The 72,089-nt window shown below is 44.1% G+C and overlaps 2 protein-coding genes and 1 pseudogene across 3 annotated transcripts; 1 reads left to right on the forward strand and 2 right to left on the reverse strand.

Annotated features, from left to right (window-relative positions):
* Positions 1-13,522: 13,522 nt before the first annotated feature.
* Positions 13,523-19,581, reverse strand: LOC136529287 (probable allantoate deiminase). The gene is made up of 12 exons (XM_066522369.1): positions 19,371-19,581; positions 19,174-19,262; positions 18,385-18,488; positions 18,225-18,309; positions 17,998-18,114; positions 15,915-16,024; positions 15,724-15,829; positions 15,531-15,617; positions 14,417-14,656; positions 14,191-14,316; positions 13,904-14,074; positions 13,523-13,807 (listed from the first exon to the last, which is right to left on the reverse strand). Exons 1-12 carry the CDS (start codon positions 19,483-19,485, stop codon positions 13,631-13,633), a joined length of 1,527 nt encoding a protein of 508 aa, XP_066378466.1. The 5' UTR covers positions 19,486-19,581; the 3' UTR covers positions 13,523-13,630.
* A 6,445-nt stretch (positions 19,582-26,026) lies between these two features.
* On the reverse strand, positions 26,027-32,889 carry LOC136527499 (cation-transporting ATPase HMA5). 2 transcript variants are annotated; one of them, XM_066520255.1, is made up of 9 exons: positions 32,523-32,889; positions 30,474-31,088; positions 29,443-29,872; positions 28,999-29,324; positions 28,415-28,473; positions 27,989-28,331; positions 27,597-27,797; positions 27,034-27,291; positions 26,027-26,797 (listed from the first exon to the last, which is right to left on the reverse strand). In XM_066520255.1, exons 1-9 carry the CDS (start codon positions 32,823-32,825, stop codon positions 26,321-26,323), a joined length of 3,012 nt encoding a protein of 1,003 aa, XP_066376352.1. In that variant the 5' UTR covers positions 32,826-32,889; the 3' UTR covers positions 26,027-26,320. The 2 variants fall into 2 exon arrangements, with proteins under 2 accessions (XP_066376352.1, XP_066376353.1); XM_066520256.1 differs by lacking the exon at positions 32,523-32,889 and adding an exon at positions 31,172-32,493 and having other exon boundaries at positions 26,028-26,797.
* Positions 32,890-53,753: 20,864 nt separating this feature from the next.
* LOC136526393 (protein FAR1-RELATED SEQUENCE 5-like) lies at positions 53,754-56,112 on the forward strand (annotated as a pseudogene).
* The last annotated feature ends 15,977 nt before the right edge of the window (positions 56,113-72,089 follow it).

Raw genomic sequence — 72,089 nt, forward strand, 5'->3', positions numbered from 1 at the left:
CAAGGGCATTCACAATGAGTTTGAAACAACCATCATGAGAGTTAGAAGTGACAAAGGTAGTGAGTTCAAGAACACTAGAATTGATGAGTTATGTGACGAATTTAGAATTAGACATCAATTCTCGGCCAAATACACACCACAATCAAATGGCCTTGTTGAGAGAAAGAATAGAACACTCATTGATATGGTAAGGTCTATGCTTAGTGGGTACAATGTGAGTCAATCCTTTTGGGCCGAAGCTATCAACACGGCTTGCTATTGTAGCAACCGCCTCTATTGTCATCCATTGAAAGAGAAGACACCATATGAGCTCTTGAATGGTAGAAAGCTCAACATTGCATATTTTTGGGTCTTTGGTTGCAAATGCTATATCTTAAAGAAAGGCACTAGATTGGGCAAGTTGGACAAGAAGCGTGATGAATGATTCCTACTTGGCTATTCCACTACAAGCAAAGCATATAGAGTTTGGAATTTGGATAGTGGTACTCTTGAGAAAGTTTATGATGTTGAATTTGATGAAACCAAGGGTTCACAAGTAGAGAATGAGAACTTGGAAGATGTTAGAGGCATTTAACTTTTAAATGCCATGAAGAACATGGATATTGGTGAATTGAGGCCTAGGCAAGTGAATGATGATGAAGATGATCAAGTGCAAGTGCTCTCTAACTCAAATATGCAAGATGATACAAATCAAGTTAGTGCAAGTGGCTCTCATGACAATGAACAAGATCAAGTGGCTAGTACATCATCTCAACCCAATGATCAAGCAAGTGCAAGCAATCAAGTTCCAACCCTTCAACCAACCAATGTTGCAAGAGATCATCCATTAGACACTATCATTGGTGATATTTCAAGAGGTGTATAAACAAGATCAAGATTGACATCATTTTGTGAATATTTTTCATTTGTGTCATCTATTGAACCAAAGAAGATAGATGAAGCATTGAAGGATGTTGATTAGGTGAATGCTATGCATGAAGAATTGAATAACTTCACAAGAAATCAAGTATGAGAATTAGTAGAGAGACCAAAGGGACACAATATGATTAGAACCAAATGGGTCTTTAGAAACAAGCAAGATCAAGATGGGATAGTAGTAAGGAACAAAGCAAGATTAGTAGCACAAGGCTATACACAAGTTGAAGGTCTTGACTTTAGAGAAACATATGTCTCGGTTGCTAGATTGGAAGCAATAAGAATCTTGCTAGCCTATGCTTGTGCCCACAACATCAAGCTCTATCAAATGGATGTTAAGAGCGCATTTCTCAATGGCTACATCAATGAAGAAGTATATGTTGAGCAACCTCCCGGTTTTGAAGATGATAAGAAGCCCAACCATGTGTACAAGTTAAAAAAAGCATTGTATGGCTTGAAGCAAGCACCTAGAGCATGGTATGAGAGATTGAGGGATTTCCTACTCTCTAAAGGGTTCACAATGGGCAAGGTTGACACCATTCTCTTCATCAAGAAGATTAGAAAAGATCTATTTGTATTGCAAATATATGTTGATGACATCATATTTGGATCAACCAATCAAGACTTTTGTGATGAATTTGGAAAGATGATGGCTAATGAGTTTGAGATGTCCATGATTGGAGAATTGAGTTACTTCCTTGGTCTTCAAATCAAGCAATTGAAGAATGGTATATTTTTGAGTCAAGGCAAGTATATCAAGGACATGATCAAGAAGTTTGGCATGAGTGATAGCAAAGTCATTAGTACACCAATGGAAACAAATGGCAACTTGGATAGTGATGCAAGTGGCAATATGGTGGATCAAAAATTATATCGGTCTATGATTGGAAGTCTACTCTATGTGACCGCATCAAGACCGGATGTCATGTTTAGTGTATGCATGTGTGCAAGATTTAAAGCCTCACCAAGAGAAAGTCATTTGAAGGCTACAAAGAGGATATTGAGGTACTTGAAGCATACACCAAATGTTGGTTTGTGGTATCCCAAAGGAGCAAAGTTTGAGCTAGTTGGTTACTCCGACTCGGACTATGCGGGATGCAAGGTTGAAAGGAAGAGCACCTCGGGTATATGTCAATTGTTGGGAAGATCATTTGTTTCATGGTCATCAAAGAAGTAAAATAGTGTTGCATTATCAACCGCCGAAGCCGAATACATATCCGCCGGTAGTTGTTGTGCACAAGTACTTTGGATGAAGGCCACTTTGAGTGACTTTGGAATCAAGTTCAAGAAAGTGTCATTGCTATGTGACAATGAGAGTGCAATCAAGTTGACCAACAATCTGGTTCAACATGCAAGAACAAAGCACATTGATGTCCGCCACCATTTCTTAAAAGATCACCAACAAAAAGGGGACATTTGCATTGAGAGTGTAGGCACCGAAGATCAACTTGCCGACGTATTCACCAAGCCATTGGATGAGAAAAGGCTTTGCAAGCTAAGGAATGAGTTGAACATATTGGATTTCTCAAATATGTGTTGATGCACCTCCCCACTTATATGACATGCCTCTCCTTCGAGCAATCCAAGGTAAAGTTGATTGGCATGGCATATGTCCTTGCTAAGGACTTGTTTAGTGCATCTAGACATCTTTCATGTTTAATAGGCTCATTCATGAAAATCAAATGAATTTGATGATTGTATGGTACCACTATAGCTTCTATGCTTGACTTAATCTAGTGGTAGCATATAACATGTTTATGGGCTTGTAAACCTAGTGTTTGATCTAGAAAATGAGCTCTAAGTGTTTAACTCAACATTGTACAAGATAACCCTTATTTGGAGGTGTGAAGAAGCTTTTCCTTGGATCAAACCGAGTTAGATATCTTTGGCAAATAATCTAGATTGGACCAAATTTGGGAAAATTATCCTCACCCCATTGATTGACATTGATAATATTAACCTATCTATTTTTTGAACCTTTGTGGTCATTGATGACAAAGGGGGAGAGAAACAAAGATATAAGTGATAGGGGGAAAACAACAAAGATATTAGTACATGGGGAGAAAAGACAAAAGATATATTAGTGTACTAAGATGGTGAAAAGACATCAAAGGTATGACAAAGGAAAGGAATCAACTAAAATTTTCAGCACACAAGTAGGGGGAACAAGCTCATGAACTTGTATGGGGTTTGCTTGCATGACATAAGTTTTGAATTTCAATATCCATGCTTGTGTGGCGTATGCTAGTTGTAAGGTTGAATGATGAAATGAAATCATTAAATAACTTTTATTTCCAAGCAAGTTTTCACAAGTGGTATCTTTTCAAAGTATGTTTTCAAGTGATATAGAACTAACCATGGTGCTAAGGATGGTATAATGGTGCACTCCGATTGGTATCACGTTTCAAAGGTCCATCTTTTATACCTTAGCATCATTTGGTAGACATTGTTTCCTATAATTCCTATCTAAGCATATGTGCAAGCTACAATCCAAACTCTTAGCACATATGTAGGGGGAGCAATTGCTACCATATGGAGTTCATGAAACTTGTCCATATCCTTTTTTTACATGGTAAATATGCTTGGGCAAGCAACATGGATTCAATTGAATTTTAATTCATATATTTGTATAAGGGTTGTCATCAATTACCAAAAAGAGGGAGATTAAAAGCTCTAGTTTGGTTTTGGTGAATTGATGAAACCCTAAGTGCTAACTTAGTTTATCAAGTGATCATGAGATAGGTAGCACACTCCAAGTGGTGAAGCAAATGAAGATCATAACATGATGATGATGCCATGATGATGATCAAGTGCTTAGACTTGGAAAGAAGAAAGAGAAAAACAAAAAGCTCAAGGTAAAGGTATAAACCATAGGAGCTATTTTGTTTTGGTGATCAAGACACTTAGAGAGTGTGATCACATTTAGAATTGATAGCCGTACTATTAAGAGGGGTGAAACTCGTATCGGAATGCGGTTATCAAAGTGCCAATAGATGCTCTAACTCATTGCATATGCATTTAGGATCTAGTGGAGTGCTAACACCCTTGAAAATGTTTGTGAAAATATGCTAACACATGTGCACAAGGTGATACACTTGGCGGTTGGCACATTTGATCAAGGGTGGTGAAGTTTAAGAGCAAGGGTAAGAAACTCTACTGATGGAGTGTCCGCCCATAGAGTGCGGACAGTGCGACGGTGCCACTGGCGCCCTAGACAGAAAAGACGGAGGTCACTGGGAGTGACCGGACGCTGGCCATGGTTGGATCGGCACATCTAGTCAGATGTATCAGCGATGACGCTGGCGTCGGTCAAATGACCGGACGCTGGGTCGCTATGCGATCGGACGCTGGCAGGGTGCGTCCGATCAGTGCTGATGTACGCTGACGTGAGGCACACAGAGGAGACGTTGAATGATCGGATGCTGGGTGAGTCCGATCGGGCATCATGAAAATTCGTGTTTGGAACCTTACTGGAAACGATCGGACGCTGAGGTCCAGCGTCCGGTCACTTTCTAACTGACGCGTCCGGTCAACTGATGACCATTGAAATCTGACGAACAGTATTTGAAGCTGGGGACACCTGGCATGAATCACGTGACCGGACACTGAGGGCCAGCATCCGGTCGATCGGACCGGAGCATCCGGTCACCCCGCGTTATGCCCAGTGAAGGGGTATAACGGCTCTATTTCATGGGGGCTTCTATTTAAGCCCCATGGCCGGTTGAAGCTCACACCTTTGGCTATTTTCATTGACATAGCAACCTTGTGAGCTTAGCCAAAGCCCTCCCACTCATCTCCATCATTGATTCATCATCTTTGTGAGATTGGGAGAGAATCCAAGTAAATTGCTTGAGTGATTGCATCTAGAGGCACTTGGTATTCGTGTTTCACTACGGGTTTCGCTTGTTACTCTTGGTGGTTGCCGCCACCTAGATGGCTTGGAGCAGCGAGGATCGTTGAGCGGAGGGTGGTGACTGTCTCCGGCTTCGATCGTGGTGATTGTGAGGAGTTCTTGACCTTTCCCCGGCGGAGAGCCAAAAGGTACTCTAGTGGATTGCTCGTGGCTTGTGTGATCCTCATCTTGTGTTGGTTGTGTGGCACCCTATTAAAGGTTTGGCGTGTGAAGCCAATTAGCGCGTGAACCTCCAAGTGAGTGAATCGCCACAACGAGGAGTAGCTTGTCGGCAAGCAAGTGAACCTCTGTAAAAAATCATTATGTTCATCATTGATTCTGAGGTGATTGGTCTTCATTGTTATTCATCCTTGTGATTGATTGGTTTCTTCATCTATACGGCGGTATAACCTTCTTGATCACTCTCTTTACTTTACCGCAAACTAGTTGACAAGCTCTTTAGTGTAGCTAGTTGTGAGAGCTTGCTTGGTTGGTTGGTGTGGCTCTTTAGTTAGCCTTTGAGAGCACACTAACATAGGGTAGTGTCATAGCTTTTGTGTGAATAGACACCGTCTAAACTAGAATTGTGGTAGGTGGCTTGCATTTTGAGTAGGCTAGCGCAACACTTGCTTCGCCTCATAATTGTCTAACCTTTTTGTTAAGTGTTGTTGTAGAAATTTTTATTAGGCTATTCACCCCCCTCTAGCCATTAGGACCTTTCAGTTATCCTAGCGTCTGATCAACACTTGGTAGCTAATTCATTCTCGGCTCTAATAGCCGGTACCAGGAGGGTATCACCTCTAGTTCAAAAAATAAAACATCTTCAAAGATGGTAATAGCCGATACGGTATGTATCGCCTACAGAGCGAAAGACAAAATAACAAGAAACATTCACAGTCATACACAAGAGCATTGCACTAAGGCATATTCATGAAAGAACAAGAGTCTTTGTTTATCAGATTGCCCTAAGTACAGACTAATCAAAGATCTTGTTCACCACATCCTGAGCGGATGTGATGTCCACTACGGCCTCCGCTGCAATGGTGAATTCTTCAAGTAGGTCCTCGTGCTCCTCAGGGCCGTCACCCATTAGGAAACCTGTTTCCATGGCGTGAAGCTCGTACCCCGTTTGGACTTGCACCGTGGTTAGCGCCACCGCCGCACCATGGCGAACGTCGTGAAGGGCAATCTCCAGGACACGGGCCAGGATATCTTGGAGACGAATGTCGGTGGAGGAACCCCGGACATTGACGGCGTCCACGGCTGCGTTCGCCGCCAGTTGGAGAGATTCCAACTGTGTTGTCAGGGCTGACAATCACAAAACAAGAAAAATATCAAAATAAGAGTAATTAAAATCAGAGTAAGAGGCTTTCATGGAATTCATCTTACCCACCACCATGACGTCTGATTCGGCCAGTCGCGCTCGGACGGCGCTGGCCTCCTCCTTGGCCGCATGAAGGGCGGCCTGAGAAACCCTGAGGTGAATCTCCAATTGGCCGTTCTCCCAAGTCGCCTTAGAATAACGATTTTGGGCCATCCTCCACTCATGAAGATAGCGCCAGGTGTCGTCTCCATTATAGGAGTTGGAGGAATCCGACGACGAAGCCGGGACGGAAGATACGGCGTCAGAAGGCCCGCCGACCCTTGAGAGAGGACGAAGGCTGTCATTCACAACAAACCTGCAAGCGAGTCAGAACTATTCATCATCATGAACAAGAAATGTTGATCTCACCTCATGCGTCGGAGACGCTGGTTCATTGGCATACTCTCCTCCGGAATTTCCTCCGCCGCGCGCTTGCCTTGGTTATCTTCGCCGGCCATGAAGAATGATTGGATCTACGAAAGTGCTACAGGGTTTTGGCAGGAGGAGAGTAGCAAAGGAACAGTTGCATATGGAGATGTGTTCGAGGCGAAAGACATCGGTTGGTATTTGAAGACATGAAGCGAAGGGACGGATGCCTCGGGATGTGTAAAAGGCAATAGCAATTAATGGAAGGCGAAGCACCACTTCACTAATGCTGATGGAAATACAGCACTGAGCAACTGAAAGGCAGGAAATCGAAGGGTTCTCTTAATAAAAGCCGTGTTTTCAGACTTGGTTAAACCAAGGGCCTGGATCGGCTATATCAAATAAGCTCTTTAGCCGAAAAAGCAAGCTTAAACAAAAGTAATGCGCATAGTGCCAAGACAGGAAAATTATCTGCTAAATATCGCCTATTACAAACTACGGGCCGAGGAAAACCTTGCCTACTATGTCATCGGCCAAGGTATTAAAAGCTATAGAATTGGCGGCACTCATGAAATCCTCAACCAAACTCTCCTGCTCCCTAGGGTATGCTGCGTCTGGAAAACCATGGGGAAGAAGCTGAAGATTTTGGCCCGAACGGGCTTGGGCGGCAGCCAACGCCATGGCAGCGCCATGACGAACGCCATGGAGAGCAACCTCCCTGACACGATTCGGGATGTCATGCAAACGAACCACCGGAACGGTGCCCCTGGCATTGACAAATCCCATCGCATGATCCACAGCTGATCGAAGACTCCAGTTGAGCAGATAGATCTAAAAGATTCAAAGGGGAGGTGATCAGAGTCTCGGAGACAAAATTGAAAAGAAGCAAAGGTTACGACAGGTATCTCACCCGCAATTCTGGCCTCAGCCTTGGCCAGCCTATCCTCCACTGAATCGACCGCAGGAGGTGATCGGCATCGAACCATGGCCAGGGCCGATTCTGCAAGGGATAGACACTCAGTGAGACTCTAGCCATGTCGATCAATGGAGGCGAGCAAATCATCATTATCAATCTGCCTCATCTGATGGCAAGAGGGCTGGTGGCAAATTGTCGATGAGGAAGGTCTTGAAGGCCGAACAGAGTCAGCCCTGTTCCCTGAGGTAGCGGAGGCATGACGGGATACACCTTCTTGACGACGAAGGCACTGGCGCGATGATGCAGATCCAATGAAGACCTTCTCAAGGGACCTCTTGCTGTTCTCCATGATCTCTGACCTACAGAAAAGCAGGAACTATGCTAAGGGTGTAGAGGGTTTGAGGCAAAGTGAGTTGTACTTGGATCCACTGCCAAGGCCTGTTTATATAGCCCAGGAAGGCGAGAAGATAGATTTCGCCAGGAGATATGAAATTGAAATCAGAAACGGAAGCGAATCGGCACTCTAGGAATTCAGGGGCAGATAACGGAAGGATAACAAATTCGAGCTTATCGTTTCCCAAAATTACGAAGCATCGTGAGACGGATACAAAGAATCTACATTGACTAGAAATCTATCCACCAAGGCTTCTTTGGATTGAAGGGAGTCTGGATCCCCATAAGGCCGAGGGTCATCGTAAACCAAGTCACATTGGCCCATTGATAAGATTGTGCAAGAGAAAGGGAAGAGCCACCTGCCTAACAGGTACCCAGCTAATTCCTCAGTAACTAGGAGACCGCTGGAAAGAAGCTTGTGGCTTTCCCGATAGGCATTTGATGGAACGAACAAGGGAAAGGTGTCCACATATTCTAGCCTTCGCAGAACACTAAAACAGCTTTGTGAGCATGGAGAGAAGACTCAGGTAATATCACAAGAATTCTTCTAACCGCGATGGCTGGTCTTCTTGCTCAATAAAGCGCTAGAATAAGTGACACAATCACCCTATACACAAGAATTCTTCTAAACCGCTTGAGATCATCATAACAAAAGGATAGACCATAGAGGGTCCAGTGGAGTTGGGAGCACTCGGAAAGACGAATGGAAGAGAAACATAGCTGAAGTAGTGAGTTGCTGTTGCCAGGGTCGGATAAGCATTTTATAGCCGGCCCGGGAAGATGAATCCAAATGCCCGTGAAATAGTGGTGCTCTTGCAAAAGTTTCGGGGTATAGGCTCGTGAATGAACGCAAGTGGTGACGAACGATGGACCCAAGATCAAGGTTCTCCACCCGTAACTGTGGACCAATCAGGGATGCAGACAGGATAATTTTAAAATAAAATTACTTTTATCCCAAAATTGGGGGGCATGTGTTTACACCAGAATTTGGAAGAGGGATTTCAGAGGCTTGAAAGCTCCCAAAACCATGTCAGCAAGGAATCAATTGCGTGTAGATCGAAAACAGCTGATTCTGATACAACACTAGAATCGGTTTTCTTCAGATAGCGCCAGCGGATAACGACAGAAGCTTTGATCGGCGCTGGGACGAGGCATGCTGGACTCTACAAAAAGGGAAAGATTAGACTCCAAGTTATCTTAAATTAGGGATGTTTTCACGCCAAAGATTGTAACAAATCATGTTCGAGCAGGATTCATGTCTAGACTCTGGGTATAAATATCAAACCCCGGCTATTGTAAGAAAACAACCAATCAATCAAATACAAGTCAATTTACTTTTTTCGTCTCCAGCCACCCCTTAGGAGTAGGAGTAGAGTAGATCTCGATGAGTTCTTCAGCGAGTACGGCTGCATCGATCCAGTCGATCTCCACTACTTGTCTGTAAGTACCGTCATGGTTTATACCTCTGTTCGTATGGCTGCATCGATCCGGTCGATCCCCACTGCGACTCTGGTATAGACTAGTTATCGATTCTTGCCTAGTTCAAGTATGGCATGTGTGATTCTGCCTCACACCCCACTGCTTGAACTAGATCGAGATCAAGTTATCGGCTCTACATTTGAATGATAGTCTTTGGTAGATTCATTAAGTTACCGATATTGCTTATTGCTTTTATTGTTTATCTAATTACAGCAATATCACTCTTCCCGATTGAGATTGATCTGGATCGGCCTTATATCTTATTTAATCCATCGTTTGCTAATCTTAAACTAATCTAATCTACATCTTAAACGATGAGTTATGTTTTTATCGGCTGTTTTATATCAATCTTAATCGTGCATAGTGTGCGGTTAAGGCATGTTCGATCTTGAGTAGATCTATTGGTTAGCGAGAACCGTTCCATGGCCCGTTGTCACGGCCTGTGGGATTCTGCCTCTCACCCCACTGTTAGCATCGTGGAGTGAGGATCGTTAGTTGATAGATCCGTTCCTGAGAAGGCATGACCTTAACTATACGCTATGCCTGAATCGGCTGTTTAGCCGATATCGAGCGCTCTCACGAACAGATCACATTACGAGACCATTGAAGTAGAGATAAGTTGAAAGATATGTTAGCCCCATGATCTTGTTATTGTATTACGGCCTGCATAATTCTGCCTCATGCCCTACTCATATTAGTAATGAGTTAGGGTCGTCGAGTCTATTGTTGTTTCTACGGCCTACATGATTCTGCCTCATGCCCCACTGGTCATAGCGATAGATGAGATCTAACATGTTCATTAGATTTATCTTTATTAGATGGTTGAGCGGTGTTGAATTATTTCTTTACATAAACAGGAGTTCGGTTACTTGTAATCATTGGCTCAGTATAAACCGACCATCATCGATATCTTATTATCATTGATTAATGTTTGCTTAAATGATATTTATTCTGAATGATAACCGATTCTTCTTACAACCCCATAAGCTCTAACTGACTTATTCTCATGAATATACTGGGATCGGCTATTTAGCCGATTTCCTTCCATATCGGATCTCACAGCCGTACATTCGGAACTGTCTGGCAACACCGGCAAGTTCCGCCCTTAATTACTGATAAATTTTCTCTCCTTGTCAATTGCAGGGTCAAATTGACTGGCACGTCTCGTGAGGATTACGCAGGATCGACAACCCTTGCGCTGAAGCTAGGCGGATCTGCTCCATCGAGCAGACCCTTCCGGCTTGCTGCGTGTGTCATCAGCACGGGACGAAATTCTGTGTCGACATTCTCTTTACACAAAAAAGCAAACACCCTACCCATACACTATATACCTTCGCTTATTTGGTACTTGGTACTATTTTTCAGACAATTCCGATAAAAGTGATGCCGGAGATGATATTCCAAAGGTAACCTGTTGTCGCTCATTTCTACATTGGCTTCAATGAAAATGACCCCAAGATGTTCACTTTGCGGGAGCCTCACTCATGTGGGAGCCTCCGTCACTGGGTCTATCCTTTTTTTAAGATGTTCACTTTGTACATTTGATTCAAATATGTCAGCCACACACCAGAGAGTGTGCTTTTTAAGTGCACAAATAGACATGGTTACCTCAAACGTAACTTCTAACGCCCACAAGCTAGCAACGGATTGCCGATGAGGGCAACAGGGAATAAAGGTAATCCTGCGACGGTTTCTGTACATTGATCTTGCCAGTTCCTAATTCAAACACGGTCACAATTTTAGCTTTGTATTTTAGCTTTGTTAGAGTGTGCATTCCGATTCAGCATATTGAAAAGCTTAGGATTGATGATGTCTACCTAATGGAATCTGTTTCGATATGTATTTCTCCTACATTTGTGTAATCTGATATGTCATTGTGGCTTAAGGGACAGTTTCGAACCTGAACCAAAACACAAACAAAAAAACAAAAAAAAAGGGCGTACCCAGTGCAGAGAGCTTTCGCTCTGTGCGGGGTCTGGGGAAGGATGTTAGTGGCAAGCCTTACCCTCGCCTATGCAATGCGAGGAGACCGCGACTCGAACCCGGAACCTTCCGGTCACAGGCGGTAAGACTCTACCGCTTACACCAGGACCGCCCTTCAACCAAAACACAAACAAAGATGACCCATTACAGGGATAGAGGTTCCCACCACGAATTTTCCTCATCTATGTCTGCATAATTGTACGCAGAGACTAACAAGCTTATATAGTCTGAAGACAATATTCAGCATATTGAAAAGCTTAGGATTGATACTGTCTCTACCTAATGAAACATGTTTCGATATGTATTTCTCCTACATTTGCGTAATCTGGTATGCCACTATGGGTTAAGGGACAGTTTCGAACCCCAACCAAAACACAAACAAAGATGACCCATTACAGGGTAGAGGTTCCCACCTAAAGATGGCAATGGGCCCCGATACCCGATGGGTATTTGATCCATTTGGGGACGGGGATGGAATCATATCTTTACCCGCGGGCATCTAAATGGACAAGAATCCATCCCCGACGGGTATAGCGGGTACGGGAACGTTCCCTGTTTACCCGTCCCCGTTACCCGTTGGGGAACCCGACTATTTGAGCTGCCATGCGAGTATTAGATCCAAAGAAGCTCAACATACGTATTTTGGTCCAAATCTGAACAATCATGTATACAGTTGTTGTGTTTTAGGAACCCTAGTTCAATTTTTTCTCACCATCTCCGCCAGCAGCACAAGCACGCCTGCCTCACGAGCGCTCGTGCCCCTCGCTTCCTCAGTTCAGTCTCTCTGCCACCTTTGCTCGTCCTCCTCGCAACCTCGCTCCTTCTCCTTGGCATCTCCGAGACTCCGACACTTATACCCGGATGAAGAAGAAACGTCTCCGATTGCAAAGTTGCGGCCGCAAGTGTCCTTGTTTATCGGGTATGCAGTACCCGTCGGGTATCTGTTACCTGACCGATACCCGATGGGTACGGGGATAGGCAAGAATCCATACCCGAGATAGTTAACGGGGACGGGGACGGGATGAATTCTCCGTAGCGGGGAAGAGAACGTTCCGGCGATACTCGACGGGTACATCCCGTTGTCATCCTTGTTCCCACCAAGAATTTTCCTCATCTATGTCTGCATAAGTTACTGTAACGCAGAGACTAACAAGCTTATATAGTCTGAAGACAATAGATCATGCACGCAAAATGACAATGTGTTTAGTTCTCTGAATATACTTCAAAAGCTGCAAATATTGTCAGCTTAGACACACATATATAAGGGTGTACCCAGTGCAGAGAGCTCCCGCTCTGTGCGGGGTCTAGGGAAGAGTGTTAGTGGCAAGCCTTACCCTCGTCTGTGCAATGCGAGGAGACCACGACTAGAACCCGGGACCTTCCGGTCACAGGCGGTAAGACTCTACCGCTTGCACCAGGCCCACCCTTCGTAGACACACATATATGCTCCATTCAAATATTTGGTAATTACTATGATGTCGTCAACTTTACTTACAATTGATAAGTTTTGTAACTGACAGTCCAATGGTCTAATTCGAATTTGTTCTGCAGAAAATGCTGCAGGCTCCATTTTATTTATCAAAATTTGAGACACCCTCACCAACGATGGTCGACCAACAGGGGTCTCATTCACAAGGGACATGTCTGCAGAACTCAATCTGGTTGTTTGCTAAGGGTGTCTTACCCAATACTGACGTGCTCATCCTTTGCTGATTCACATTTATTAAATCCCAAAGTTACAGGATTTGCGAATTCTAATATGTTCAATGTCTTCTTCTGTTTTCATGACCATGCTTATATGTCATACCTCGGCTAGCCCGCGCAGCAGCGCGGGGGTTCCAGCTAGTGTTAATACTATTTGTAAACCTATTCAGGTTTGTAATTGATTAAATCTTGGAAAAAAAAATAAGATGTACGTACAGTTTTTGTAACGGAAGAGTAAGGTGTAAAGGCCGCGCCTCAGCTCCCATGGTAGGGTACTAGGGGCACGCGGGCCTAGCTGCTCTCCTCCAGTCAGCCCAATTCTGTTGCGTGTACCGGGTCTTGGGCCGCGGCTCCCTCTTTCCCACGTCCCAGACTACCAGAGCGCGAGCTCCAGACGCCAGACAGCCAGTTTGTCCATTTACGCCTCACACGGTCACACCTCTCCCACTTCCTATGCTACGCTACGCTACGGAGTACGGACCTACTCCGCGAAACCCGTGCACGTCTCGACGAAGAGAAGTGTTTTTTATTCCTCAATACAAATGTAACAACAGTCTATGTACAGTTGCAGGCTACAGGCCTACTACACCGCCGAAAGAATCGCCACCGGCCGTCACCATCACGACACTGCCACCGCGTTCTGCCCGGCCTCCAGTTCTTCTTCCGACACCGCCAGAACGTTCTGGTCGATGAAGTTGAACAGCGCGAGCCCCGCGGCCCACACGTCGTCGTCCATCACCCACTCCTCCGGCGAGTGGCTGATGCCGCCGCGGCACCGCACGAACAGCATCCCGATCTGCGACCACACACACAATCCGGAGCGTCAGCATGCCGCGCTGAGCTTCACTCTACAGCGCACTAGTCACCAACCGATTATTCGTCTTCTTCTTACCTTGGTGAGCCTGGCCATCGCCATCGCGTCGTGCCCCGCGCCGCTCATCAGCACGGGCGTCTCGCCGGCCGCCCCCACGGTGCGCCCCGGCATCGCCGACACGGTCGACCGCGCCGCGCGCTTCAGCTGGGACGTTAGCTCCGGGTCACAGTGCGTCGCCGCCGCCGAGTGCTGGTGCCAAACGATACAAAGGTCAGAGTACCTCAATTCGGTATCACAAAATCTACACCGGCAGATATCATGAACCATCATGACACGAAGAATGCTGATTCAGTACTCCGTCTCACCTTATGCTCGACTTTGCAATCGACCAGTCTGTCGTCGCATTTCTGGAGAACCAGCCTCGAGAAGCTCGTGACGATAGTCTCCCTCACTTGGTCGTCCATCGCGCGGATGTCCACCGTGAACTTCACCTGTCGCGGGAACGGCTCCAAGGTTCAGTTCAGCTGACTGATCTGAGCCACCGGTTCATCAGCAGGGCCAAGAGAAGAATCATGCATGGCAAAAGCTTACCTGGCCCGGAATCACGTTGCTCGCGCTTGGCCACGTATTCAGCTCGCCGACGGTGCACACCAGGCCGGCCAGGGATTCCTCGGTGAAGCAGCTGCACTCCTCGTCGTAGGTCAGCAACTTGTTGGGCTCTTTGCAGAGGCGCTCCAGAGTCACAACAAGCTCTGCGGCTGCAACCATCGGATCACGGCGCAATTTCATTGGAACTGTGCCAGCATGCCCTTGCGAACCATCTACTATTACCTGGAAAAACAAAAACAAAGCGCTGTAACTACTTTCCTTTTCACTTGAAAGTTGGTATATAGCTATATATAGGGGACTTGGAAGCAACCCAGAATTGGCAATCACAGTTGTCGCAAGCAGCTTGAATATTTAAATGTCAATGTTAAACTGAACAATCTTGGTGACAACAATGCCTGTCTTCCTGAACATTAACTCCCCATTCGGCTTACCCTATAATTCGGCTTATTCGGCTTCTTTTTTTCAGTCGGAACAGTATTTTTCTCTCACAACAATTCAGCCGAAACCGTGTTTTCAGCCAATTTCAGCCAAGCGAACGGGGCATTTATTGAATGAGATGGATGTTGACTAATACCCCAGGTGTTTCTCTGATTGATTGTTTATCCATTACATGTATACTTGGTGACAGCAATGCCTGTCTTCCTGAACATTAACTAAGACTGGTTCTTGCATCAAAGATGACACATGACATAGGTGTACCATTTATTGAATGAGATGCATGTTGACTACCCCAGGTGTTTCTCTGATTGATTGTTTATCCATTACATGCATACTTGATTAACTTATATTGACCACTCATACTCTTTTCTAAGAGAACACTCATAACTTTTATCTAAAAAAAGAGAACACTCCTAACTATCTTAAATTATTTGATTGCTTACCTGTTGACTGCTGTACTGTCAATTTATGGTTATCTAATATAGTTGGTACTTCTTTTTTCTCAGACACATATAGTTGGCTCTGATACTGATTGTTTTTTAAGGAAAAAAATGACCATAAGCTAGGGAGCCATGCAGCTAGACCATATTTTAGTTTTTTGGTTGATGTAGTTCTTGAATAGCATTTACTTTCACAAGAATAACGAACTCTGATGCACCTTTAATCGTGTCTGTCCTGCAATTCCTTTTACAACACCAAGTGGATAACGAAGGGCTTCCAGGACAGGGCCTTGCTCCAGGTGTACCTACAATTTTAAAAATTATAAGTATTGTTTTCTGTTTTTTTTATGAAAGTATTGTTTTCTGTATTACCAGGGGACTACATGAAAAAGGCATACAAAGACTTCATACCTCGACATAACTCCCCACAGACTCTGGGTTGTACTTGGCTTGACTAATAGCAGTAGAGGTAGCCTCAAAAGAATTCATTTTCAGAACATCTTGTACTGTAGTACCACTGATGAAAGTCAATACAACAAATGAACTGCATCAGAGACAGTTCTGTAAAATAGTTTGGTTGGTTTACACGAAAAAGACAACACCTCTTGTCTGATACTTGTAAAATTGATTCAGGTAGTGTACCAGCTACAGCAGCGCTTCCCAGAAAAGTTGTCTGGAATCTGACGCCCTCCTCATCGCTGAATGCAATGACCTAAGCTTCAACAGCGAAAAATGAGTGCTAGGCTCCGCCATGATGATATTTCCAGATGACGATAATGCAAACTAACTAATGCTGTTTCATAATTTGATATACCCTTCAAGCCATTGTAGCTTAAAGCATTGAATCCACACAGTGAAGAATAAATGATGATTTGATTCAAACCAAAACATGCTGACCTTGATCTATTGATGATGTCAATGCATTTGTTTTGTGTGACTCAAATGCATGACACCACCTGACAGCTTGTGCTTTTTGATTATCAGGATTGCCAAAATAACAAAAGATGAGCCGTGCATAGAAATCTTTTCAAGATCAGTGGGAGGTACGTCGAACTGGTTAAAGACACATTATAAAACTAGATTCCTCCTGATTTCTATATAGTCTTTCCTGATTATATTCTGATAGTACTGTCGGTGTTTCGAGTTGCCACCAACAAGTAAATTTCTAATATTACGCGTCTGGCTCGGATGGTGTGCTAAGATGACACGAGGTTTATACTGGTTCGGATAGAATGTCCCTACGTCCAGTTCGTTGCTGCTGCTCGTGTTACTAGCACTGAAAGTTCGTACTAGGGGTTACAAACGGGCGAGAAAGTGACAGGTCCCAGGTCTCTAATGGAAAGGGTGAACAGGTGCCGAGAGCTCGGTCGTTGCTCGGTGGTATATTCGGGGTTCGATGAGTTGATCGGATTCGAGTCTCCTGTGGCGTGTTGCGATGAGTCCCGATGTCCCCTAATGGGACGTCCTGCTTTCTCTTTTATAGGCCAAGGGAAAGCAGGGGTTACAGCGGAGGGAAAAGAGGAGAATCAGAAGAAGAAGAAGTCCCCCAAGATCGTCGGGTTCTTCTTCTCTTCTATACGGGTCCTGCCGACCCTGTAGCCGTCAACAGGGGCAGCTTCACGTCGCGGCCCTGTCCGTCACTGGCGCCATGTGCAGGCGTCGTCTGCCGGTCATGGCGCTCCACTCCGTCCTAGCGGACGTTACGGGGGTTAGGCAGAACAATACTGGTACGCCCGACGCTGTTTCTGACACGAACCCCCAGGTATGGCCCGTCGTGGGTTGTGGGCTACATCGAGGCGTGCCAGTCTCTTCCCTGGCGTCAGAGCTTTGACCCAGGCCTATACGCTTGAACTTGGAGTGGCTGGCGACGGTATGGATCTCCGTCGGGCGAGGCGGAGTCCGCAGCCTTAGGGTCGGGCGAGGCGGAGTCCTCCCCCAGAGGCCGGGCGAGGTGGAGCGCAGATCCAGGGGTCGGGCGAGACGGAGCGTAGACCCAAGGGTCGGACGAGACGAAGCTCGCGGCCTCTGGGTCGGGCGAGGCGGAGTCCTCCCCCAGAGGCCGGACGAGGCGGAACTAGCCCTTAGAGGTCGGGCGAGGCGGAGCCCGCAGCCTCGGTGTCGGGCGATGCGGAGCGCAGACCCAAGGGTCGGGCGAGGCGGAGTCCTCCCCCAGAGGCCGGGCGAGGCGGAGCCCGTAGCCTCGGGGTCGAGCGAGGCGGAGTCCTCCCCCAAGGGTCGGACGAGGCGGAGCGCAGACCCAAGGGTCGGTTGGAGCTGTAGTCGTGCTCTTGACTGTTCAGATGTATCAATGTTGATGGTTATTAGCTCCTCATCTTTGGATACCCTCCCCAACAAGTACCTTGCAACTTAGCTATCCAATCAGCATATCGAAGTATAATATATAATTAATTGAGTAAAATATAATAGCCCTACACCTGCTAGTGACAATAAAACAATGTGAAATATTCCGATCAAACATCTAAAAGAGTAGATAGACACAAGACACAAACAAGATCAATGTAGAAGTGTCGGATCTACAGGACGCATGTGGCTCATACTGCCACTTGTAGAGAGTGAGAATAGTATAAGGCCATTCACAAGTTGTGGTGGAGCAAAGGAACACGTTAAGATATGATACGATAGTAACATCAGTACTATACTGGAAACACTAGAGAATTCTCTAACCTCCACTGGTCTCGTTAGCCTCTGGAGTTTCCCAGTAACTTTCAAAACCTTCAGTGCTGAGATTGCACAAATAATACCCAAAGATCCATCATACATCCCAGCATCAACGACAGTATCCTGTTTATGCAAAGGGAAAAAAAAGTATCAGTTAGTGGCTTATTGCCATATTGGGTTGCCATCAGAATACTGAAATAACAGAATAGTAATACAAAGGAAAATAGCCTCACCATATGAGATCCAATCAATAAGGCCTCTTTGGTAGAATTTGTCAGCTCAAATCGACCGTGAATATTCCCCATTTGATCAACCCACCTTCACGTTGAACAGAGATGGGTAAGTTAGTCAAGAGCAAAGGGTGAGAAAACAACTGCAAGCAAAAACACGTACGTCGTAAGTCCAGCATCTTTCATCCAGCTGATGATGACAGCAGTGGCTCTGATAGAAGCTGGACTCAGAAACGTCCTTTCAAGGTAGCCCTCCCCATCAGATATCTGGTTCGAATCAACGCCGTGTCAAAGACTTGCAGGCGCACAGCTCAAATGTTAAACTTGATAACCAAAGAACAAGTTGGAAGAAAACGGGCCAAATCCTCGAAACCATAAATCGCTCGCATCGGGTAATTGAGAATTCAGGTAAGCAACGTGAACATTTAGCCACCTCTATGGCGTAACCGCGTAAGGAACTAAGGTTATCTATCCCAGAAATCAAGGCAGGGATATAATATAGAATCAGAACCCAGTAAAAAGATGAACACTTGATGGAACTTAATTCGTTACAAGATGAAATACTCATCTTCTCCTGAGGGAAAAAGCAAGTTAAGCATCATCAGCTAATGCTCCCGTTCTTATTAAGTGATATTTACTGTTCCTGTGGTGCAGAATCTTAGGATTCAGAAAAAAAGGCTAAGAGAGGTGCAATCTGGAGCAGAGCTCCCCGAATTAAAATCTTGAGTATTTTGGCCGCAGAAATCTTAATACTGTATTTGCGTGTGTGAGAACATGCAGCCGCTAAACAGAACTTGACTGAACTGCGTCTTATCCGGTTTTCCAAGTAACAAACGGCCCAAAACAACCTAACAAGATTCCGCATCCCGAGCTGGAAAAGCGGATCGCGAGAAGGTGAATATTCGAGGAGCTAGCCAGGAACGAACGAATCGATGGATTGGAGGGGCCTGACCTTGCCCAGCTCCTTGAGCCTCAGCACGGTCTCGTCCCTGAGAATCTCCCGGTACAGGCCGTCTCCTCCTCCCAGCTCCGGCAGCCCATCTAATCAGTTTTTGGCAAAAACCCACCGGTGAGGAAACTCAGCTCCAGAAAAACCGTAAAAGATAACGAAGGAATCGGGCAGGGGCGACGGAATGATGAAGCACCCACCGGCGGTGGCCGCGACTGGAAGCGAGGTGAGGAGGGCGGCGATGGAGGCGAGGAGGATGTGGAGGGGAGACGGGCGGTGGCGCTGGCGCAGGGGGCGGGAGGAGGAAGGAGCCATTGAATTGAGCCGCGCCGACCGACCGACCGAGGATGTGTGGCGCAGGGGGCTGGTGGCTGGCTGGCTCCTTCCTTCTCCTGCCCACAGGCCACAGCAGTTGTGGACGAGCCGCAAGCTGGATGCTTTTATAAGTGCGCCTGCTTTGGCTGTTGTTGGCTCCTCTGGGCGCCTGACTGTGGGCTCAGTCGCTCACGGTACACATTTTGTGCTAAAACTTTTCTTTTTATGTTAATTGTGCTAACTTGATTCACTGTCGTCATCGCTGCCACCACAATGTACTCCCTCAGTCCCATAACGAGATTTAACTCATAGTTATCTTTTTCTACTTTCTCTACATTCGAGGTGCAACGATTACATCATAGAGCAACTTTTTATTAGGGTATATATATCTAATTTCTCATTAATATTGATCTCTTTGTAGCTTCACTAAAACACTAGAAGTGCACTTATTTTGAGACGTGCGCCAACGCCCCGCTCCTGCTTCCATCCGCGCCATGACTGGGGAAGGAGGAGGCCGCCATAGATGAATTCGTCAAAAAAAAGAAAAGAGCTATCCAAACACCACTTGAGCATGTTTGGATGAGATTCTAAATTCTAGATTTTAGAGATAAAAATAATCTCCGATGTTTCTCGGATCCTGTACATGGGTGTTAGAATCCTCTAGGATCCTAGGGAGTTTGGATGAGATTCTAGGATTTTAATATATTTTTTCTGTTCGAATTCTTAAAATCCACGTGGACCACAACGCTACCAAAAGTACTGTCATAATAACAGGCGCGGCAGTGCGGCACTCCTGCCATTGTGTCATCTGATAACAGGCGCGGTACCCTCCTACCCGGTGCCGTGTGTGTCATCTGATGTTGGCGTCCCATTTGGCAAAGCAAGGCAGCCCGTTGGTCACACGGCCCGTCGTCGTCGCCCCGTCGGGTCCTCTTTGGATACGGGCAGGCAGGCAGGCAGGCAGGCAGGTGCAGTGCATGCATGCGCACTCACGGGGCAAGACAAGAAAAAGCAAGGATCATGCACGTCGCAAGTACGGAAAGGCGTCGGGGCCGGCAGAGAATCTGATGGTTTAAAAACACACACACACGGCTCCCGTACCAAACTCTCTCGGCTCTGCTCGCCGACGAGGAATCTGGAATCCAGCGAGGAGCGAACCACCAAGCAGCCCGCGCAACGAGGTGGCTGGGCCCAGGCCGTCGCTAACCGGCTGACGGGTGGGGCCGGTAGGATGGCGCGAAGCAAGAGCCCGCCACTGCACTGCAGTGCCTGCTGACACTGACGTGCGACGGGCATGGACGTGTTGGAGTTGGATTCCGCCGCTGCTGGTATTGCGCTCTGACGTCTTCCTGCGGCCAAAGTTGAGAGCTCACGTCACGGTCCGGGACCGTGACGCCACACGGCATGCACTGCTTGCACTTGTCACTTGCATGCACGCCTGTTTGATTCCTGGCCAGATACCACCGGCGCTAGCTCTACGCGTGACAACAGACGTGAGCGATCGAGAAAGGGAGGAGGCTGTTTCTCTACGTTTTTTCTCTCTTTTTTTCACGTGGCACTATGCATGCCGTGGCCACACACCTGACCGAATTTTTTATAATTTAGCCCTTTTTCGAAAGTTTCTCAAGACCCTTGGCGAAAAGAATTCAGAAATTAGATCCTTAGCTCGATGCCATTGATACCGGCGCCGAGCTCTTGGACACAGTCGATGACCTGCCAGGAGGCTCGGCGCCAGAGTGATTGGCGCCGAGCTCGGAAATATCTAACGAGCCTGCGCCTTTCCTCTCTTCTTCCTCTCGCGCCCTAGCCCCGCCGACGCCGCCGCTAGAGCGATGAGCTCGCTAAGTCTGCCAGTGTCGTCCTCAGCCTCCTACGCCTGCGTGCCCGCCTCTGCTAGAGCAATGATCTCACTCAGTCTGGCAGTGTCGTCCTCATCCCTGTCTCCCTCATCAGACAACACAATCGGTGATTGAACGGTGCGACCAGCTCGCGATATATGGTCATCTAACTTCTCCTCATACCTTACACGAGCCACCTCTGCGGCATGTTCCCTGCTGCAACCAATCCCTTCATGTATAAAATGCAATCAGTTAGCAACGCGATTATATTACATTTAAAAACAGGCAACGAAAAAAAGGTTTTCAAACACTCGCTGGCACATAATGTAGCAACATGCTCGTTCAAGACCTGCATCTGTAGCCTCATTCTTTGTCCTCTCCTCCTCTAACGTCATCCGCCTCTCCAATCCCCATTTGTTAAGCCCAACATCGATCGGGTTACCAATACCGCGCTATCTAGCAAACTCACGTATCTTTTCTTTGTGATGTTTAACGAATAGGTTGACGTAGTCAGGTCCATATCCCCTCTTCCGTGCAATTAGTTGCCTCTTCTTCAGTTCATCCAAGAACTTAGCTTGACCATCATAACATTCCCAACTACATTTCCTAGTGCTCTGTTCAAAAGAAATATTATATCATATATGTCTTAGCAAAACAAACAAAATACGATTTCATGTTTACCAGAAAAATAATGAACATCATCATACTCAATCATATGGCCGCAATAATGGCATATTTCAAGCTCCAAATGGACTAGGCCATAGTTGGATTTTACACCACATTCGCACATGATAGGAGGTGCTTTGTAGATTACCCTTTCTTTCTTCTTTTCCTTAACCCTCCGCGGTTCTTCCGGCCATTGGTTCTTAGGACCATACAACCACTTCTTGAAACGACACTTCGCCATTGAAAACACATAAATAATGTGACATTAGTACATGAACACATATAGCTCAAGATTTCAACACATACACTTTGCACTTACTTCATGCTTGTTTGGACACACAAACTCAAACGTATTCTCAGGGTTTATCATAGCTCGATCTTCACAATCGCACAGAGGAGGTTCCTCGAGTCGTCTAACTGCGGCTAGGTGCTTCTCCTTAGCCGTCATTGGCGGAGGGTTAGGGGGATGGAACCCACCGCTTGAAGTGCTCATGTGGATGTCTCCCTCTAAACCAATCGTCGAAAAAGAGGCAACTAGGCTCAAACTTGTCTGCACCATCGATCCACTGAAAGAAAAGCACCTCTCATGGTCCTACACAACGAGATTCCAACAAAATATTAGTAGCATACTTACACAAATAAAGAAAAAGGATAGTGCAAAACAATTTCTTACATTAAACCAACTACATGTATAGAAGCAACGCGCCGCTGTGTTCGGATGTTTCGATTGAAAAACATGGGCCGGGAAACCACAGTCACAGTTAGGGACAGGGAGGTCAGGAGGGACGGGGGCATCTTTGCTAGACGTGTCGGGGTATAATTCTCGAGGACGACCCCGTTTTCGCCAAAACTCCTTCCGAAACATTTCTTGCATCTAACAAAACGGATGTAATATAATAAACATAAATCAAAACATCACAAATAAATATCAATGAGAACCATAACTACAATACAACCAATTTCGTTCTAAGAACTAAAAGCAGTTAACATTAAACCCTAAACCTAGTGTTTCTCATTTGATCCACAATAATGAACCCATAACATAACTACATGCGCCTAGGTTTGGTAGCTTTTTTCACGCCTTGGAATCAACCTACGGTTGTATAATACATATATTGAGGGATACAATGAAACCCTAAGTGATGACGATTCTTAGGTTCAAAAATCTGAGTAATATATACCGAATCGATGCGAAAAAAACAAGGAGGGGAGCGAGGATACCTTGCTCTCGAAGATCTACGGATCAAATCAAGGTTTTCAAGGTCCAATATGTCGATTCGTGAGGTAGGGTGAAGTGGGGAGAGAAAAACCAGAGAGGGAGGAGAAAGAAGAGGAAGAACGCTCGGGCAAGAAGGTTGGGCCGGGGTTAAATGCAGGGAGCTCGGCGCCGAGCTCGGCGCCAGTCACTCTGGCGCCGAGCCCCCTGGCAGGTCATGGACCGTGCCCAGGAGCTCGGCGCCAAAGACGCTGGCGCCGAGCTCGGCGCCAGCATCAATGGGCGCTGAGCTAAGGGTCCATTTCCTGAATTCTTTCCGCCAGAGGTCTATTTGTGAGAAACTTTCAAAAAAGGGAGTCAAATTATAAAAAATTCGGCACACCTTATCGGGACTGACACTGAAGACACGTGGATTGATTAGGCGCTCCACTAAGTAGGAGTACACTAACTAAAGTAGGAGTATCACCGGTCACTGATAATCAGATTCGTGATTAGTTTACCTGTCTCTGCAGTCTGTTGATCGCCCGGCCGGGCCCCCTGATCCTGCTCAGTGCCGGTCCTGTGTTTTATGGGGCCTGAAGCGGCGCACACAATCATCAGGGCCCCATAATACAGCCATCTTAATAATAAATAATACTATATGATTATATATTAAATGTTACAAATAAATACTTAAAATATATAAGCAATATTTTATAAAATAATTTATTTGTGCTCAGGATCATTCGAAGTCTTGTTTGATGTTGCATATAAATAGACATGTTTAATTTAGGACAAAAGAAAAACGATTTACTGATTCTATTTCAAATTATAAGAATTTTTTGTTTTAGATTCATAGCCTTTGCTACGCACCTAGATATATGGTATGTTTAGAAAACATCTTATAATTTGAGACGGAGGCAAGCAAACGCTAGACGAGTTGGTCTGGCTGTGCGCTTTGCACCCTGTCGGCCAGAGTTTGAACCCCATCGGGGGCGGATTTGTTGGCCGAAGGAGACGCAATCTATTTGCGCGTTGAAAAAAAATCCTCTCGTCTGTCCTACGTCAAAGCACAGGTCTAAGGCCGGTTCAGTCTCACGGAAGCTGCGGTGCCGTTGTGTATGGGTAGGGCAGAGGTTCAGGGGGTTTTCTCGACCTGCGTGAGAAGATCTTTTTCTAAAGCACGATGCCAGGTCTTTTTCTAAAGTACGATGCCTGGGGATGTCTTATCCTCGCGGGTCGAGTTTTTTTAATTTGGGACGGAGGAAGTACAGTTTACATTGCAACTGAGAAAGTACATATTAAATCACCTTAAAATTCCTTTTAATATTTATTTATGCAAAATTATCATCGATCTAATAATAAACACTTGAACTTTAACATTCATTATTTATGCAAAGTTGATCATCCATTTAGCACAACAGGAGGAACGAGCGATTCAGGATGGCCATTGGATCCAGAAATCTGGAGAGGAGGATGTGCGGGCATGCAAGATTCCAAGACTGCACCAGCGCGTGTTCTACTTTTTTTTGAGCAAAGCGTCAGCGTTCTACTGACTGGTTAGCTGCTGCTCAAAGCTCTACTACGTCCAACACACGGCTGCTGGGGCCCTTTGGCCGCCCCCTGCTAATAATGCATGTTCTGTGGGCACGTACGCGCGTCACCGCTAGAATAGGATCCGGTTAAAGAATGTGACGAGAGAGAGATATGATACTCGAGTAGGTATGTTGCATATTTAGTATATAGTTTCGGCTCGCGTAAGGATCTGGACTGCTCAAGCTGTCATCAAGCAATCAAAAGCGAAAGATGATTCCTCGCAGGAATGGCACTGGGCAGCATGGAGGACAGTGGTGCGCCCACACGCAGCAGTCCCAGCACGATTGATCCATCTCATTTGTGTTAATTAATGCGCTCTAATCTACCATAAGGAATCGAGGACTCGAATCTCAATGGATAGTTTCCATCATAAGAAATCTAGCCGGTTTATCTGAGCTACGCCGATGCATGTATCTGTTTGTTGATCTCTCTCCGATTGTCAAGTCTCAATTTACAAAAGGGTCAAGCAACTAAACATTTGAGATACTTGGTAGTGATTTTACCGAGGAAAAAGAGCTCAGCTCACAAAGAGAAAGCTGAAGGCAACCTTGATTTTGCCTCGAGAGTAATCTCACATCCACATAATAGGAGTGAAAAAAGAACCGAGGAAAATGACAATATATTTAAACTAAGACATCCTTACTAGGGATGCAAAATCCCTAATCCTTACTTTCGTCAGCAAGAAAGTTCCGAACGAAAAACAACTTAGATAATTAGTGGTTAACCAGCAAATGGTTCTCAAAACAAGGAAGACTAGCAAATCTGTAGTGGGCCAGGAGGCCTTCTTTCTGCATTCTTGGGTGGATTTGGGCGTTTGGACCAATATGTTAAGGGGTACGGGCCGTGAGCCCACCCTCGTCCCAAAAATTCAATCGAGCAGCTTACCCCTGCACAGACGCCGCAGCCTGGGACTGGGAGACGCGTGGGGGCGATGGGTGGGTGCCTGGGAGAACGACGCGGCTGGAGCCACTGGCCACGCCGTAGCGCCAGCTACGTGCGATGGCACTGGCAGGGCGCTGGGAGCCTGGGACGGCAGCACGGACGCCGGAGGCCGGACTCACGAACTTCCCCTCCCGATCTCGGGCCGGGCTGGGACGGTACGCCTTCTTCGTTCGACTGGTGGGCGCTGGCGCCTGCAAAACCCGTGAGCCGGCGCCGGGGCTGTCTAGTCTCTTTGGCATAAATGCACCATTGGCAGAACGAAACTTGCTAACACCCACAAGAAATGCATAATTGTTTGCTAAAACTAACATTTCGTTTCACATATCATTTCAGCCCAATAAAGTCGTACCAATCATTTTTCCCGAGTTCCATATTACAGAGGGAGAGATTTACAATTACGAAGTTGTCGAAGTAGAATTTACCATGGTAACATCGTACCTCTTCTAACTCTAACAGCCCAAAGTAAAAAAAAAAAGAGAAATGAGAAGGTTATATAAAAAACCCACCAAAAATCTACAATTTACAGAAGGCATCATTTCCGATGCAATTTCCATTTCATTTCTGCAAAAAACGGTTAAGGCAGCTACAGTATTCGCAGTCACTCTACAGTTATCTGCAGCACAGTCGTCAGCCTGGGTTTTCTGTACCTTCTCAACAATAGCGACGAGCACACGACACTTACGGACGAGAAGGCCATGCAGGCGCCGGCCAGCCACGGCGGCATCTGCAGCCCGGTGAACGGGAACAGCGCGCCCGCGGCGATGGGGATGGCCACGACGTTGTAGGCCATCGCGAAGAAGTAGTTCCACCGGATCCGGCTGAACGTCTTCCTCGACAGGTCGATCGCGGTGATCACGTCTTCCAGGTTGTTCCGCACCAGCACGTAGTCCGCGGCCTCGATGGCGATGTCTGTTCCCCCGCCGATGGCCATCCCCACGTCGGCTGCTGCCAGGGCTGGGGAGTCGTTGATGCCGTCCCCAACCATGGCGACGGTGCTCCCGTCCTTCTGGAGGGAGCGAACAACGTCAGCTTTTCCAGCTGGCATGACCTCTGCTCTCACGTCCTCAATACCAACCTGCCAAAGTACAATAGCACGAGCAAACCAAAATCATAAGATAAGTCAACAAGTGAACCTCATGAATGAATTGAAGCCAAAAGAAAGAAAAAACGACATGAAGGCCCTGTTCGCTTTGCTAAAAAGCCAAGCTAAAAAGTATTGTTCACTGATTTGTTGCGAGAGGAAAACACTGTTACTTCGCTGAAAAAGTACGGCTGATAAGCCAAGCGAACAGGGCCAAAGACGAGCCTAACCTCTTTTGCAACAGCTTGCGCGGTCCTCCAGTTATCCCCTGTGAGCATCACTGGATGAACACCCAACTTTTTTAGTCCTTCCACTACAACAGCAGCCTCTCTTTTCAGGGGATCGGTTATGCCCATCAAACCCACAAAATCGCCATCATATGCCACAAGTATGCCTGTTTTTGCATTCGATTCCAGGTCTATCAAGAAAGTTTCTGCTTCTGGGGGAATGGTCACACCATTTTCAGTCATCAAAGAACGGTTTCCAACCTGTCAATACATTGGTTTTAAAGATAAGCAAGGATTTATTCAGAGACAGTGAGACACATAGACACATAACAATGTTTAATGTGCTACGGTACATTTTATAAGGCACATTGTGACTAGGAACTGCACTCTAAATTTTTTTGCATATGATTAAGTGCTGGCTCTGGAGATATGAGAGACGATAATATTAGTGGATGGTAATGAATAAATGATTAGGACAGAATGTGGTATAAGGGCAGAAGGGAGGAATTAGCATTAGAATGTACATTGAAAGGGTTATGGAAGCATGATGTTCACCTATGACTCACCAAAACATGCTTCCCGTTGATGGAGCACTGAACTCCTTTGCCAGGTACTGCAGAGAAGTCTTCAGCTTCAAGCAGCCACTGAGACAATACCTTGTCTTTTTGTTGCTCAATGCCATCTTTTGATGAAGGAAGCTTGCCAAAGAAATGGAAATGGAATGCATAGTCCAAAACAGCTTTGGCAAGAGGATGCTCACTGCTTGCCTGAGTACAGAGCAAAAACACAAAATATTACGCACATTAACACAAAGTAGCAAAAAAAAAAAAAAGAGAAGAGAAATACAAAACATGTCATATTGGTTCCAATACAGCATACAAAAGAACAGAAAATAAACTATTTTTGAAACTCCTTGGTATTACTTAAAAGGAATAATTTTAGATCAAGTCAGACTCACCTCTGCTGATGCAACCAGTGTGAGGAAATCTCCTAGGTCCATTCCCGAGAAAACCTTTGCAGCTGTTACAACAGCCTTTCCTTGTGTTAGTGTCCCTGTTTTATCAAAAACCACATATTTTACATTTTGAGCTCTCTCCAAAGCATCTCCGCCTTTTACAAGTACTCCATGATTAGCCCCAATTCCAGTCGCCACCATCACAGCAGTTGGTGTTGCCAAACCAAGGGCACAAGGACAAGCAATCACCACAACAGATATGGCAAACATGAGAGAGAAGACAAAGCAATTGCTATTTTCAGCAACCCATGAATTTGGATACGCACCCAACCATCCACACAAAAACCTACAAAAGTAGCCAATGGACAGGTCAGAAACTTGAACATATTAGCATCTCTCCAAATTTCACTGTACTTTTATTGAACTTACCACACAGAAAATGTCACTATAGACAATGTGATGACAATTGGAACAAAAATGCTAGCCACCTGAAAAACAAAGGATATAATGTCACTATTATCATATCATGCATCTAAACTATGATGTGAAGCTTTCAGTAAACATAAGGCTTTTTCGAATGTAAACTAGTACGTTTGTACATATTAAGATAAGACCAGTACTGAGGAAAGAACGAAAAAAAAAAAAAAAGATGACACAAAATTATCTAGCCATGACCATGACTGATCTTGAGCTGAATCACTAGCCTTTTCTCGTAGGATAACTGAAGGCAAATCCATGCCTGAAAGATTGGTACCATATTGCACTGTAGGGTGGATTTATTAAATATGTTACAACAAGTAGCGATAGAAGTAAAAGAACAGTATTGCATAAGTTATGGTAGAGTAAATTATCGTCCTCTAAAAGGTAACTAAAGGTTCAAGAAAAAAAAATCGCAATTAAAGGCCCTCTAAAAGCCAAATAGATACACAAAATGGGCATACAAATAGTGTCACATGCACTTCATTTCAACTGGGGAAAACAACATATCGGATAGATAAAAAAGAGGTACTCACATAATCAGCGAATTTCTGAATAGGAGCTTTGGACATCTGAGCAGTTTCAACCAGAGAGATTATCTGACTCAAAACTGTACCAGATCCCACTTTTGTTGCTTGTATATGAAGGATACCATGCAAGTTTATTGTCCCCCCAATTACCACACTTGATACTTCTTTAGGGATGGGTGCTGATTCACCAGTTATCATACTTTCATTCACATGACTTGTTCCCCAAACGACAACCCCATCAGCTGGAACCTTTGAACCAGGAAGCACTTTTAAGACATCACCAGGTTGGACCAACCGTGCATCAATCTCCCTCTCCCCAACATGTTTCCCTTCTGTATTTGAAATGGCAAGTGTGAGTTTGTAGATACAAAACTAATATAAGATTTTGCATTTTTATATAACTGTGTAATTGTATAGTTTATGCCAAGGATAAAAAAAATTACTGGAGACCTTTGTCTTTCAGAACCAAAACAGCTGTAGAAGGGACCAGTTCTACAAGCTTCTTGATAGCATCCGATGTCTTCCCTTTTGCAAGCACCTCGAGATACTTCCCGAACAACACAAATGTAATTATCATTGCACTTGTCTCAAAATATACGGGAGGATGATATCCAGTAAATGCTCCGTATAGTAGTGCACAGACAGAGTATGCATATGATGCAGTGGTGCCAAGAACCACTAGCACATCCATGTTTGTAGAGCCATGCCTCACGGCCCTATAAGCCGCAACATAGAACCGTTTGCCGACAACAAACTGTACAATGCTTACCAATATCCACTTCAGCAAATCCCCCATGAGAAATGGTCCACAGTGCATGCTTAGTAGTGTACTAAGGAAAGGTATACTGGGACAAACCATACGTATGAAAAATACAGGAATCTGGTGCAACAAAATAATTAGACAAGAGTCAGGGCCTCAGAGGGCAAGCAGCATCATACCACAACTTAAAAATATTAGGTGACAATTTTTTTTTAAAAAAAAACTAGTAAAATATCTAACCATGATGCTTGTGCCTCTAACACCTAATACATATTCCTTTTAGACCCTGCATTTTATCTCCTTTTGCATTGCCCTTAGTCCTTAATTGTCAAATTCAATATGAATGCCACTTAGAGATGTGAATATCCTCCTTTACTACTTTCCCAAACACTGAATTAGAGTAGCATTTTAGTTCCTAAGGCATCTTGTCTTGCTGGGCCTCACATGCAAGCAAAAAGAGGTAACATATTATTTAAAATGCCAATGGATAGATGGGACCCATTGGGTTGGATGTCACAGGAGGGGCCATTTGGTCATGATTAAAAACATTAATAAAAAATAATTAGGGTCTAATATTATGCTGCCTGCTGCAGACACACGCTATCAGCTCTTCCCTAGTGATAACATTAGCAAGGGTATCATCATTAAACATGCATTCTGCCTATTCTGTTGGCCTAAACTTCATGCTGCGAGGAAAAAAAGAGGTAAGACAAAAACTTACGCTAAGGAACAAGCTAGAGCGGAGAAGGTTAAGCATTTTGGAGGCCTCCTGTGCATCATTTGAAGCCCCTCGAGTGTATGGATTCTGAACATGAGCTTTCAACCTCCCATTGCTTGCCATCTCAATTGTATCCACAATTGATCTCAGACCAACAGCTTCTGGATCGAATACAATCTCAACTTCTGAGAGGACATTATTTACACCAAACTGTCGCAAACCATCCATTTTCTTAAGAATATCATTTAACACTTCTACATCCCTCTCTGTGTGCAAACCAGTCAGTCCCAGCAAAACCTTATCTTGCTCGGTATTCTGCAAGAATGCTGCTTCAAAACCAGCATCCTCGATGGCCTGAACAATTTCGTCTTTGCTAATGACAGAAGGAACATACTCAACTTCCCCTAATGAGGTTGCCAAGGCAACAACTGCTCCTTTAACACCAGGTAGCTTTTTTAAGATACCCTCAACCGAGTTTACACAATTGGCACATGTCATTCCCCCTATCCTGAATTGTGCTGATAAAGTCTTCTGTGATTTAGGCTGAGAGACAGCAGATTCAGGGATAATTTCTGCTTCAAATCCGGCATCTTCTATCGCTTCAATTATATCCTCTACCTGAAAACATAAGTCACCAGAATAAAGATGTGGCTATTGAAGTGACCAAAATAAGCTAATTGATTGGATGCGAAACCAAACACCTCTCAGGAGTTAGTCGTCTAAACTGGAGAAGGCTTTAGTATATGTGGAAGAACATGCATGCAGATCATAGCACATGCATTCTTAGGTGCCTTGGCATTTAGCTTAAACGCGATGCAATAGGACTCAAAAGTCAAAAGCTGTGAGCCTAGTAAACATATTGGACATCATGATTGAAAACTAAAATAGTGGCATAGTTTAATAGATAATGTACATCTCCTACAATTTTCCACAGGAATAGTGAACATGAAATCCATGGCTAAAATGGCTTCTCCGTTAACAAAGACAAAATGAATTGAAAATGTAGGTCTCCTGTTGACACGTAGTGAAACAAAGTATGTAACAATGTGTAAGCTACCGTCCATAATCGGAGTATGGGACAGCAAAGAAGATTACGTGCTAATATAATATATCAGTTTTTAGTTCCCAAGTAATGGTGTATTTTGAAGAATTTAGTAACTACGCCAGGAGTAGTCCTACAAGAATATACAAAATTGCTTAGGTACACGGCTGCTATTCTCCTTAACAGTCCACATCACCATATTTTGAGTGCCACGAAAGAATGATGCACGAAACACACTCATTTTCACTGTTATCATAGCAAAGTAAAATCTCACCCCTTTTCTTTTGTGCAACTTTCCAGAACCTAAAGTTGAGTTCAGCATTTCTTTCCCCATGAAAGACATTATCAGCAACTCGTTAGCTCAACTACCAATCCAAAGTGACTGTAGTACACTAAGAGCCCCATTTCCGCTGGTACCATGACTGATTGCAGCTGCGTGCCAGCCTTGAGCTTTCGATGCCCACAATGCACAGGTGATTGACAATCACGAGCTTCCAACGAAGCTACAGCTCACCGAATCACGAAAGCAAATAAGAGCAAAAACATTGAGCGTCGTAATAGCCAATCTTATAACTCCTGATTTCACAGAGTTTATACCGCATTTACTCCACCAACCAAATCAGAAGTCATTGGAACAGTACCACCCAAGCGATTCGCTCAAGTCAAGGCACCCTCAACTCAAGACAAAAAAAATCCAACGTCCATATGCGATTCACTTGATAGCACGAAGCAAGTGCTCGACAACACGCGCGACCGAGTTTCCTATTGTGACACGCAAAAACGCAGTCCAACCATCGCCAAACGCGAAGAAGTTACCCGGAAAAACCGCAGATAATTCAAAAAGGAAACTACCAACCCCGCAAGCGTACGGGAGCTCCCAACTTCCCACGGAGCCGCACGAGCCTCGCGTCCACTCGACGGTTGCGAGCACGCAAGGATCGCATCGCACTCGCACGTCGACACACGCCACACCAAGGCGAGGAGAGAGGAGCACCGGTAATAGTTACCACCTTGGCCAGCGCGGGGTCGAACACGACGCGGGCGCGGTTCTGGAGCAGCGACACGGCGACGCTCCGCACGCCGCGGCGCGCGGAGACGGCGGCCTCGACAGCGCTGGTGCAGGCGGAGCACGTCATGCCGGTGACACGCACGTGCGCCTCCTCCGCGGCGCCCTCCTCCAGCGGCGGAGGCAGCCCCATCTCCTCGTCGTAGGAGTCGAGCAGCGCAACGTCCTCCATCTCGTCGCCGCGCCCGCCGGCCGCCGCCGGCCGGGCGCCGGCGCCGGCGACCGCCGAGAGCTGCAGGTGAGCCATGCCCGTCAGGCGCAGGGGAGGGAGCAGCAGGGGGTTGGAATATTTTGGTGGGAGGCGAATTGCGCGGAGCTGGTGGGGTTAGTTTATAAACCGGGAAAACAGGCGGCGGTCGTGGGCCAAATCGGGGTGGTTTGCAGAGTACGGGGGTGTTTGTAGATATGTCTTGGTGGGTTTAGCTGGGAGGCGCAAATTTTGCATTTGATCTCTTCCTTTTTGACTTTTTCAGATGTCTAGACGGCTTAGCTCTTTCGTTTGACTTGGTTTTCCAACGTCAGCATTGCAAAGTACCCCTCCATGTGACCATGTCAATGTAGATTCTAGATACAGTTGCATAATTGCATATGTAATGGTAGCGACGATACCCTCGTTTATTCATTTCTCTCTCTTTTTTTGGAAATAAACAGGGGTTGACAATTTTGAGTTGAGAAGAGGTCCGGGATGTGTTTTTGGGAGAGCAGGGGGCCGAGGTGTAAAAGAAAAGCAGCTAAGAATTTCCTGAGGGATGCGGTGGTTAAGAAGAAACCTGTGGTGTTTAGATTTTATATATTATTTAGGATTTGGAAGCGTGGATATGCATGTCGAGCTTAGCAGCCATTGTGGAGTGGAGGGAGAAGTTCTAGATCAGCATGGTGCTTCCGACCGGTAGGTCAACGAAACAGCTACTACATACAATAGGTTTTTAGCCTTGGACCAGATTCATGCGAAGGGAGATCCTGATTCTTGAGCAATGGCTTATGGCTTCAAAGTTCAAACAACATACAAACTCGTTTTTTTTTAAAAGAAACAAAAGAACATACAAACTGGCAGCGCAGATTCGACACTTCAAACATTGTCCTTACAAGTAACACTAAATCTGAAAGAAATAAAAAAAAATGCCCCGTCTTACACTGGACAATAGATTAGTATATATGCACTCATGCAGGTATATGTTGGACCGTTGGCGTCTGTGCTAATGCTAACGGAACCTGTCCGGCCACCCGGATGAACTGAAAAGACACGTGTTACTTCCGACTCGACGCCGCTGCCACGCGGTCCACGCTTTTGCGTGCCCAGGTAGCCCATCTCGCCTCAACGCGCGACGCGCCGCAGTAGCTCGAAGGAAACGGAAACGGCGAGGGCTCTTGGGAGCCGCCACGGGAACGGGACCGCTAGGACTGGACTGGGTGGGAACTGGGAAGCCAAGGGAGCAGCGCGGCCGCGCGCGCCCGGGGCTCCGGTGAGTTGCCGTTGCCGGACTGGGAAGGAAGGCGCCCGTGCCGTGCCCCTGTCATGCGTCGTCGGTGAGTGCGGGTGGTTAGGTTGGTTTGATTTGGTTGGGGTCGGGGGGCCTTTGGACGGGCCCGGGGTTGGGGTGGTTTGCAAGCCAAGCGTGGGTGCGTGGGCTGACGAGACACGGCAACCGGCTCCGCAGACGTCCGAGTCCGACGCTGACTTCTCGCCCTCGTCCGTCGCGTTCGCGTCCGCCACAACGCAAGCATCGGCTTTGCTCATCCGACCCGACGACGGCAACAGTGGAGAGGGACCTCCACATCTCCTACCACGGTCGTCGTCGTGACCAAAATATCCATTTGTCATTAGCTAGCAGCAGTGAATGATTAACTGGTTTTATATGCGTATGCGTGTTTTACTAACCTGGCACGCACATACTACAACTAACCTGTCCACTCAAATCGCGGGGTGCAGACAGACAGGCAGGGAACCGTCCCGCCACCGCGTCACGCACCAGGATGGACGCAGCATGTGTCACTGTCACGTATCCTAGCTACAATGTCACCAACCCTCAGTCTGTTCGCTTGCTCATATCTTTCTCTCGTACCAAAATAATCAACAGCAAATAATCAATGATCGGTTACTGTCTGCCGAACAGGCTGCCTACTTGCCGGCCTCAAAAGCCAGCCGATTTCCTGCCCGCGCGATCCGCAGCAAAGGGGCCGCTTCTTTCCGCCCGATTCGTTCCGTGTCGAGGAGACGAGATCCATGGCGCGCGACGCAGAAAGCACGCACCTTTCGCCCACCGCAAATGCGATTAGCCCCGGCCCGGCCGGCCAACAAAATGCAGTCCACGTCGCGCCGCACCTCAGTCAGGCCGGCCTGTCGTCGCACTCGCTAGCTGCTTGCCGTTCCGTCGCCTCACCGGAGCGGAGATCGCCTCAGCGCGCACCGCGCACCAGGCCCCCTCGAAAGCGGATGAGGAGATCGATATGGATTCGTGTGGCGTGGCGGGAGCGGGAGACGCTCAAGCGGGCGCTGACATGGATGCAATAATCTAATCGTCGCGTTTGTGCGGGAAATGGTAGTGCAATGGTTAGATCATCTGCGGATTATTACAATTTAGATAGTAAATGAAATCACAAGATTCTTAAATTCTCAATTTCAAGAAAGAAGAATCTAAAATTGTGGATAATAATGTCGTGGGATGTTAGTGTGCATGTATAATAAGCCTGATCGACTGTAGCGCTCAGGGCTTTCCCGACACAAGGACGTGGCGTATTGTCATAGACTCCACGTTGACTCCAAACATTCATGCCAAACAGACTAGTAGCTCCGTAGCGCGTAGAGTAGCCTACAAAAGAAGTAGTGATCTCCTCGGTTAAGCCCTGGTTTAGTTTCACCCCAACTTCCAAAAAGTTATTACAGTACCTGTCACATCGAATGTTTGCGGCCCGTGCATAGAGCATTAAATGTAGACGAAAAGAAAAACTAATTGCACAGTTTGGTGGGAAATTGCGAGACGAACGTTTTGAGCCTAATTAGTCCATATTTGAACAATATTTGCCAAATAAAAACGAACGTGCTACAGTAACCCCAAAATTCAAATTCCTATAACTAAACAAGGGCTAAAAGGACGAAGCTACTACCAGAGAATGTTGGGAGTCTGGTCTATGGACAAAAAGTAGAGCAGTGGCGGAGAAAAAGACAGATATGAAAGGAACGTGATGGGATGATATAGTAAAAAAAAAGCAAGGTTGCTCCCGATGGAAGTCTGTTAGCTAGAGAGCACAGCTTCCTACGCGTACCGGTCCTTTTAGCCCAAGGCCAAGTACGGCCTTAGTTGGTGGTGCCCTCAGTGGCTATAGTGCTAAAAAGAGGAAAAAACATGCAACCACGACAAATATCACCGTTAGAAAAAAGACAGCCGAGCAAAGCCATTATCTAGAATGCCCTTAATTTTTACATTTGAATAAAATTGGTGGGGCAAATTCATCATTGGCATCCATTATCTTCTTTTATCAAGGTTGGGCAAATTCTCGTACTTCCTCTATCCCTAATTATAAATCATTCCAACTTTCTTGGAGAGTCAAAACATCTCAAGTTTGATCAATTTTATACGTTAAACTAATAACACGTATGATACCAAATCAGTATGTTAGATTCTTTCTTTAACTATGTTTTTACATTATGCATATTTGATGTCATAAATCTTTGTAATTCTTTCTATAATTTTGGTCAAACCTGACATGCTTTGACTCTTCGAGAAAATTAGAATGTCTTATAATTTGGAATGGATGAGCTATTATAGTAAATCTTGATGGGTACATTATAAAATCTAGCCAACAAAATACAATCTTTTTAGGTCACATTTGGATGTGTTTTGTAGCTGGAAATCTGTAATCCGAACCCAATCAAACAAGCACCAACATTTCGTTGAACAAGAACAACACGACCTACTACTACACGCATGAGTCATGAGTCATGACTAGTGGCGTGAAAGACCGCCCGTTCGGCTGGGCTTATATAATCGTATACGATCGTGGATTATAAGCTAGAATAGTATTTTTTCTCACACTTAACCAGTCAAACCAGCTAGCAGTAAATAATCTATGATTATTTACGATGAAACGAACATGCTGCATCTCTCTGGTGGAACAAACATCGGTGCATGGGCCCGCCCGCGCGCTAGAGTCCGTTCTCTGGTGTCATTGCCGGTGGGGTGACGTTGGTGTGTCTGTCCACCTAAAGTTGGTGTGGTGAAGTATCTGTATCTCCAACTTTTCCTAAAGCGGGAAAACGATCTTTTTAGCTAGGGCTTGTTTAGTTCCACTAAATTTCCAACTTTGGCACTATGTAAAAAGAAGATTCCCCGTCACATCAAACTTGCGGAACATGCATGGAGTACTAAATGTTGACGAAATCAAAAACTAATTACACAGTTTGGTTGTACTTTACGAGACGAACGTTTTGAGTCTAATTAGTCAATGTTTGGACAATTATTACAAAATAAAAACAAAATGTACTGTAGCTACAGTACATTCGCCAATTCGGGCGGCGCCGAATCAGGCACCAACTAAACGTGGCCCTAATCAGATTCAGATTTCAGAGCAACTGAGCAAGCAAAGAAGAGAGACAACATCTAGTCGGACAGCAGGACACCGGTCACTTCCAAATGGAGACGCCTTGCTTCCGACGCTGCCGCGGGACGGCGGGAGTGTAGTACAATGCCCTGCCCAGCAGCGACGCTCTGTACTGCAAACGCGTGGAGTCGTCCACAGTGTTTTTGTACTGGATGGCATGGCTGGCCATTCTCTAGACCAGCCGGCAGCTAAGGGCATTGCCGTTTGGTGGTCCGTGATAGAAAAAAGGGGCGGCGACTCGAAGCGTTCTCGAGTGACCATGATGTCTGTGCTGAGAAACCGGCTGAGGGGGCTCATGGGTCACACGAGATGAGTTTAAAAAAAAAATTGTCACGAGATGAGTTGGTACACGCATCTCTAGGCCTGTCTTTTCGCTGGTCGACTTGCTTATAAATCGTACTTTTTCAGTCAACGAATAATATTTTTTTCTCATAACAAATCAGCCAACAGTACTTTTAGCCATGACTTATCAGCCAAGCGAACGAGACAATGAGCCAGATTTATCTCTCAAAGTACTCCTAGGAGTAGTAGATTTTTGCAAAAAAAAAATGTTGGACCATTTGGAATAGCACCTTACAAGATTTGAAGTAAGGCCAAAGCTGAATCTTCAGAGGTCTCGTTCGCTTCGTTGAAAAAAACAAGCTGAAATACTATTCTAGCTGATTTGTTGTGAGAGAAAAATATTGTTTCGACTAAAAAGACAAGCCAAAAAATACGGATTATAAGACAAGCGAACCCTTGAAGACGGTCACCATAAGAGAAACTTTTGCAGCTCTGGCATAAGCGAACCCTTTAAGACGGTCACCATAAGAGAAACTTTTGCAGCTCTGGCATCCTGCATCTCTGTTCATTCATCTGGCATTCTGCTTTTGTTCTGCATTCCTTCGGAGTGGCATGGAACCCTATTTTGGCCACCTGATCCGATGTGCCAGATGTTTTTTTCTTCAGGTACAGTCGTACAGCGCAGGCAGGTTTTAGGTAGTACGTGGGTGCACGTCAATGTGCAGTACTCCACTTTGGAACCCTTGCTGCATAAAACAACAATGGCGGAACCAGGAATTATACATAGGACAAGCATGGGCCAGTTACAAAGATTCAACTAATAAAAACCAAGCGCAACTTAACTGGTTAAGTTCCTTATGGTGACCATCTGAGTTAATTCATTGACTTACAGGGTGCTCGTATTTTCTTATATATATATATGACGAGGCTAAAATGCACCTAGATGCATTCTGTGAAGCGGGTGCACCCGACACGTGAGCGCGAGCGGCGAGACGCGCAGAGCGCGGCGAGTGGCGAGGGCGAGACCTACCAGACTCTAGCTGTATCGAGAGCCCCCTAAAAGGAAACAACCATTTTACTCTCTGGACTCCAAATTCAAATTGAGCCTTCAAATTTTCACCACTTCCCTTGATTCGCCCCAGATAACAGAGCCACCGCCGCCGCCAAATCTCGCCCACTTACTTCCCTCGCCGCCATCGTAGCTACCCCAAGTTGCGCTGCGCCCATAGCCCCGCCATCGCTACCCCAACTTGAATCGCCACTTCCAGCAGAGCAGATGGATCAACAGCTGGCGATTGTTGTCGCGAGAGGTGGAGATCCGATCGCATCGTCTCCGGCGCCGGTTACATCTGCGGTCGCAACTCCTCCGGTTCCGCCGACGAGCACGCCCGTCGCGAGAGCGGACATTCCCCGCGGATTGGGTGATGCCTTGCATCACACGACTAATCTGACGTCACCCGCATCGATTCCTCCTGGAGCATTAATCACTCCTGATCCTGGTTAGAGATTTCACCCGGTGAGCATCTCTTCTGATTGCAACTGCGATTTCCACCCCCGATTCCTCCTGGATCGCATGATTTTTTATTTGGCGGCGCTGTTATCTATGATTAGAATAAACTGGTGTGTCTGAAGTATGTTGCAACTTCGGATGTGTTGATTGCAACTTCATATGAGAATTGCAACATTAGTTGTAGTATGATTGCAACTAATGGTTAGGGACTAATTGCAACTCTATTTGTGACATACATGCATGCAACTAGTGGATGCACTGTGATTGAAATTCTATCTGTCATTACAATAAACTACTGTGCCTGATGTATGTTGCAACTTCAGATGTGTTGATTCCAACTTCACATGAGAATTGCAACATTAGTTGTACTTTGATTGCAACTACTGGCTAAAATCAATTGCAACTCTATCTGTGACGTACATGCATGTAACTATTGGTAATTGCAACTTCAGATGAGAATTGAAACATTATTTATAGTTTGATTACAACTAGTGGATGTACTGTGATTGCAACTCTATCTGAGAGGGCAACTAGGGGTTGTAATGTGATTGCAACTAATGATGAGAATTGCAACATTATTTATCTATGATTGCAACATTTGGATTTTTCACATGAAGGATTGCAACATGAGTTCTGGCTTGATTGCAACTAGATGTGATATTGTAATTGCAACTCTATCTGTTTTTGGTTATGCACCAGAATTCATTTGTATTTGAAAGCATCTAGGCCTCTAGTTGGGTTTCAGTGATTAATGACAATACATGATTACTGTGACTAACGTGTGTTTTGCAGAAACAATTAAGTTAGGTCACGGTAATGGAGATCGATTGGGCAATCAAGGTTGTCATGCCCCTACGATGGAAATCGTTTCGGTTTTCAAAGGATGGACGACAAGGTTAAGGATGGACTAGTTCTAAGTGTCGATTGGAGTTGGAGAGACACTTAGAGTAGTTTAGGACTTTGTTTTTTCTTTGGCCGTACTATTAAGGGGGGTATGAACGGGTAGTTTGACCTAGGTGAGTCTAGTGAGTTAGGTGTGGTGCACACTTGTTAAAACTAGCACTAGGTAGCTCCATAACAGCCCTTTGATCCAATGGAGCAAACTTCATTCACATATGATCGAGAGTTGGAAGTGAATGGAGGGTCAAATACTACCGGACGCTGGCTCAGGGTCCGATCAGTTCATTTGACTAAGGTGAAAGCGTCTGGAAGTGACCAGACGCTAAGGGCCAGTGTCCAGTCGACTCCAGTAAGGTCCCAGAGAGGGAGAATTCTGATCGGACGTGTCCGGTCAATGCTGACCGGACGCTGCTCAGCAAGTGATCGGACGTTGGGGGTCCAGAGTCCGGTCGACATCAGTAAGGTTCCAGTGAGGAAAAAACGTGACCGGATGCGTCCGGTCAGTGCTGACCGGACGCTGGGCAGCGTCTGGTCAACACTTAACCACTGGAGTTCAGGGTTACTGACCGGTGCATCTGGTCAACATGACCGGAGCGTCCGGTCACCCCGCAGAGGCATATAACGGTTCGTTTTTCAGCCGGTGTTATAAATACAACCTCTACTCGTGTGTGGGGGTACTTTTGCTCATTACAACAGTTGAGAAACACCTTAGAGAGTGCCAAGAAGAGCAAGGTCCTAGTGAGGTGATTGAGATTTGAGAATCCCAAAGAGAGCCCTCATTAGTGAAGATCAAGAATAGCAAAGTGTGTATCCACCTTCTTATTAGGCTTGTCGTGGTCAAGTGAGAGTTTGTGCTTGTTACTCTTGGTGATCACCATCACCTAGACGGCTTGGTGGTGATTGGGAGCTTGGTGATCACCCGGCGGAGCTTGTGGGTGACCCAACTCAAGTTGTGAGCGGTTGTGGGTGATTCACCACGATGGAGTGTCGAAGAATCAACCCATAGAGAGCACTTGATCCTTACGCGGATCAAGGGGGAGCTACACCCTTGCGCGGGTGCTCCAACGAGGACTAGTGGGGAGTGGCGACTCTCCGATACCTCGGCAAAACATCGCCGCGTTCTACCTTCTCTATTTACTTTGAGCATTTACTTTGAGCACTTACTTTGAGCAATTTAATTCTTGTCTTTACATTCATAGAATTGACATGCTAGAGTAGGATTGGAACTTAGTTTGCAAGTCTTTTGTGCGGTATAACTATTATAAACACTTTCTAGGCACAAGGGGTTAATTGGGCTAACCATAGGATTTAATTATTGCAAAGAAATTTAGAATTAGCCCAATTCACCTCCCTCTTGGGTATCTTGATCCTTTCAGTATTTAGCACCACGTATTTTCTTTTTTTGCAGGATCCAAACATACTAGATGTATTTATCCCAAGGGTGAGGCAGACATTCGAGACAAAAAAAGAAGCCTACGAATTTTACTGTGATTATGCAAGATTGGCTGGGTTCAGTGTGAGGGTGAAGAGAACTAGCAAGGAGACTGCAGACTAGGTTTGCAACCGAGAGGGGTTTCTAAAAACAGATAAAGAGAATAACGAACCACAGATTGAAAAGACATCAAAGAGAGTCGGCTACCCTGCATATGCTAAGGTAAAGCAAGATAAGAAAGCCAACCAATGGTACTTCGACCATGTTGAGGAAGCACACAACCACAAGTTGCACCCGTCTCCCAGGATGGTCAGGTACATGCATATTCACAAACAAAGGGACGCAGCGCTAGATGACCTATTTGCTATCATGGCAAGGAATGGGGTAGCGCACCAGGCTACGATGAATGTCATGTCCGAGCTATATGGTGGCTGTCAAAACTGGCCGTTCATAGAGAAAGATGTCAAAAACATGTATGTCCCTGTGTGCTAAGTCCAGAAAAAAAATTCCAAAAGAAAAAAAGTATGCTCATAGCTGCAAAAAAATAATTTACTAATTTCTTTTTATGTTCCAAGAATGCTGAGCAAGCAAGGGAGGAAAAGGATGCTAATCTGGAGAAACTTTTTCAGTTTTTAGAGAATGCAAGACAAGCAACGAGTACTTTTACTTTGACGTGGATTTTGATCCGAAAACAAAGGTTCTTAGGAGCATATTCTGGAGCCACGCTAGTCAAAGGGCTAAATACAAGGACTTTGGTGATGTGATCACCTTTGACACGACCCACAAAACAAACAAAAAAAACATGTCGCTAGGCATGTTTGTGGGTGCCAATAACAACCTAAAGAATGTGAGTTTTGGGCAAGCTCTGCTTCGGGACGAAACAACTGAATCATTCAAATGGTTGTTTGAAACTTTCAAGAACTGCATGGGGGCACTAGCCCTATGTGACCCTGACAGGTATAACTTTTACTCCAATTGCACATATAATGTGTTCCTGGTTTGCAAACTTGATAATTGAACAAATGCAATAAATTGGATTCTCCTGTTGCAAACTAGATGTTGTATGGGTTGCAACCCTATTGTATTGCTGGTTCATTTTGGAAACTACTGTTTGATAGATATGTTTGTATATATCTTTTTTTGTGCCTTCTACAGAAGAGGATGCAGCAATGAGAGAAGCAATAAGGACAGTGTTCGACAAATTGCAACATAGAAACTGCAGATAGCATATCACAAGGGCATGGGAATACGAGCTCGATAACTGTACATGCAACACAAAGATAAAAACCTAAAGGAGAGGCCAAAATCTCTGATAAATTATCCACTAGGGCCTACACAGTTTGAGGAGGAGTGGAACAAGCTGGTACATGAGTGTGAGATAGCTGATAACCCAGCAATAAATGCACTCTGGGAAAAGAGGAAGAGCTAGATTGCAACATACTTCAAAGGGATGTACTGCGGTAGAATGACATCCACACAGAGATCAGAAAGCTAGAATAAGGTACTGAAGGATGGTTATGTTAACAACACTACAACCTTGCACATGTTTGTGAAGAGGGTGCTTGACTCGCCTCTGCACACAGACCACATGGATGCTAGTGAGACGCACTACTCACAGGTATGTTATTTTCAAAAAAAATAACAAATCATTCCTGCTGCTGGTTGCAACTTGATCACAAAAAGAATTTTGTGCATGCTGAGGTCATCCAAGCTTGCAAATCAAGGTTTGATGAGCAGCTCAGCAGAGTGTACATGAGAGCTGTGTACCAGGAATACAAAAGGGAATATGCTAACAGCACAGCATTTCTCATAGAACCTAATCCTAATCTAGAAGTCAGGAATGGTTATTTGGTGAGGCATGAGAAGGGTGCGGGGAGCTTCTGCTGGGTGCAACATGCATTTAAAGTGGTGGATGACAAGGAAGCAGGAGTGTATGAATGCGAATGCAAGTAGTGGGGGCACACAGATAAGCTGGTTGCAACCTTGATACCTATCCAGTTGCACATCAAATGTACCTAGGTGTTTCTATGTATTAAACAAAATATACTAGAAAAATGCAGGGTTGTTCTGCATGCACATCATAAGGGCATTCACCCACCTGCAGGTGCAGAGCATACTAGAAAAGTACATTTTCAAACGATACACGCGTGATGCAAGATCTCTGGTTCCATGGGACAGAAATGATGTTGTGCAGGTTGGGCCATGAGGAGACACAGAGCAGTCACGGATGTCAAAACTGCTACCCAAGTTAATGAGGCTGGGCAGAGCAGGGAGCAAAACAGATCGAGCTTACGCTGAAACTGTGAGACATCTTGATATGATCACTCCTGGAATTGAGCTTCTCCAAGCCACAAAAGTTGATTCTTCTATGCATCTAACCAATTCGTCAGGGGCAAAAAGTGGGGAGTTGCAAGCTGTTGATACAATCCAGAATGTTGATGCTGCTGCATCGACGCTAGATTGTAGTGTAGCTGTTGTGGAGACAAATGAAAATTAGGCTGAGATCAACCTTGATCCAACCTCTACAAACTTCCTTGCTGGTATATCACTGGCTGAGCCACCAGTGTCACGCACAAAAGGTAGAAAATATGGCAAGGAAAGTCAATGTGCTGAAAAGATAAAGGGAACTAATAATCCTTATAGCACATACACGAGGAGTTATGGGAAAAAAGTGTGCCACACATGCAATGTTGCTGGACACTACAACACAACATGCCCGCTAAACCCAAACAGGAGCAGAGCAGTAGAGAACATAAAAAAGAGGGCTGCCAAAGCACAAGGTGGGACTCCGAGAAAGAGAGGTCAGCCAAAAACACAGAGGGAAAAGAATGAAGAACAAGAAGGGGACCATAGTGAGGACAGTGATGGCAACGCCTATGAATCTGAATGAATCTCCACGCGTACTTAAAATCATGTAGCTACATGTTCCCCCATAAATAATGTTATTATTTATTTTGTTTTCTTTCCAGTAACAAAAAAAAAGTTGCAACTAAATCTGAATGAATCTGCGTGTACTACAACCTACAAATTGCAACTCTGGTTGTCATACCAATTACAAAACTCCAAGTCGTGACTATTATAATATGTGCAAAAATGATGAGTTCAGATGTCCTCGGATTGCAACTCAGACCGTCAGCCGATTACAACTTACGTCATAAAACAGTTGCATTCCGGTTGGGTAGGCAATTTGCAACTACCCTGGACAGCTGCTTGCAGCTCCGTTTATATACCAGTTACAACTCAACCCTTGAACTGTTTGTATACCACTTGCAAATCGAGTGATATGACAGTTGCATTTCGGTTAGGTACGCCAGTTGCAAAACTGCTAGTTGCAGACCAGTCAGCCGATTACAACTTCCGTCGTGCGCAAAACGCAACCATGGTGGTGACCAATTGTGCCTACAGTGATAGGCAAATTAAAACTATGACGGACGTCTGGTTGCACATGCGTTTGCATACCAGTTGCAACTCAGACAATCAGCCGATTGCAACTTTAATCATACACAAATTGCAACTCTGCTGGTACCAGACGTGACTCATTTGATAGCCGAGATGGAATACGATTCGCTATGCCAGTTGAAAATGCCCTGGTACCAGACGTGATTACATAGTTCCCTGCCCCCAAGAGTGCACAACACCAAAGTGTGTATACACAACGACCTACATTAGAGCGCTAATATACACAACTAACATTCTGCACAGATTTCTAACAGTTTTTCAGCAACAACTATGATTCTACACAACTTGACTTCCACCAGCCACATATGCACCATGTTAAAAACAAACGAACAAAAAATGTTCTACTGACTACTACCACTGTCCCATTCAATCCGTCGTCCCCCAACTCTAAATATATCAAGCGAGGTAGGAAGATCAACTTGATTGAGGGGATGGAACGTTAGGTAGTGCATCAGCTCGGACCTGTAAATCGTCCCCTTGAACTACAAGACCAAACAAAAAAATAACAGAGGAATTTGAAAAAGTTAATACACATGTCAGGTAACAGAACAAGCTGAAAAAAGATGCAAAAATAAAAACAGATAAAAAAGTGGTAGAAATGAAGCTCACCAGGTTGATTTCCTTAGTTAGCTTCTCCCCATCATAGTACTCCATGTACTTCCAGATAAAGAACATACAATCGTCGAGCAGTGCCTGCTTAGTTACATTAATAAAAGGCCTCTTCCATCTGTGAACTCGAGGAAGTTTCTGGTTCGAGACCTTCTAGAATGCAGCATCGATGATGGGGATCTTGGCAAAAACAGCCTCGTGGCGATCAAGTTTGTTGGTGCAGTTCAAGAAGTAGTCATTTGAATCAAGCACATCTATGCGCTGGTGCAACATGTTGAAGCAGTAGACAAAATAGTGAATTCCATCCCTGATTGGAACAAATATCTACAAAAAAATAACCAGAGTAATTATCTAATGAAACGCGCACACAACAACAAACAAAAAGTTTAAAAAATGCCAGTTGCATATCTTGGCATACAATAATTGCTACTGGTAGTGATGCTAGATTGCTAACCAGTTTTGCCTTGGACAGATCATAGTGCTGTAGCTAAGATTCAAGAGTTCTCCACACTTTAATAAACTCAGCCATCTCAGATGAATCATCATTTAAAATTTTTGGGCACTCTAAAACAACAAACTAAAAAAAAGAATGAAAAAATAATTTAAGCGATCAGAGGGCATCGTTTTGCCAGAAAAAATATAAAATATTATACGGATGGACGAAAACCAATGTATCAAAATAACTCACAAAGAAAGTAGTGGTGAGGAACACTCTGTAGCCAACAGAATCCACTTTGTGAACAATATCATCGTGTCTTAAGCAGTGGACCAAAAAGTCGACCACCATAATCTCTCCTTGTGCTTCATCAGCAAAGTTGGAAAGCAGGTCCTCACCAGTAAGGGTACAGAAAAGAGCAAACTCGATCAAGACAGTACTGCAAAAAAAAGAAAAAATCATACAGTGCAAATCAATTAAGGGACAACACATTTGAAAAAAAAATCATACAAAATACTAGGGCATACGGTGCCATACAGATAATAATTGCAACATACAGGGTATTACATTTGCAACATACAAGCTATTACATTTGCAACTGATGATGATGCAATTGCAAACACACAGACAATTGCAACACAGATTGCAAAACATACAGAGTATTACAATTGCAACTAAAGTAGGCAGTCCAGTACTACAAGAATAAAACTAGAAATCAAATTAGGAACAAGAAATTAGAAAAAAAAACATACAAAAATTGCAATCATACAGTGCCATCATAGAAATTGCAACATATAGGGCATTAAGTTTGCAACTACTCAGGGGCTCCAGTACAATAACAAAATGCAACAAAAAAGGGCATTACATTTGAAACATATATGTTACTAAATTTGCAAACTAATGATGGTAGAATACAAAAAATAAATTACTAAAGAGAAACAGAGTGCACGAGCATACCGTTTCAATTCATCATCAGTGACGATCTTCCTTCTCAATGCAATCGCCTTGGCAAGAGGTACGTTAGGCCGGCTTTTTCAGATAATGAAAGGGGATAGATATTTCCTCGGCTTCAACAAAAGCCTATCACCAAGGCACTAGAAAATTAACCTTTGAGCCTCGCTGAAGTCTACCAACCCTTCGAATACTTCTTCCTACAAGAGTCTTACTGGTGGTGTCAAGTTGCTAATCTCGTCTTCAGACTCTGCAGGGAACTGAATCTATGAAGCAGATGAGCTAGACCATGCCTCCTCAGGAATTGTAGAGTGCAATATAGCAAGCTCAACATCGGCCTCGTTGCGGAGCCTATCCAGATCTTCCTCATACTTCTTGCGCTTGGCAGCATAATGTTTTCTAGCTTGAGTAGCCAACATCTTACTGATCCTCTTCATTGTAGCTTCCTGAGCCTGCACAGTGTCTTTATTCAAAGCATCTTGATTGCGCTTTAACTGTTTATCCATTTCAACTTGAAGCTTCATCAACTCTTTGTCTCCCTTCTTGCTCTGACCAACCTGCTTCTTCTGGTCATCAATCTCTGCCTTCTTCCCAACAGCAGCCTGCTTCTTCTCCATCTTTTCAGCTTCAACATCCTTAGACATCCGTGAAGACCTTTGTGTGTATGTAATTGAAGGCTCAATAGCTGAATGTGGAACCTCATGCACCGTCGGGACATCTAGATTTTCCAGTACACCACCTTCTTGTGGACCAACATGGGAAGGAGCATCGCCTGTGAGGCTAGCTACATAATCTACATTGCCTCCTTTTCTGCATGTGTCTGTATCTGGCGCAACTGGTTGCTCATCATCTGAGGCATGCGAAGCATCAACTTCTTGTTTCAATTGAGAAAAAAGTCTGTAAGAATATGAATTCTAACCCAAATAACAACTGAATTGAGAAAAAATTCTGAAGAAAGAGTATGCATGCTCACAACATGTTCAATTGCAACAGGAAGTGTAGAGGGGCAAACAACTTATTCTGCTAGAGTTTCCTGAAAACATATTGAGAGAAAAAACATGTATAAAAAACAATATGGATTGCAACACGGCTGTAATCTAGATTGCAACTAAAGACTCATATGGATTGCAGCTTTTGGAAAAAAACACCTACATCAATCAAGTTCGAGCTGACCGGTCCTTCTAGCTCATGTACAGGTGCGTCTGAAACCAAATGCGGAATCTATTCTTCTTGGTCAATCTGGTTTCCATCAGACGCATCGTGCTCCGCTACCTCCTGATGAGCGTCTCCCTAAAAAGTGTAGAAAAGAAAGTTGTGATAAGTTATGGATGGTGACAGTTGCAACAATGCAAATGCACTGGTTGCTAATCTTGATGGGTCACAGTTGCATCTCAATATGCAAATGAAAAATAAAAAGTCTGTGCATGCAAAAAAAGGATCCAACAAAAAAAAGAAATGGACTTGCCCACTAGTAATTACGATTTAGTTGCTAATATGAATGGAAACCAGTTGCATCTCAATGTGCAATTTGGGGGGGGGAGTTGCAACATAAATGAGTGTGTGATTGCATAGTGATAAAATAGCTTGGTTGCAACTCAAAACACAGACAGGCACTAGGGCCTTACCTCGGATTAGCTTTGTTGCTCATCACTAGAGATTGCAGAGGCATTCCTATTGGCAACTGCATGTCGTGGAGCACGTTCACGAGATAATGATGGAGATTCCAACAAATACATTATGTCATCCATAGCATGCGACTCACCACATAATGCACGCGGTGCTACAAAGAAAATAACAATAAAAATAAAAGGAGACAAAAAATGTGTAAGAAAAAAAGATTTGTGATTCATAAACTACCAAAGAAATTTATTAAAAAAACTGGTTACATGGCAAATCAGCCTTACTTTGCGGCTGGGAGTGCTCTTCTTCTTGCTGTGCAGTACTGCCATCATGCACTAGAGTACTAGGCAAATCATTATGCGGGACAAAATCATCATGCACTGGAGTACTAGGCAAATCATCATGCACTTCTTGACGGTCTTGCATTGAAACATCTACTTCAGGGTTTGTGCTCGAGGGACGTTGTTCACCTTCAGCGTGTCCTGAAGCAGATGCTTTGCCACACTCCGACCGAAGTCTCTTTGGTCCTAATAAACAACCCTTCTTGCCCTTCTTCATCATCTTCAAGTTCGCTGCAAACTTCTTAGCTTGGGCATCATCCAAGAGTTTCTTGATGCCAACATAACACTCATGATGGGCTTTACCCATAAGCTCGTTAGCGCTCCTTGTTAGATCATGAGCCTTCCTCATCATTGATTGAGCCTCGGTAGCACTAGCATCGAAACTCTTCAAAATTTTCTTAGCCTGGCTCTTCTTGCTTCTTCCAACTAAATTGAATAGCTCCTGGCCAAAACTTGAGAAGAAACTCGGATAGTTGAACAAAACATTTTCACCCATCGTGCTACTAGAAGGAGCAGAAGGTCCAGCAGCGGCTGCAGCAGCAGATGGGGCAAAGAAGGGTGCAGGCTTAGGGATAGGTGCAGCGATAGGTGCCATGATGGGTAAGGGTACGACAACAGGTGGAGTGTAGCATGTGCTTGATAGACTCCTCAACTGAAGACAATAAAAAACATAGAGGCACAATGGAGCGTGAGTGAAAAAAAACAGATTGCAACTGTAAAAAGGCAAAGCAAGTTGCAACATGCAAAGCCAAGCAGTTGCAAAACAAATATTTACATGTGAAAAATAGAAATCACCTAGAGGTTGCCAAACTTGATGACTCCACCAGCTACATCTCCCCTGTGATCCAATGCTGCTAATTTCTCAATCAACATATTATCGAACAAAGAACAACGAGGTAACATTGCTTGATCTATGTTCAGATTGTGCTGGAGGCGATCAAGATATAGCATCTACAATTATAATTAAAAACAAAACAAAAAAGTAAGCATCCCAATTACAACTCTAAAAAAAAGAAGATGCACCAGAAAAATGCTAAGTTTGGGATAGGGATAGTTGCAAAGCTATAAAAGAAAAACTAGTTGCAATGATTCCATATAACCAGCAAACCTCAAAACAAAACAAAAAATTGAAACAATAAAAAAGAAAAGGCCAGTTGCAACTATAACTCTGCACTAGTTGCAATGATAAATGTAACCCAATTTCATGAATGGGATAGAAGGAGGAAAAAAAGAGAATGATTAGATAACTCACGACAAGGAAGATTCCACAACCATTGATGGGTGCGATTTTCCCCTTCACAAAAGATTCATGCCTATGCAGCCGAGCAACATGCCGAAGGTCGTTAACAACTGCTTTGCACCAGTTAATTCCACTAATGCAGCGAACATCCGCAGTCTAGATGATATCATCAAGCCTAATGTAGTTGTCGGTGTTTGCAAAAAGTAACATGCAGAATGCATGCATCAACCAACACTTGACTGCCACATCTCCCTGGAGAGTACGAAACTAGATCTTCTCCTTAATCACCTTGGGAAGTATTTTATTGCCCATTACACCATGTACCTGAAGACTCAAACTATTGTGCATCTCTCGTGCTTCTACCATATCCATGTTTTGGGGGTCATTTCCTACTCTATTTAGCATGAACATACACCAAACGGCATGCTCATTGATTTCAATAACTTTGCCCATGTCGAGCTCTAGAGACATAGACTCTGGATTGAATTTATCCATGAGCCATATAAGCAGCATCCTAGGCAATGAAGTAGGCTTAAACTCCAACAACCCGCCAAAACCCATTGCACGTAATCTGTCCTTAATTTCATCAGGTGTTGCTTTAACAAGATCAACAAATTTTCTAGGAGAGCAACGAAGCGACACTGCCCTATCCCTCTTAACAAGATAGATATTTGTTATCTACAGGTTGTGCAAAAAACAAAAACAAAAAAAACAAATATGATTGCAATACTAAACAAATATAAAATATTCAAACAGAAAAAATGTACATTAATTTTTTTTACCTCAGCAGTATCTACTGCCTGAGATATGGTGGAACTGCCCTTCCCACGACGCCTCTTTCTATTGGCACGGCGATCAGGCGATGGGATTGTTGCGATTGGACTTGGCTCAAAATGATCATCAAGATCATCGACACTAACAAAAGGTTGTGTAGGATCGGAAATATCGTCATCACTTGTATGGGGCTATGAAGCGTCTTCATATGTAGCATCTTCAAACGAGGAAGCATCAGATTTCTCCCCCTATGTAGCGTCTTCAAACGAGGGGACGACCGCTGAGGCTCCATCCTAAGCGCTATTATGTATAAAAAATGTTAGTGTCTGCTTTCAAAAAAAAGATGATACAGAGTGCAATGAAATAACAATTGCATGCATAGGTTGCAAACAACAAAACTAGACATATGACAAAAAACTAGAGATTCATTAAAGCAACATACGCATAAACAAAAAGCTCCAGCACATCAAACAGTAACTAGAAACTACAAATTGCAACATATAGGGGTATTACATTTGCAAGTAACCAGGCAGTCCAGTAACATCATATAAATTGCAACATACAGAGCATTAAGTTTGCAACTAAAAAAAGGAGCTCCAGAACCATGAAAAAAATAGTAACATACAGGATATTACAATGGCAAACATACATGGAATTACATTTGCAAACTAACGACAATAGAATTGCAACGTACAAAAGAATTACAACACAAATTGCAACATAAATGGTATTACATTTGCAACTAAGCAAGCAGCCAGTAGCAGAAGAAATAAAACTAGAAAATCAATTTAGGAACAACACAGGATCAGAAAAATCGTCATCACTTGGATGGGGCTGTGAAGGAATAGGAAGTTGCTTTCTTCCCCTATGTAGCGTCTTCAAACGAGGGGACGACCGCTGAGGCTCCATCCCAAGCGCTATTATGTCTAAAAAAGGTTAGTGTCTGCTTTAAAAAAAGATGATAGGGAGTGCAATGAAATAACAATTACATGCACAGGTTGCAAACAACAAAACCAGATACATGACAAAAAAACTAGAGATTCATTAAAGCAACGTACGCATAAACAAAAAAGCTCAAGCACATCAAACAGTAACTAGAAACTACAAATTGTAACATAGTGGGGTATTACATTTGCAACTAACTAGGCAGTCCAGTACCATCATACAAAATTGCAACATACAGAGCATTAAGTTTGCAACTAAAAAAGGAGCTCCAGAACCATGAAAAAATGGTAACATACGGGATATTACAATGGAAACATACATGGAATTACATTTGCAAACTAACGACAACAGAATTGCAACACAAATTGCAACATAAATGGTATTACATTTGCAACTAAACAAGCAGCCAGTAGCAAGAGAAATAAAACTAGAAAATCAATTTAGGAACAACACATTGGGGAAAAATCATACAAAAAAACACTACACCACACAGTGCCATCGTACAAATTGCAAACATACAGTACCCATCATACAATTACCAACGAACAGACCATTAAGATTGACAATAAAAAGAAGGGATCCAGTACCGTTAGACTAAAACTAGAGACTAATTTATGAACATCCGCATAAAAAGGACCAACAAATTCACAACCTATTCAAAACCCTAGGTACCGATTGGGCGGAATGATGTGCACAGGATGAGGGAGAATAAGGGGAATACCTTGAGGAAGATGATCAAAATGTCGACAACAGCGAAACTCGCGACGACGCCCCACGACGACGACGGTGCTTGCTCAGGATGCTAGTTCCGTGCCAACAATGGCGTAGTTACACGAACCGCGGGGTCGAAGGAAGGAGAACCACGACCACGAGAGCCTCCTTCGGGGGACGGCAAGTTTCTCCGACAATGAGGAGCAAGTGCGCGGCGGAAATCCGAAAACCACGTGCGGCGAAGCGGCGGAGAAAAACGGAAGCAGAGAGAAAAAACGGAGCAGCAGAGAGAAGACGAAGAGACGAAGAGAAGAACTGGCGGAAAAAAGAGGAACTGCTGTGGGAGTTGGTGGGGCGCCGTCAAGACGTGCTGATTAATTCACACGCCGGTTGACCTAGGTGCAAATGGGTCGACGGCTCGGCCTGGCTCAGGCGCGCCGGTTGGACAAAATAGCAAAATAGTATATATATATATATATATATATATATATATATATATATATATATATATATATATATATATTCTATGATTTAATACGTTATTGTTTTAGTGGTAGTCGGCATACTCGTTGATAGCAAAGCAACGATTTCGTAAAATCTTGAGATTTTATCGGCCCAATCTTTCAGATGTGTTTATAGAGATGATTTTATTATCTATTGTCTTTCGGATGTGCTCGTATAGGTGATTTTATTAGGGGCTTAATCGTTTCTACCCCTATTTTGAAGTGAAATAGTGATTTTGCCCTTATTTTTTAACTTTATGATTTTACCCCTACGATTTTAAAACGAAGGCAGACTTTACCCCTGCTCTGTGAAGTATCTCTATCGGTGATAACTTTTGAACTTGAGGACAACTTTGCCCATACGTTTTTACCCCTGTTTTATTTAGAATATTTGTGTTTTAACCCCTTTTCTAATTGCGAACGTATCCTGTGCAAACTTGCAAACTTTCAATCAAGATCGTAGGATCCCCGTCCGATGGCTAGGGAGAGAGGTGGGGTAATTTTACAAAAAAACGCCCGCCATTAGCCTTAGTAATCTCGTTTTTTTTTCAAATGACCCCTCCCTAATCACATTACGTGAGTCGCTTCGTTTCTGCCCTGCCGCCTCTTCGTTCTCCCGTACACGATCGACCCCATGAACTCCGACGGCCGCGAGCCGCCCTCCGCCCTCGACGGCCGTGGGCCGGCGCTCGCCCTCGAAGGCCGCGAGCCCCCGCTCGCCCTCAACAGCCGCGAGCCCCCGCTCGCCTCGACAGCCACGAGCCGCCGCTGGCCCTAGACGACCGTGAAAGTTGCCGCTCGCCCTCGACGGCTGCAAGTCGCCGCTCGCCCACGAAGCCATGGACTCTGGCACGCGCGACGCCATGGACCGCATGCACGCGCACTGTGGACTTGGAAGTGGCAGCCCTTCATGGCGTGGTTAGTTTGTTCTTTAAGATTTTCATCTTCATTTTGATAGAAATTGATCTGATCTGATCATGATACTGTCCTTGTGTGTAGTGGACGGTGAACATTTGAAGCCTATGGTTGGAATGATATTTGATACACTCACATATGTGGAGATATTTTATAAATCGTATGCACACGAAGCTGGTTTCTCTGTTCGTGTTGGTCAGCACAAGAAGCAAAATGAGGAAATATTATTCAAGCGGTTTTGTTGTTCAAGGGCAGGGTACAGAAAGGAGATCGTACAAGATGTTAGTGATCAATCCGGAAAAAAAAGGAAGACACCAAATGTGATGGAAACCAGATGTGGCTGTGAGGCACATATTGTTGTCAAGCTTTGCAGTGACAAGAAGTATCGAATACATTCAATGGTTGAGGAGCACAGCCATGGATTTGTGTCGCCAGATAAAAGGCACTTGCTAAGATCCAACCGTAAGTTAGTGAGAGGGCAAAGAGTACTTTGTTCAATTGTTATAAGGCTAGCATTGGCACATCCCAGGCATTTCGACTTCTCCAAGTCAGTGACGGTGGATTTCAGAATATTGGTTGCACGCTGAGGGATTTGAAGAACTATTATCGTGACTTGAGGAGCAAAATCAAGGATGCTGATGCACAAATGTTTGTGGGACAACTTGAGCGGAAGAAGGAAGTAAATCCTGCCTTCTTTTATGAGTTTATGGTGGATGAGCAAGGACGACTTGTTCGTGTCTTTTGGGCAGATGCCACATGCAGGAAAAACTGTAGTGTTTTTGGTGATGTGCTTTCGGTAGATTCAACATATACCACTAACCAATATAATATGAAGTTTGTGCCATTTACTGGAGTCAATCATCACTTGCAAAGTGTTTTCCTTGGGGCAGCATTCTTGGCTAATGAAAAGATCGAGTCATTTGTATGGTTGTTTCAGACCTTTCTTAAGGCTACAGGTGGAGTAGCACCTCATCTAATCATAACAGATGAATATGTGAGCATGAAGGCTGCTATTGCTCAGATTCTACCAAATATAGTTCATAGACTTTGCATGTGGCATATCATGGAAAAGGTACCTGAGAAGGTCGGGCCCTCCATAAGAGAGGATGATGAGTTCTGGCGTACATTACACAAGTGTGTTTGGGGCTCCGAGAATTCGTATGAGTTTGAGACTCAATGGAATTCTATCATGACAACATATGGGCTCATGGGAAATGAGTGGTTTTCCACAAAGTTTGATATTCGAGAATCATGGATTCCAGCATACTTTATGGACATACCTCTAGCAGGAATCCTTAGGACTACATCACGATCGGAGAGTGCAAATTCTTTTTTTAACCGTTTCATTCATCGAAAATTGACCTTTGTTGAGTTTTGGCTAAGGTTTGACACAGCTTTGGAGTGCCAGCGCCAAGAGGAGTTGAAAGCCGACAATGCAAGTCTTCACACCAATCCTAAATTGATGACACCATGGGCCATGGAGAAGCAATGTAGTGCAATATATACACATGAAATTTTTAGTAAGTTTCAGGAACAACTCATAGTTGCAAGAGACCATTGCATTATTCAAGGGATTTTGGAGTCCGAAGATATGAAATTTGTCACCATCAGTAGCCTATCTGGAAGAGAGCGAGTGGTTCAGATGAACAAGTCAAACATGTTTGGTACGTGCTCCTGTAAATTATATGAGTCCTATGGCATCCCGTGCCGTCATATTATACAAGTGCTTAGAGGCGAGAAGCACAATGAGATACCATCGATTTATATTATGAAGAGATGGGAGAAAAATGTAAAAGGTGAGTTTATACGGCTGTTTTGTTTTGTTCTATGAATGTAATGTTTTTCTATGTGCAATAGTGCTGATCAGATCTTTGTTTTCACAGAGAAGTGTTCTTCGACGACGAAGGTAACCTTCTGGATGAAAAGGCTGAAGATCCTAAGGAGGTGGCAATGCGAAATTTTTTTTCAGATTCACGCAACAAGTTTGAAGATCTTATCCAAATGGCCAAGAACTCTGAACAAGGGATGGAGTTTTTATATTCTAGTTTATCCAACCTTGTAGAACCTCTCCAAAAGATCATTCCTGCTGCTACAGTTACTAAACATGACGAGTTTGAATCGTTCCTTGGTAGCAAAATTCCACATGAAGTCGAGATACATCCACCAAATGATATCAAGTCCAAAGGGCGGTGCAAAAGAATTAAGAAGAGCAAGGAGAAGAAGGCACCAAGAAAACGGAAGTGTGGAAAATGCAAGCTAGTAGTGGATCATGATGCACGAAATTGCCCAAACAACGTTGTTGGCTGATTGTAAACACCTTTTTGTACTTGTGCTAATTTTCAGTGTGTGAGTTTTGCTGAGTTTTGCTACAATCAGCATGCTCTTTCTGCGATTATTATGTTCTGCTGTCATATGTACTCCAGGAGGTAGCATGCTGATCACTGTATCAGTCCAAAACAGTTGTGACTGTACTCCAGGAGGGATTGCACAATTGATATGCAACATTCTTGCTTCAGAATCTATCCTATGAATCTTCTGGAATTTTAAACTGAAACATTTGACTGTACTCCAGTATGTTGTTGATTAAAACTATATCTGATGCAGCAAAAGAGAGATTAGAAAACCAATCAGAAAACAAAGATGAAGTATAACTCTATATGAAAAAGAAAACAAAGAATCTGACATTGACATTTCACAGGGTTACAAAACAATATGACAAGGAGGAATGTAGTACATATTAGCTTTAGCTTTAGACAAATTGGACATCAAAACATCCTTTTGTTCAGGCATTACACACAGAAGGCACAATTGCCATTGGCATTACACAGCACCGAGCAACTGAGATACAGTTTTTACATGTACTTCATGGTCGCAGAACCTGCACTTTCAGGCAACCCTACGCAACCTTGGCTACATCCAAAGTCCCCGAGCGACGCAGAGCCCGACTCGACGAAGGAGACCCCGGGACCGGCGAGGAACCGGCGCAGCGCCTCCGACACGGCGTCGTGGCGGGCGAGGTGGAGGCGGGTGGCCGTGGCCCGGCGCGGCGGAGCCTGGTCGTGGTGGAAGCTGGAGCCCCACAGCGTTGAGGCGGGCGTGGCAGAAGGCCATCTCCATCCGGCAAAGCTTGTGCGGACGGCGAGCACGGGAGCGGCGGGCGGCGTGAGCGAGTCGGCGGAGGGCACGAGCGCAAGGGGGCGGCTCCTCTGGCGGCCGGCTGGATCGGAGGACCGTCCCCAATCGCGACTCGCGAGACAGGGGAGAAGAAAGAGGGGATCGGCGCGTTGTGACTGAGGGCGTATGGGGTCTTTTTTGCAAAACAGACCGAGCGCTGGCGGGCGTTTTTTTGTAAAATTACCCCACCTCTCTCCCTAGTCATCGGATGGGGATCCTACGATCTTGATTGAAAGTTTACAAGTTTGCACAGCTTGCTTGGTTTGCACAGGATAGGTTCCCTTTCTAATTACACATACACGGCGACACACTACAAGCTCTGTTTTCCGAAGTGCGACAGATACAAGCAGATGACAGATAGCAGCAGGTACAAGATTATAATGATCCCACATCTTGAAAAGAAACTTGAGTTAGATTTTTTGTGACTGAATAAGCAGCATCTCACAAGATAATTCAATTCAATACTTAAACCTACTATTGAACAGATCTCCAATAGGCTTCAAAGTTCAGAAGTAAGTAAACTGAAATTCTTCTCCTGTACGAAATTTTCCCATCGACAACCAATTCAGGCAGGCCCTAATCCGCCTACAGCTCAACCTCCCCCTTCTCTTCTAAATCTGCTTCTCTGGACATGACAAGCGCACGACACACAGCCACCAACCCTGCACAGCTCCGCCGGAGAAACCAAATCAGGCAAGAAGCTCGATTCAGCCATGGGAAAGCTTCTGCTGGAGAAGAACGGGGCGCGCGCCCTCTGCTGCTACGGGGGGAGTTAGGCCCGCGCGCCCTCTTCGGCTGCTAGGGGAAGCAGGACCGCGCGCCCTCTGCTGCTGGGGTGGGGAAGCAGGGGCGGGGGTGGGGGGTGCCACCCACCGGAGAGGGTGGCCGTCGCCGCCTGCCGGGGGAGCCGCCCGCTCGGGGCGGGGCGCGCGTGCCCGCGAGGCCCGCCCTTTGCTTCTGCTCGGTCGTGAGGGGGAAGATGCAGGGAGGGAGTGGAGGCGCGGGACCAGCCGCCGGGAGGACGCCGCCTAGCGCGGCCACCAAAACCCTAGCCGCGTGCTCCAGCCGTCGAGCGGAAGGGACCGGAGGAAACAATGCGAGGGGTATGCCTGTCTTTTGGTGTGGTGTTTTTTTTTTTTGCCATTTAATTCACTCAGGTCACATAGTCACAGAGCAGGGGCAAATGGCTGTTTGATTTGAAAGTAACAGGTGTAAATTCACAAAGTTAACATGTGTAAATTCTTATTTTATTATATAGTTGTAATTTGTATGATTTTATTATCTAGATGATACCAATATGTATATATGATAAGAATTTTGTTATATTATATCCAGTGGCGGAGCCAGAATTTATACTCAGGGGGGGCGGCCGTCAGGAATTATACTTAGGGGGGCCGGCTTGATCTTTTTCATTGCGATAATTTTATTATCTAGTTGTGTTTTGTATGATTATATTATCTAGAAGATATTGATAGGTATATATGACACGAATTTTATATAATCTCCCTCTTAATATAAATAAAAAATATTAAGTCATATTATTATTTTTTTTTTGTTGTGAAACGTTGGGGGTGGGGGGGGGGGGGGGGGCGGGGGGAGCCTCCCCTTGGCTCCGCCAGTGATTCTATCTCTTAATATAAATAAAAATTATAAAGTTCAACTAGTAAAAAGTTTTTGGTGTGATATGTTAGAGGGGTGGAGGCATGGTCCCTGCCCCTTAGCTCGGCCACAGAATAACGATTGCTTAAACAACAATGACGGGTTCTTAAGGAAGATGAGGATATGACCCAGAAGCATTGTCCAATTGATACGTGGCAAAGGGACAAACGATAGGTTGCCCATGGTAGGTGTTGGATGTTCGCTTCAGATTAAAGCCGCAACCGCCGTGGCTTTTTTAGTTCAATCTACCGTATTTTATACTAATCAAACACTGCAGCCGCTCCTGTTGGATTGTTACGTGGCAAAGGCGCCGAGAATGAAGAGAGTACCAGGAAAAAAAAGAATATGTACAGTTGGGATTTTACGATGGTCTAATGGCTAAGAATAAATAGAGTATAAAAAATAAAAGTATATACATCGTTTATTCCTATCCATGACTTTTTTCACTTTTTTTTTCTTTCTTTCCTTCTTCTCTTTTACGGACTATCTCCTGTTTTCTTTCCATGTCTTTTTTCATTTTTATTTTTCCTTTCCTTTCTTCTTTTCTTTTATGGACTATCTCCCGTCCATTTTTCATGCCCGTTTCGTGTCTATTTTGCATGTTATTTTTTTATTTCTCCTGTATCTCCCGAATTTTCTTATAAACATCGAAAATAAATAATAAACATAATATTGTAGTTTTTTCAATGTTCCATCCTCCACTAATTCCCACCATTAAGTTGTTGATGTAGTTTTGATTTAAGAAATAAAAGTATTCTTATTAGAACCTGGATCAGTCGATCGAGAACTTTTGAGAGGTCAGCAGTGGAAACCCCACCTGCTTTTCATACTATAAAATTTTGAGCAGTTTGTTATCCAATCTAATCTAAATAATTGTACACATATATCAGTGTAATTCTTGACGAGTAATATAATGTAGAAATCGAGAGAGGTCTCAGTCGTAATCATCAATGAATATGCCAGTTTTTGACATGACGACAAGTAACTTCTTGATGACTGTAATTGAATATTAGAATTACATATCTTATCGATCCTAGCTCAAAGGAAGTCACGGAACTCTGATATCCAATTCTACCAGTAGATAGTTGTCGTACTATATACATTGTATCCGATATTTATAGCACTGGAGGCTTCGGTTGGCTGGTTCATATTGTTGTTGGTTCGTGAAGAAGTACCGCTGGCTGGTTTGTGTGAGAGAAAAATACTGTTCCGACTGAAAATTTACGTCTACAACAAGCCACAGCCAAACGAACAGGCCGTTTGAAAGCAATCTGAATGCACCATGTTTTTCATATATACTAATAAAAGGTTAAGACAGCTATATGATGATAGGACATATATGGTATCAGTAACCCTGGACAAAAATAACTGAGAACCGAACCGAAATAACCGGAACCGAAACCGAATTAACCGAAATCGAAAATTTCGGTTCCTAGTTCGGTTCCCAGTTCTCAGGAACCGAAATAATGTCGGGTAATTCGGTTCCAGACCTCGGTTAACCGAATTGACCTGAAATAACCGAACTATGTAAAAGCCCCTAGAATACATGCTTGAATATTGCTCTATGCTTGAATATTTGAGAGAACAATAACATATATGTGTTGTACTGTTGTTTTAGGCTGCATTGCTGTTTAAATTATCCCTTTTGACTGCATGAAAATCAGGTAAAATGCTGCCGAAATTTGTAATTGAATGGGTTGTTTCTTGGTTCCTGAAAAATTCGGTTCCATCGGTTAGAACCGAAACCGAACCGAAATAACCGAAACCGAAATTCCTCGGTTCCGCATTTTCAAAGAAACCGATCGGTCCCTTCTTCTCAGGTAACCGAATTAGCTGAAGAACCGAAGAACCGAACTGATCGGTTTCGGTTAACCGAACGCCGAGGCTGAGGTATCAGATATGAACACCACCAGGAATCTTTTGAAAGCTATATGATGATAGGACGTTTGTACTGATATGAAATTAAGATATAGTAAAATTAAGAATTAAAATCTATCTATTTACAACAATGTTAAAAGAAGCCATCATGTTCACTAACAAAGTTTAGAAATTTTCACATTAATTAGAATAAAAAAAAGATCCTTCATGGTTAGATTTCATGATGATCTAACAAATTCTATTACATCAAAGAGTTCATGCCTAATATAATTTTTGAATAGTAATAAATTTAGAAAAAAATAACTAAATGAAGAATCCATGTAAAATACAGTTAGACAAAATTTTAAAAGAAAAAGACTATGAAAAAAGTAATTTTGGTCTGCAAACCAATTGGAAAGAAAAAAACTACTTAAGCAATCCACATAAATTATAACTAGAAAATATCTAGATTTAACAATTAAAATTTTAAATTAGTAGTTTGATTTCTCTGTGTTCGAAAAAACACATAAATAAAAAGGTTGTGTATTGCTATAAGTATAATTAAAAAGTCATCTCTTTTCACTCCCATGTGTTAAAAACTACCACGTTAATCATATAGGTCTAGATTGTAATGGCCTATCAAAAGATATATAAAAATAAAAAAAATACAATATACTCCCTTCGTCCCATATTATTCGCACATCTGGCTTTCAAACGAGAAACTTAGGATAGATGGCAAATAACGCTGCTGCCCCTATAAAGCCTATGAAAAAAGCTAACACACTGCTACCTCTGTGTGGAACGAGCGAACTGGAAGCAGCGCAGTTCGGTTGCAAAGCCTCCATCGGATTTCTTTACCTTTTTTAGTCGATTTTTTATATTCCTTTGGCCCATGCCACGAGGTTCTGGTAACTTCTGCCTACGATCTCAACCTATGTGTAACGTTTATTGTGGGATAAAATTCAAATCATAGATGTGCGAATAATATGGGACGGAGGGAGTATATTGAAGTATGGAAAGAGATAATTGTGCAAAATTCAAATAGCATTATAATTTTATTTTATATAGTGATAAAAGATAGGGAAACTATATGCAAGTCATGGAAGGGGTAAAATATATATATATACACAAGAGCTGTCCAAGGCAGCCATCGATGCATTGGTGTGTCCATAAAAATCATTGAAGCCCATCAAATTTCCCTGTCATGATCTAAGCCTTGCCATCTCAAATTGTCCAATGCGGTAGAGTAGCATAAATAGCATGTCAGAGGTCACCACCTCAATGGTGTTAGTGATGGGTTCCATGATTTTGTTTTTGAATACTTATGTCAATATATGTTGATGTGATGACGACACGGCCAGCCAGGGGTCAACCGGACCGTGTCATGGCGATAACCTATGGGTTTAATCCACCCCTATGTTTGAGACTCAACAGATGATCGAGCGGGACATCCCCAAACACCAGAATTAGAAATGAGACAGACACTACTGTTGCGACCTTAACAACAAAGCCATCAAGCTCGACAGGCTATAGAAACCGGCTTCAATCTAGTCATTGCCTTCCAAGACCACCAGGTCACGAACAAGAATTGTCGGTGCCCTCGCCAAACTTCGAAAGACCCTGGAGTTCCTCTCCGCCTACTTAGATTCACCAAAACCAGACTAAAAGCATCTAGGCCCCTAGTTAGGTTTCGGTGATTAATGACAACACGAGATTACTATGACTAACGTGTGTTTTGCAGAGGCAATTTAAGTTAGGTCATGGTAATGGCAGTTGATTGGACAATTATGGTTTTCATGCCCCCGTCGATGGAATATATTTTGGTTTTTAAAGGATGGACGACAAGGTTAAGGATGGCTAGCTCTAAGTGTCATTTAGAGTTGAAGAGACACTTAGAGTAGTTTGGAACTTTGTTTTTTCCTTTGGCCGTACTATTAAGGAGGGTATGGACCAGTAGCTTGACCTAGGTGAGTCTAGTGGGTTAGGTATGGTGCACACTTATCAAACTTAGCATAAGGTAGCTCAGGAATAGCCCTAAGATCAATTGGAGTTAACTTCATTCACCTAGGATTTCGAGTTGGAAGTGAATGGAGGGTCAAATGACTGACCGGACGCTGGTCTGGTTGTGAGTAGATGCTGGAGGGTGAGTCTGGTCAGTTCATTTGATCAACTACAGTCATCTGGTACTGACCGAACGCTGAGTGGAGGAGCACCGGACGCTAGGGTGCCTACGTCCAGTCCACTCTAGAGAGATTCCAAAGAAGTTTTTTCTTGACCGGACGAGTTCGGTGGGTGCTGACCGGACACTGGTTAGAGTTCGGTCAGAGCTTAATGGCTCTCTCTGACATAGTGGCAAGTACAACTGGCTGGAGCATCCGGTCACCCTGACCGAAGCGTCCGGTCAGCCCATAGAGTGATGACTCAACCTCCAAATGTTATGTTTTGAATGGGGGGGTATAAATACTTACTCCATTCATCCATGGAAGGTCTCTTGCCCATTTGTTCAGCTGAGAAACACCTTTGTAGTGCAAGGGAGAGTAAGAGCCTAGTGGGGTGATTGAGATTTGATCATCTAAGATTAAGGACCTCATTAGTGCATAGGGAGTAGCAAGTGTGCATCCACCTTACTCATTAGGCTTGTCTTGGTCAAGTGAGAGTTTGTGCTTGTTACTCTTAGTGATCGCCATCACCTAGATGGCTCGGTGGTGATTGGGAGCTTGGTGATCATCTGATGGAGCGTGTGGATGACCCAAGTCACTTTGTGAGCGATTATGGGCGATTCATCATGACGAAGTTTTAAAGAATCAGCCCATAAAGAGAACTTGATCTTTGCGCGGATCAAGAGGGAGCTACACCCTTGCGTGGGTGCTCCAACGATGACTAGTGGGGAGTGGTGACTCTTTGATATCTCGAGAAAATATCGTTGTGTTCCTTTCCCTCTCTTTACTTTGAGCATTTACATTTGAGCAATTGATTTCATGTCTTTATGTTCCTAGAATTACCATGTTAGAGTAGGATTGGAACCTAGGGTGTAAAACTTTTGTACGAGAGAACAATAGAAACACATTTTAGACACAAGTGGTGAAATGGGCTAAGTGTAGGGCTTAATTATTGCAAAAAAATTAGAATCAGCCGAATTCACCCCCCTCTTGGGCATCTTGATCCTTTCAATTGGTATCGGAGCCTCATGCTCCCTAAATTAGGCTTAACCGCCTAGAGCAAGATGTCCCACGGGGATGGACCCTCTCCTATCTTTGAGGAAGATGATTTTCCTTATTAGAAAATTCATATGGAGGCTTACCTAGAGGCTTTAGATGTTGGAGTTCTTAGAGCCACCTCATCAGGCTTCCCAAAACCTAAGGATCCCGCCAACCTTCAAGGCGTTGAGGTTAACTACGAGAAGTGGAATGCAAAGGCTAGAAACACCCTCTTTAGAGGCCTTTGCAAGGATGTTTTTAACCGTGTGCAGAACTACAAAGATGCACATGCACTATGGTTGGACATTTGTGCACTCCATGAGGGAACCAAGAGTGAGCGTGAGGAACGCTACCACCTTGTGATGAAAAAGCTTAATTCATTTGAGATGCTTCCTAGAGAAAGTGTCAATGAGATGTATTCACGCTTGAATGTTCTTGTAGAGGAAGTCAATTGGCTTAGACTCATACAAATGCAACCCCCCGATGTTGTGAGAAAGATCTTGAGTGTCCTCCCCATTGACAAATATGGGCATATTGTGATGGTGCTTCATCAAGGTGATCTTTTCACCGCTATACCAACTCAAATATTAGGGAAGATCAATGCACATGAGATGTACATACACATCACTCCACAAGATGGCTCTTCTTCCACCAAGAAGAAAGATTTGGCATTCAAGGCTAGCCAAGAGAAGAGGGGAAAAGCAAGAGTTGATCATGATAGCTCAAGTGATGATAAGATTGATGATGCAAGTCTTACTCTCATGGCGAGAAGAACTACCAAGATGCTCAAGAAGTTAAACAAGAATGGTGTCAAGTTTGATGGCAAGAAGATAAAATTCTTCACTAGTAATAGAAGGAAGCCCATCTCTGAAATGGATTGCTATAATTATGGAGAACTTGGTCATCTAGCTCATCAATGCCCCAAACCTAAGAAAGACAAGTACAAGAAGAAATACAAGGGCAAGAAAGATGACTCAAGTGATGAAAATGATGATGAGAAGAAGAACAAGCCATATAAGAAGAAGGATGGCAAGAAGAAGGAATTTCACAAGAAGAAGAATAGCAAGGCATACATTATTGGTGATTGGCTCACGGATATTGAATCATCAAGTGGCTCATCCAATGATGAAAGTGAGAATGAGAATGAGAAGGTGGCCGCTCTTGTGATTGATTCTTCACTATCTTCACCGACACCGTCGCCGTCATCCTCTACACACCTATGCCTTATGGCTAAGGGTGAATGAAAGGTAAAAAATGGTGATGATAGTAGTAGTGATGACAATGCTAGCAATTATGAAAGTGGTAGTGATAGTGATGAAGAATTTGAATCACCTTCTTATGATGATCTTGTCAAGTTGCTAAACCAATACACTAAAATTATTAGAAAGACAAGAGCTAAAAATCAAAAGCTAGAACTTGAGAAGGACTCACTCTTAGCAAAGTATGACATAGCTGAAAAAGCTAGTGTTGAGCTTAGAGAATAAAATAAAATTGTGTCATCCAAACTCAAGGAGCTCAAATCCTCTAAAAAGGAGCTTAGAGAAAAACATGATAAACTTGAGGGGATACATAATAAGCTCACCACTAGTTACAATTTGCTAAAAGAAGAGTACACCAATCTCAAGATTAATCATGACAATCTTGTTCTTTCTTATGAGTTATTATTCAATGAGCCACATGATGCTACTAACAATGTTGTTAAGATTGAAATAGCTACATCATGTGATGACTTGATTATTGAGAGCATTGAACAAGGTTCTAGTAGCAAAAGCAAGAAAGTGGTTGAGTCCGACAACTATGATAATTATGTCAAGCTCAAGAATAAGAATGAAAAGCTCAAGAAAGATCTTGAAAAGCTATCAACCACCAACACAATTATGATAGAGAATCTTGACAATGATTATTATATAGCTCTTGAAAATGAGATGCTTAAAGAAGAAAACAAGAAGCTCAAATTAGAGAAAGAACATCTCAAGACCGGTTTGAGCAAGTTCACAAGAGGCCAATATCTCCAAAGTGAGCTACTCATGAACACCATGATGAAGATGGATAGAAGTGGTATTGGGTACTTGGCAAATGAAGAGAAGAAAGCTCAAGCTCAACATCAACAATAATACAAGTCAAATCCTAAGCCAAAGAGATATTTTGAGTGTGGACAAGAAGGCCACTTTGCCCATGAGTGTCAAACTCCACCACCACAATCCTTGCCCAAGCATGCTAGACCATTTGCCTTCAATGCTCACTACATGTTTAGAAAGGATTCTACTGGAAAAATGAAAGCCATGTTCTTAGGTCCACCCAACAAGAATAGGCCTAAGCAAATTTGGGTTACAAAGTCACTTGTTGAGAAAGTTAAGGGCCCTCATCAAGTTTGGGTCCCTAAACAACAAGCTTGATCTCTTATGTGTAGGTGAACTACAAGACCGGTGGAAGTCATTAGGTTATTGATAGTGGTTGCACTCAACACATGACCGGTGATCCTTATATATTCACCTCACTAGATAAAGAAGTAGATGGTCAAGAAAGGATTACATTTGGTGATAATTCAAAGGGCAAAGTTCAAGGATTGGGCAAAGTTCATGGATTGGGCAAAGTTGCAATATCAAATGATCATTCAATATCAAATGTGCTATATGTTGCTTCATTGAGTTTTAACTTGCTATCCGTTGGTCAATTATGTGATCTTGGATTTCAATGTTTGTTTAATGAGAAGAAAGTGGTTGTGTCAAAGAAAGATGGTGGTCAAGTTATATTCAAGGGTTTTAGATACAACAACCTATAGCTAGTGGATTTCACCTCCAAAGATGCAAACTTGAAGACATGCTCATTCACCAAAACATCACTTGGGTGGCTATGGCATAGAAGACTTGCACATGCTGGGATGAGCTCACTCAAGAAGCTAATGAAGAATGAATTGGTAAAAGGTTTGAAGGATGTGAAATTTAAGAAAGACAAGCTTTGTAGTGCATGTCAAGCCGGCAAGCAAGTTACAAACACTCATCCAACTAAAGCTTACATGTCAACAACAAGAGTGCTAGAGCTTCTTCACATAGATCTATTTGGACCAACAACTTACAAGAGTTTGGGAGGCAATCTCTATTGTCTTGTGATAGTTGATGATTACTCTAGATATACTTGGGTGTTCTTCCTTCATGACAAGACCAAAGTGGCCGCATGTTTCAAGAAGTTTGCCAAGAGAGCACAAAATGAATTTGAAGTGAAGCTTAAAAAGATAAGAAGTGATAATGAAAAATAATTTGACAACACAAACATTGAAGCATATTGTGATGAAGTAGGGATTAAGCATGAGGTCTCCACAACATATACTCTTCAACAAAAGGGTGTAGTAGAGAGAAAGAAATGGACACTTATCACCCTTGCAAGAACAATGCTTGATGAGTACAATACACTCTAAGCTCTATGGGTGGAAGCTATCAACACCGCATGTTATGCATCCAATCGCCTATTTCTTCAAAAGTTTATTGGCAAGACCCCTTATGAGTTGCTCAATGGGAAGAACCCGGACGTATCATTCTTCTGGGTGTTTGGTTGCAAATACTACATCGACAAGAAGTGGCAACACCTAGGGAAGTTTCAAAGACATTATGATATTGGTTTTCTTGTTGGTTACTCATCAAAGTCCAAAGCATATCGAGTATTTAATCATGCCACCGACTTAGTTGAAAAAACATATGATGTGGAATTTAATGAATCTAACGGCTTCCAAGGAACACATAAGAATCTTAATGATGTAGGTGATGAATCATTGAGGGAGGCCATGAAGAACATTCCGGTTGGAGACATCAAGCCCAAAGATGATGCACAAGTGATTGATCCACCATCTTCATCAAATGAGCCACAAGATGATGATAAAGATGGGAGAGTAGAAAATGAAGATACTCATGTGTCCCATGATCAAATGGTGGCACAAGCTCAAGATGTTGATACTCCACAACCTCCCTCTCAAGTGGTTGATAGAAGAAATTCACCCCTACTACAAGCACATCCACAAAATCTCATTATAGGGAGTCCTTCAAAGGGTGTAATGACTCACTCTCAAAAACTTGCTTCATTTATTGAACATCACTCGTTTGTTTCTTGCATTGAGCCTACAAATGTAGAAGAAGCTCTTTAAGATCTGGATTGGATAAATGACATGCATGAAGAGTTGAACAACTTCACCTGAAATGAAGTTTAGACACTTGAAGAGCGACCACAAGATGCAAGAGTTATTGGAACAAAGTGGGTGTTCCACAACAAACAAGATGATCAAGGCATCGTTGTTAGGAACAAGGCAATGCTAGTTACGAAGGGGTTCTCCTAATTTGAAGGGTTGGATTTTGGAGAGACCTTTGCACCGGTTGCAAAACTTGAAGCCATTCTTATCCTTCTTGCATATGCATCCCATCATGAAATAAAATTATATCAAATGGATGTTAAAAGTGCATTTTAAATGGTTTCATAAATGAACTAGTCTATGTTGATCAACCTCCTGGGTTTGAAGACCCTAGATACCCTAATCATGTCTAGGTTGTCTAAGGTGCTATATGGGCTTAAGCAAGCCCCAAGAGCTTGGTATGAGTGCCTTCAGAATTTCCTCATTGAGAATGGCTTCACCATTGGGAAGGTCGATACCACACTATTCACCAAAAAGCTTGATGGAGAGATCTTCATTTGTCAAGTATATGTTGATGATATCATATTTGGCTCATCAAATGAAGACTATTGCAAAGAATATGGTGAATTGATGTTAAAGGAGTTCGAGATATCTATGATTGGAGAGCTTACATTCTTTCTTGGTTTTCAAGTCAAGCAAATAAGAGAGGGGATTTTCATCTCTCAAGAAAAATATACCAAGGACCTTCTCAAGAGGTTCAAAATAGATGAATGTAAGCCAATCAAGATACCAATACCATCTAATGGATATCTTGACCTAGATGAGGGAGGTAAATCTGTTGATCAAACCTTCTACCATTCTATTATTGGTAGTTTATTATATTTGATCGCATCTAGGCCTGACATCATTTTAGTGTGTGTATGTGTGCTAGATTTTAAGCTAATCCTAAGGAGGCTCACATGGTTGTCGTTAAAAGAATCCTTAGGTACCTTAGGCACACACCAAGCATTGGTCTTTGGTATCCCAAAGGAGCTAGATTCTAACCAGTTGGCTATTCTGATTTGGATTATGCCGGTTGCAAAATTGATAGAAAAAACACATCCGGAGGGTGCCATTTGCTTGGTAGATCACTAGTGTCTTGGACCTCCAAGAAGCAAAATAGTGTGGCTTTGTCCACCGCCGAGGCGGAATACATTGCCACTGGTGCTTGTTGTGCACAAATTCTTTACATGAAGCAAACTTTGCTAGACTATGGTGTAGTTCTAGAAAATGTACCTCTTTTATGTGACAATGAGAGCGCGGTGAAGCTTGCTAATAATCTGGTTCAACACTCTCTCACCAAGTACATAGATACCCACCATCATTTTCTTAGAGATCATATTGCTAAAAATGATATATCACTAGAAGGTGTAAGGACCGAGGGTCAATTGGCGGATATCTTCACTAAACCGCTAGATGAGGCTACATTTTATCGGTTGAGGAATGAGCTCAATGTGCTTGACTTTAGTAACTTCACTAAAAATGAGCTTGTGTTGACCCTTGCATTGCATTGTAATGTAAAACATGTTTAATTTTTTAGTAATGCACTTAGGGCTTGTCTAACATGGTTAAGATAACCGCCAAAAAGCGTGTGAAGAAGCTTAACCTTGGATCAAATTTGACAAGAAACTAGACTTATCTTTTGAGCACCCATTGTGTTTGTCCACAAATAGGGAGAGCATTTGAAGCTCCTATTGGTCATAAAACCCTCTTATGTGGTCACATGGTGCTCCTCGCCCCTTTTATTGCATATTTTCTTAAAAAGAATTATAGCCTAAGGAAAAATACTTTGAAAATTTTGAGGGCTTGGGAGAGGTCTCTCACATCAGTCCTAATTGGTGTTTATTTGTGTCTTGTTGTAGTTGGGACTTGATTGGGAAAAGACAGTGCGAAGGAACTTTGAAGATTTGCTGAAAAATGGTGATCGGACGCTGAACAGTGTTCCTCCAGCGTCCGGTGTGATGATGGCCCTACGTCCGGTCTAAGAAAGAAGATGTCAGGATCGATCAGACTTAGTTGTGTGTCTGATCAAGAGGCACCAGACATGTCCGGTCGTGACTTGAGGGGTTTTGGACCTCTCTGTTGTCGACCAGACTCCGGGTGGCAGTGTCCGGTCATTGCCACCGATGCGTCCGATCAATTGAATCCGAGTGGATCTAAAATTCCTTTCTTCTCTGTCACGCAAAGGGCACCATAAATAGTTTTCCTTTCTTCACCTCGTTCATACCCTATTCATCGCACCATAGTTCCCTAACCTACCTCCACTATGCCACCATCCTAACCATTGTCGTCGATCCTCCGTGCCCCCATGCTGCTCTGCTCTACCACGCCCGCCCCTACCTCGCGCAGCCGAGCTGTGTTGCGCCACCACCGTACCGAGCCCACGCCACAGTGTCTCCACTGCCACGCCCGTGCCTATGCCTTCACCTGCTGCCGCGCCCATGCCTGCGCTTCCACCACCTGCATCGCATCACCGCATCCCCGCCATCGCGCAGCCCGCGATGCCTGCGTCGCACCACTACACCACCTCACGTGTCTCGCCTACGCCGATAGTTTCTCGCGCCGTGTGTTCTCAGCCGCCGCACTACTTCGTGTCGCCAAACTCTATCCCTAGGCGTAACCTTGCCAATCCCGAGTGGTGCCTCATGTAACACCTCGGTGTTAAGCATGCATTAACATTTTGCAAATCATGAGCATAATCATTATTATGCATCCATAAGCATGACATGAAATATAGAATTGAAACATACTAATGAAACATGTATGTTGTATAGTTTTGTTTTAATAGATTGGATGCTATGTTTGTTTTGCCATGTGTGTACCTTAGTTGATCACTTAGACCACTTAGACATAATTAGGATGCAATTTGGAGCAAAGTTTATATTCAAAGTTTTGCCAAATTATGCTTTTAAAAATAATTCTTCAAAATTAGGGTTTTGAATTAATATTGATTTTAATTTTGTAATTCAAAATCTATTTGGAATTTGACTTTGGTCATAAAAGCAAAGTTGTAGATCTTGAAAAATGGAACAACTTTCATTTTTACACCAACTTGTGAAAAATGCTTTTAAATGGCTCAAAATGGAATTTTAGTTCTGTTTATTTAAGAAATAAAAAGAAAAATCATTTTTATTTTCCTTAACGGGCCGCCGCCTCCCTTTCGGCCCAGCTCGCAGAGCCGGCCCGGCCTGCCCCGCACCTCGCCCGCGCGCTCCCACCTTGCCCTTGCCCGCACCCGCCGCGTGGAAGCCGCTCATCGGCGGCGAGGGGCGGTGCCCGCTCCGACCTACCGTGCTCCGCCTTCAAGGCTGTTCGACCGCGCGCACGCCACCCCACTCCACACTCCATGCTGTCTCCTCCTTCCTCTCCATTTAAAAGTTCCATGGGAGCTCTCACCACCAAGCGCCACCGCTGCTCCGCCAGCGACGTGCCCCTCCACCCGCGCCTCTTTCTCCGATTCCTCTAGTCAACAGTTCCGCCTCGCCAAGCTCCATCGTTTGCGCCCGCGTGCGGCTGCCGTCGTCGAGGTGAGAGGCTATAGTGGCCGGTCTTCTTCTCCACACCACCATGGCCGAGCTCGCTGGAGCTCGTGCCCGCGTAGGCGACCCGCTCCACCTCCTCTTTTCCCCTTTTGCTCAAGCGCTTCGGCTTCTCTTTGGCACCACAAGGCGTACGCGCCCCTCGCCTAGGCTTGCCGCGGCCACGAACGGCGGTGAGGCCGCCATGCAGCTCCACCGCTCATCGGCGTAGCTCACCGTGGTGGATAGCGCCTATCCGCGCTGCCCTTTTCTAGCTTGCCGAGCTCGCGCTGCGAAGAGGAGTCCGTTGGTGCTCGGTGGCACCACCGGAAGGCTCGCCGCCGGTGAGCTCCGGCCGGCGGAGCCTCTTCCCCTGCTTCGTGCGGCTGACCGATGGGACTCGGTCGGCTCTTGGGGCCCAGTTGCAGCGACTGGTCCGAGATCTGGGTGCACGGAGCTGGGTGCCCGTAGCATTTTAGATCCGGTTTTAAAGAAAAGGATTTCTAAAATGATTTCAAAGATTGATTAAAAAGCTTGTAAAATGTATATCTCGAGTTATATTGCTCCAAAATTGATGAACCAAATTTTGCTAGGTTTCTTGTGACTAGATCTATCTGTTAAAAATATTGCATGTGGTTTTTGTGATACTTTTGTATAGGGTTTTATTTAATTCTTGTATTTGCTGTTTTCTTGGAAAATGCTTAATAAATAGAATATACATCA

This window comes from Miscanthus floridulus, chromosome 19, assembly GCF_019320115.1.
Source record: "Miscanthus floridulus cultivar M001 chromosome 19, ASM1932011v1, whole genome shotgun sequence".
Taxonomy (NCBI): domain Eukaryota; kingdom Viridiplantae; phylum Streptophyta; class Magnoliopsida; order Poales; family Poaceae; genus Miscanthus; species Miscanthus floridulus.

Coding starts and splice junctions, on each gene's coding strand:
- LOC136529287 (XM_066522369.1), bottom strand. CDS start 19,485: ATGGCTCCTTCCTCCTCCCGCCCCCTGCGCCAGCGCCACCGCCCGTCT. Junction 18,310..18,384: donor AAAGATGCTGGACTTACGAC/GTACGTGTTTTT, acceptor TTCAACGTGAAG/GTGGGTTGATCAAATGGGGA. Junction 15,618..15,723: donor CTGTGGGGAGTTATGTCGAG/GTATGAAGTCTT, acceptor TTAAAATTGTAG/GTACACCTGGAGCAAGGCCC.
- LOC136527499 (XM_066520255.1), bottom strand. CDS start 32,825: ATGGCTCACCTGCAGCTCTCGGCGGTCGCCGGCGCCGGCGCCCGGCCG. Junction 31,089..32,522: donor TCGACCCCGCGCTGGCCAAG/GTGGTAACTATT, acceptor TTATGTTTTCAG/GTAGAGGATATAATTGAAGC. Junction 28,474..28,998: donor TTCAGAAATTCGCTGATTAT/GTGAGTACCTCT, acceptor TTTGTTTTTCAG/GTGGCTAGCATTTTTGTTCC.